The sequence below is a fragment of the Lactuca serriola genome, chromosome 8, assembly GCF_051521515.1.
Source record: "Lactuca serriola cultivar US96UC23 chromosome 8, Lser_US96UC23_V15, whole genome shotgun sequence".
Taxonomy (NCBI): Eukaryota; Viridiplantae; Streptophyta; class Magnoliopsida; order Asterales; family Asteraceae; genus Lactuca; species Lactuca serriola.
This window is the reverse complement of record NC_136415.1, coordinates 196,970,678-197,042,766: the sequence shown is the minus strand read 5'-3', so window position 1 is coordinate 197,042,766 and position 72,089 is coordinate 196,970,678. Positions and strand designations below refer to the sequence as shown.

Genomic DNA, 72,089 nt, shown 5'->3' with positions numbered 1-72,089 from the left:
ACGTGTAGAAAGGGAATCTTAAGGAATCGGTGAGTCAAGGGCGAGTGGACTCAGAGTCGTTGAACTCGGCGAGTCTTGGGGTGACTCGGCGAGTTAGATCGCGGGTTGAGTGAAGTTCTGAGTATGGGGACTCGGCGAGTCATAGGGTTGACTCGGCGAGTAGGGTCAGTTAGGGGATGACTTTGACCTTGTCTTTGACCAAGGATTGACCAGTGGTTCCAGGGGTATTTTGGTAATTGTTGTTATTGTTTGAGTTCAGTGCATTGGTGACTGTCCAGAGGTGGAGATCGTATCAGTGATCGGAGCAGCTTGAGCTATCTGTTCAGTCGGCAGTTTCGAGGTGAGTTATCCTCACTATATCGCTAGGGTGTATGGCACCAATGCCAACCCTTTTATCGGATGGAAATCCTGGTAGTTGTCGGTTGTTATATGTTATGGGCCGGAAGGCAATACATGTTATGGGCCGGAAGGCATTACTATGTGGACCGGAAGGTCATGGCCTGGAAAGGCGTATGTATGCATTTAGTATGTTGACTGATTCATAGGGTAATGTTATGATAGTGACCGGCTAGATCGGTATCTTGTTTAGAGTAATGCTATGATATGTGATCTGTTGATCGATTGTTGTCTATGAACTGCTATATGATTATTTGTTATGTTATATATATATGCATTTTATGCTTATGGGCCGGAAGGCGATATGTTATGGGCCGGAAGGCAATATGTTGTGTGATGGACCGGAAGGTCAGGGCCTGGAAAGGCGTATATATGGTTGGTATTCTGGGGGTATCTCACTAAGCTTTCGGGCTTACAGTTGTGGTTTTATGTTTCAGGTTCTCAAGAGTCTGTGGCAAGGCAAAGGCGTGATCGTACCGTTCCTCGCGTTGGTGTCTTATGATATAAACCTGGGAAATTACTCTGTTAAATAATGTATTGAAAACCTTTTGTAACAACGTTAATAAAATGGGTGATTTTGAAAAGTTTTAATTGTTTTGAAATTTTGGATGTTACATTGATGGTACCTTTCCATCAAATCTTGGTGCATATCATAGGGCTAAAAGTTCTCATAGGACTTTTGAAGCTCAGCAGTCATGGTAGCAATCATGATACATGACATCTTTGTCGCGCCTCTCTCATGAGCCTTATATTCAGCAATCTGTTCGGGAGTGGCAGAGTTTTCATTAATCTCCTTTAGCTCCTTATCGAGAACATATTCTTTGTCCTCGTAGAGAATGGCCATGCGAATGTTTCGAATCCAGTCATTGAAGTTCGATCCATCAAAGATGACCCTCCCACATAAGTTCATGAAGGAGAAAGAGCTAGAAGGGATTGGGTTTGAAGCAGTGTTCGAAGTAGACATCTGAAAAGAAAGACAAAGTTTAGATTACATAAGGATCCTTAATATAACACCTCAAATGAAATATTAAGTCTAGGACCCATCACAATATTCTAGAATTCGGAAGAGGGATGCTGTAATCCAATTGTAAAATATTTGAAGGTAGGTAAATGACAATCTACCAATTTCCACCTTGAAAAACGAAAATGAAGATTAAGTTTTAAATGAATTGAAATTCCTATATTCTTTTGAGATTCATTGAACCTTTCAGTGGCATGTTTAAATCTCGATTATGCCCTTCAAGTTTGTGACTGGGATACCGAGGATCACAAACAAGCTGTGAATAACCATACAAATGTGTTTGGTACTCTTTATGTTACTTATAACCTAATCAACATGCCGGTTAACCACACACACTCCATTGATCCATGATTAACATCAAGCTACCCTTTTCCAATCTTGCAAGTCCTAAATTAGTGTGTCTGTTAACCACACACGCTCCACCAACAACTTAGCAAGGTGCAAAGTGCAATTTTATGGAATAGCACCAACTTCACATTTTTCCTAAAGTAACTATGATTGGAATTTATAAAAGTTTAGTTACTTTATAATATCATTATACTTATTAATGAGGATTAATGTCCTATACTACCCGTTCGGCTAACGACCCTCCACTAGTCAAGAGTGCAGTGGGTAAGAGTAGATACCCAATGACGGTCATATTATAGGTTGCTTCCTTAAACACCCCTAATAGATTAGTTTCGTGAATGAGGCCTACTAACGGTAATAATGACTTGTCTTATACATATATATATATAACTATTAAACTTTAAATATTATAATAGTATAGGGTTGAATTTTAAACTTTTAAAATTTTAGGGTTCGGAATTAAAGTTTTATAAATGTGACTCTTCAAATTTCAAAACTTGAGGGCAAGTTTTTAAACTCTTTAAATAACTCTTGAGTTTTAGAATTTAATGTTATGTAAATGAGACTTTCCAATTTCCATAACTTGAGGGAAAGTTATGAAACTTTTCAAGACTTTTGAATTCCATAACTTAAGGAGTTAACGTTTCATGAATGAGACTTTTCATATTTCATAACTTGAGGACAAGTTATGAAACTCTTCAAGAAACATTTAGATCAAATTTAACTAATAAAAATAATCATATAATTTATCATTTACCAATTTGACCTAATACTACTCATATAACAAAATATTTTCAAATTCTACAAATAATTAGTTTTCACAAAATCAAATAATTATCTTAAAATTTGACAATCTATTGGATGAGGATAATCACTATCATATCATAAAAAACAGATTTTATGATACAAAAATAGTTTCTGGTAATGATCCTAATCCAATTCTGGCCAAAAAGCTTGAAAATATGCAAGCAGAAGATCCTACTCGTCGAGTGCATGAACTGAACTCGTTGGGTTGCCAGTTTGTGAGTGAACTCGTCGAGTCAGATCATTGGACTCGTCGAGTTCATTAGTCAAAGGCCAGAAATGTGACTTTTTCAGCTTTGAAAATCAACCAATGCATCAATATAATAGAAAACTACCTTAGGCTCTGATACCATTGTTGGATTTTATGTACTCTAACATTCCTATGGTGCACATACAACCCTAATGCTTTGGATCTGAGTTTTCTCTATTTATACATGCAATATTCTTTTTCCAAAGCATGAAGCCTAACTAGCATGAAACTTTGATATATGTATCATAAAAAACTAGTTAGAAGATTATCTTTTGATGTAGCTTGTAGAACTTGGCCTTATAAGAGCTTAACATCCCAAGTGTGATGCCTCAAACAAGTCACAAACACCAATAACAATTAGATGAATATGAGAGAGGTTTAGGAGACACCTAAAATCGGCTATGGTCTCCGTGAAAGCAAGGGGTGTCGATTTTGGAGCTAAGGGAACACATTTATAGTGTAGAATTCGAAGAGTCATTTGTAAACCCTAATTCTTACACTTAGGCTTATAATCCAACGATTGATTTGGACTAACACTTCATGGACTATCTCATAAGCTTAGTTCATCACAAATCAATCAAGAATCATTAGCCCAAACCATATGTTTCACTGATTTACATAATCAGTCCCTATTTATTTAATCAATCTCTGATCACTAAATTAATTCCAAATTAATTCTTGATCAATACTAATTAAATAATATGACTTCTCAATTATTATACTTATAATATATTAATAAGTCATAAATTACCTCTTTCTCAAATATCCATCCTATCAAATTGTTCTGATGAAGGCAGCCCAAAATGGACCATGCTACTATCGGGTCAAGTACATACCAATTATAGCTATGGGCTTAGACACCAAATCCAAAAGATTGGGCCTGGGGTATTCCAACCCGATGGTTGATTGGACCCGACATGGTTGTATGATATATGGTGTTAGGGTGCAAAGTTATTCATTCATGACTTTGTAAATGTTTGACTTTTGTAAAACCCACTTGCATGTGGTGCTTTAGCCTTTAGACCCATTTGTTAGAGAGTGAGAGAGAGACATGTAAACACCTCTATAAATAGTGGGTTCATACCACTTGTAGAGGTATGCTTGAGAGATGTAGAAGTGAGTGTGTAAGTGTGTGTTAATTATGTAGTCTAGATCTAGATCATTTTTGTGTAACACCATATATATTCAATATATCTCTTAAACACCCAAATCACCATGTTCAATTGTGCAAACTTTAATTCCGCATGCCAAACCATGTTCTTATGTCACTACAATTGGTATCAGAGCTTGGTTTTCACGATCAACGTGACTTTTGAATAACGATTCTCGGTTTGGCAATTTTTGTCACAATTTGATCAATTTTGGTGAGTCTCTCTCTATGATCTCTCGTAATTTTTGATTCGTGCTTTGCGTTCTTGATTTTTGATCGTTTGATTCGTTGGATCTAAATTTTTTTTTGAAAAACCCCATTGATGATCCAATAATTTTTTTTTAAGATCAAAGCCAACCAAAAACAAAATCAAGTTTACTGTTCATCAGATTGAATTTCAAGCCCAAAGACAAATTCAAAAGTAAATCAATTTCGTTTATTCAAAGATCCAATCCATTATTCGTTGTTACTGTTCATCAATGGAGCCCAAAATGCCATAGACTCTGATTCGAATAATTGAGACCAAATGATCATATTCTGTTACTGTTCATCTTATTTCAAGCCCAATTGATAGTCATTTAAATCCGATTTTTCAACCGTCTGAATCATCAATAGCTGTTCGTAAGATAATATGTACATATGCTTATCTTACTTGTACTTTCAGCTTCTGTGTGTTCTTTATCGTTGATTCTTGAGTTCTAATCTCAGTTTGATGAATCTGAATAATCGATTTGATTTGAATGTTAAATTGAGTCATCTCAACTTGTGAATCGATTAGGTTAGTTGTGTTCAATCACAATAATCGATTATGATCAAGTCAAAATTGAAAAATAAAAAATTGAGTTTTTGATTTGGATGAACTTGCTCAAGAACAATTGAAGAATGTTTGAAGAACAGATGAAAATTGTTTCGTATTCAGTTTTTGATCTGTAAATCGATTTGAGAAAACAGATTTTGGTGTTTGTCGACCGTCAATTTTGGAACTGGAAAATGAAATTGGTTCTAGTTTGTTTCTTGACGACGAAATGATTTTGGAAGCAATTGAAATCCGATTAATTGATTCTAGTTTGTTTTGATTATTAAAATAGTCTTCTGAATCGATTTTATATTCTGTGTTCAACTTTCAAATCGATTTTATTCAAATCATAAGTCTAGAAATCGATATTTGGATTTTGATTTTGATAATCTTGATCAAGAACACTTGAAGGTTATGAAGAACAGTGAGATAATCTTGGTTTGATCCGAAATTTGTTGATTGATTCTTTAATTTGATGATTGTTGATCATTGACTCCGAAAAATCAAACTGCAAAATGGTCAAATGTAGAGGGCTTGATGATTACCAGTTCGTGTTTTGGTGTCGATTGATGAACATATGAGTTTTGACTTTTGATTCGCAATTGGGTTGATGATTGAGGGACGATTCGTGAATGAAGAATGTGAAGTCAAGAACGAACTACAAAATCGATGGTTTCATGTTTATGAAACACATGAAATCAAAGTTCGCATCTATGGATTGGGTGTTCAATGATTGTTCGAATGGTCTTGACAGATGGGATCAATATTTTGGGAATCGATTTGAGTTTGATTTCGTTTGGTGATTTTGTGTCAAATAGTAATGGTTGATACTTGCCAGATGAGCTGTGAAAGATCGACTTGGGAGGAATTATTTTTGATGTGTCGGTGTCTAAATTGGAGTTCATTGTGGGATTTATGGAGTCGACTTTCGCGTATGAAATCAATTTGGTTCGCAAATGGATGAATTAAAACATGAGTTCGCATCTATTGATTAATTCTGTTGTTCACTGGGATTCGCATATAAAATCAATTTGTGTTTGCATCTGGTTTCAAAACTAATGTTCGCATTTGGTAAAAGAGATAAGGATTCGCATTTGTGTGACTATAGTTTGCATTTAGTGTTTAATTCACACTTGGAATCAAAATGCGAAGACATATCATGATTCGCATCTAGTATTTGATTAATTGGGTGGAACATGCGAAGGGATGCGAAGGGTGTAAGAATGAATATGCAAAGCATGCGAAGTGAAGTCTTTTACAGTAGAATGCGAATTAGGGAAGAAAGCCAAGAGTTTCGCATTTGGTCCCTGCTCTTTTCAAGAAATAACACAAGTAGCCCAACTTCGCAAGTTTGAAGAACATGCAGAAATTGTAAAAACGAATACCTGTAGTTTTGCATTTTTGACAGTTTATACCCAACTTCGCAAATGGGGTCATAAAATGCTGAAATTGCAGAATTTTCAAATCTGGTCCCTGCAGTTTGTGCGAATTTACACATTTTACCCAGTTTCGCAAATGGGAGTGTGTTTCGCATATTTGGCTGTTTTTGGCGCAACGGGTCACTGCAGAATTTTGAAATTGACAATTTCTACCCATTTTTGAGAAATTTTGTCAAAGGCAATCCGTGAATGACAATAAAAATTCATTATTTTTTGGGTTTTCCGGATTGAAGCACAAAGTTTATGCCACATGTTAAGGGGGAGTTTTAACATGAAAAATTCCGAATAGAGCACGTTCTTTTTCCTTTGGAGTTTTATAATCAAATTTCGATTATAAAAAGGGGGTGAAGTTTTATATGGAAATTCGAACTTGAATTTTTCATATTACGCGGATTTGAAGACCGAAGTGATCTTAAAGTTTTGAAGCCTACGAGATGATGCAATTGGAAGTTTGGAAGTGATGTATTCGAAATGGGTTTGGAATTATTGAAGATTTTTGGGGTGTGTTTTTATGCGCAACTTTAGGATGATTATTTGGAGTTTGGAATACTCTTGATCATTCGTTGCTGCTCGGATTGTATGGTCTCACATCCTAGAGCCCAAATTGAAGAATCATGAAAGAATTGAAGATTGAAGTTCGTTTCGACATGTGTCACATTTGAGGCTCGAACCGCGTAGTGCTTGATTTTGGAAGATTTGAAGCGGGTCATTCATTCCTAACTTTGAGGGGGAGAATGTTAGGGTGCAAAGTTATTCATTCATGACTTTGTAAATGTTTGACTTTTGTAAAACCCACTTGCATGTGGTGCTTTAGCCTTTAGACCCATTTGTTAGAGAGTGAGAGAGAGACATGTAAACACCTCTATAAATAGTGGGTTCATACCACTTGTAGAGGTGCGCTTGAGAGATGTAGAAGTGAGTGTGTAAGTGTGTGTTAATTATGTAGTCTAGATCTAGATCATTTTTGTGTAACACCATATACATTCAATATATCTCTTAAACACCCAAATCACCATGTTCAGTTGTGCAAGCTTTAATTCCGCATGCCAAACCATGTTCTTATGATGAGACTGGACTGCTTTGTGCATCATTCAATAGGCCTGGGGTATTCCAACCCAATGGTTGATTGGACCCTACATGTTTGGTATTCCAACCCGATGGTTGATTGGACCAAATTGCTTATGATATGAGGGTATTCCATCCCGGAGATGACTGGACTTATCATAGACATGCCTGGTATTCCAACGAGAGGCTGATTGGGCAAGACATGAGTGTTTGAGCATGCTATTGTTGTTATCTTTTGTGTGGTGGTATTTGGGGGAAATCACTAAGCTTCATGCTTACAATTTCAGTTTATTGTTTCAGGTGCTTCAAACGGTGGTGGCAAGGCGAAGGATTGACCGTACACATCCTTGATTTTATTACTGATTAGATCTTGAAAGACAATGGTTTTGAATAAGGTTTTGAAAACAATGCTTTTGTAACACTACTATTAGAAAAAGGGTTGTTTTGAAAAGTTTTAAATTTGTTGAAAATTTTGGCATGTTACACATGTAAGTTGTACAAAAAATAGGATCACATAGACTGTCGAAAGAAGATTATACCCTAACTCCACAACCAAACAAGGAATATGAAATGACGCTAAATCGATCATTCTAGGGCTATACAATCCAAATCATATAAAACTTTGAAAGCATACACGTAGGAATAATTAAGCCAATATCAATTCCAAGTAATACATGGCATCAAGTTCTATCGAGCTACAAGGCATCACACAAAATATGCAGTTCTATCATATGACTCATGAAGGTATCTGTAGCCCTAATCTCTCATGTAGTTCACATATCAAGCATACTAACCACAATACATAAGTATGGGTAATTGGGGAAACACTTACTTGAGCTCGGCTGATTGCACGCATTGCACTCCCCTTATCTTAAAAGAATGTTTTTCAAAAATTAAAATTATTTTTCTTTTGAAAATATTATCATTTCCTCAGTTTGAGTTTTGACACACCCGAAAGTGTGCCCGAATCCCTCAAACCAAGGCTCTGATACCAACTTGTAACAGCCTAAAAACCAGGATTAAAATTTTCATTTTAAAAACAAGAGTAACAATCATCACACTGTTTCAAAACCATCACATAATAACAATTTCAAATCATCAAAGTATAATATCAAAAAGTGTGGAAAATAGTGAGGAGAGAATGTTGCACCATCACGTTGGGCCCTTCCCCATAGTACTGGAAGTACCCGAAACCACAAATATAAAATGTAAGCAAAATCTTAGTGAGTTTCCCCCAAGTACCACATACTAAACATCAATAAGTTATTGGTATGGGCCAAACCGTAGTCTTACAAGTAATTTCCTGCCGAGGGCCAATTCCCGGTCTTCCATACAGTTGCTAGAGGCCAAATCCTGGTCTTTCATATAAATGCCAGTGGCCATATCCTAGTCTTTCATATAGTTGCCAAGGGCCAGATCCTAGTCTTTCATATACATATCACAGATATATCTAACATCCTATATTACAGATAATGGCTTGGCCTTGGTGCCTTTGACCCATTGATACAATGAGAAAACTTACCTCGGTCCGTTGAAAAATAACTAAATGCTCGACTACCGAACCAGAAGATCCCACACTAAACACAAACAAATCATCGTAATTAGAAATAGGTTATAAACCATAACTATGGGCCTAAATCCCAAATCCAGACCCCTAAGATAAAAGCCTATCTTGCCCTTCCTACAATGGGCCTAACCAAACTTGGCCCAATAACACAATAATGGACCAAAGGCCCAAATAGTCCCAACTCATGCAACAAACAGTCCAAGTACCAAAACCTAACTAAGGCCCAAAAGTCAACGGTCCAAACTTCAACAACTGGTCCTTACGTCGTGACCAGCTTGTGGTCACGTCGTAAGCACCAACTCGACCTAGTTCTGACTCAACGGGTCAACTCAGCCCATCAATATGATTCTAATCCTTTTCACTTCGCGACCACACCCTATTTCATGTCGTGACCTAATCCAAATAAAATAGTCAGGGTGGCTAGTAATCTTACGATGCGACAAGCTTAATCCTCATGCCGTGAGATCTGTACTGACCAATTTTGAGCAATAAGTTCTTATTCCTTACAACCATATCTTAAGACTTTCTAGAGGGTCTTCTATTACCCAAAGGATGATAAAAATCATAGCTTTTCAGTCATGCATGTCCAATGCATGACTGAAACTCTTACTAGGCCAAGAGTGGAAAAAATGAGATCTAGACTCATGCTTGGAGTCTCAAACTATACCAAAACTTAGATCTAAAGACTATATTATACAAAATGACTAAATGATCCATAAAGTTGCCAACTTTATGAATCCTAAGCATGCAATCCAACACAAACATGCAAAAAGTAGCTTAGAACTTCGATCTAGCATGCAAGAGGTAGAAAGGTCCAAGCTTTAAGACTAAATGGTCCAAAAGCTCCAAGATATTGCAAGGTAGAAGCCAAAACGCCAAAAAGTTGCTCAACCAAGGTCTTCTTCCACTTCAAAGAGTCATAAACCACCAAAGTATTCTTCAAGGATCACAAAAATGACTAAGGACTTCAAGAGAGTCGAGATTAGGGTTTTCAAGAGGCAAAAGAGTGCATGAGGCTAAAGATGTGCAACCCTAGCCCTCTTTTTCCATTAAATGCCTAAAATATTAGGTTTTGGTCATCACGACAATCTCACTTCAGTAGCATTCAATGTTTCACGTTGTGAGAATCAAAATCACGGATCAACAAGTCAATGGGCATTCACGACGTAACCATCATGTTTCACGTCGTGACCTTCAACCAAAGCTAAAAATTCAAGAAATTAAATACCTCCATGATCAGAGTGTTACAACAAGCATAAGATTACCCTAATGTTCAAGGCATAATTATATAACTAATGTTATACAATTAGTAATAATTATGAAAGAAGTAGTAGTATAGCATGTATTAATCCTGTAAAAGGTTTGAAAACTATAAAAGTGGGGCCATAAACTCACTTTTGAAGCGTGAACCATTGATGTATGGTAGAATCATAATTTCGGAACTCGGGAATCACTCGGGAGGTAGGGGCACAGAAATCGAGAGTGAGAGAGATATGTTTTGGTGTCAAAACTAAACTGCCAGAGCTTGCTATTTATAAAAAGTTTTGGAGTGCATGCTGCGCAATGTATGTGTAGCTCCACCTGGGAGCTGTCATGTATCGCCTTCGTTCGTGCCACATCATTCGTGTCCTGACGGATCTACATGTTAGAATGTGCGCCGCGTGCCGTGCGTGGTTACGGGCGCAAACGAATTTCCAACTTTAAAAATTCGTATCTCCCGTGTACGAGCTCTATTTTCAACGATACTTATATCCCTATGTAGGTATCGACGTACACTACAACTTTCCTTTTGCTCGTTTTGGCCAAGTTTAAGTTTTATTTTTAGAGCATATTTTATAATTTTTATGATTTTATAAAAATCATACTCTCGTTCATATTCCATTTTAAGCGTTCTTTGTCTCAAAACTCCTACGTTGAGAAGTACTACGATTTTCATTTTGGTGACTTTCGCTAACAGTCGACCGTTTTCTTTTGTAGTTTTTGACGTTGTAAATTTTTATGTGCCGTAGATTTTTATTCACTATAAAAATCATATCTTTTCCATACTAAGTCAGATTTTTAAGAAGTTTGTATTTTTGGAATCCCGTTGTATGTACATTCTAAAAATGTTAACATACTCACAAGATGATAGGATTTTTCACGTACTTATTTTTGAGCCTAAAAGTCGACGTAATTGTTCGAATTAAGGACAAAATCGAATATATTTCTCCATATATTATACTATTACATTGTAGTCCTATTACATGATTCTGAAATGCTAAATTCTAACGACGGTTGGTGACGTATTTTCTGCGTTGTCACAAGATAGGCAGTTAAACAGTTGATCCCACCCTAAAGCCACAACCAAATAAGGAACAAGCAAAAAGGCCTAGATCAAGAGTTTTCAGACTATCTTACTTGAGTACATATAACCCCTATGACATACACTCGACGATCACCAATCTTACTGACACTCTAACCAACATACCACCACTCCTCTACATCATACCATATAAGGGCATATAGGAAAATACATAGTATATTGAGGAAACTCATCTGAGCTAAACAACTGAAGCTCAACAATAACATCAACAGTAGAACAGCTAACACAAGCTACCTCCTAAAGCTCGATAAGGTGTAGGTGATACAAGATCTAAAATCTCATACACCTTCTTCAAGCAACAAGGACACCACTCTTCCTTCCAAGCTTGAAACACCAACAAGACGCACTCAAACACTAAGAACACATACATACTAGGGTTTCTCTTTGAGGGGATGGAGGCTGGTTATGAGAGAAAACATAATCATAAGGTTACTTAAATATGACCAAAGACCCGAGATCTAGGGTTTTGAACCCAACTGCCACCGCGTCGTGGCCAACCCTTGACCACGCCGCAAATAATTAACGTGGTTACGCCATGCAGGTGGTTATTCATCACCATGTCACGGTCAACCAAAATCCCCAAAAACTTCAAAACTTAGAATAATTAATCAAAAGGATAATACCTGAAAACGGATGTTACAATATAGAAAGATGATGTAAGAATCTATTAAACTCTATTTAATGGATGTCCTAAGTAATAAAACCTTTGATTTTGTTCTTTAATATAACTTGTGAATGTTCTTTTGTGATAATGCAATTATAATTTACAAATACAATTTTTTTTAAGAGAAAATTTAATTGATGAACTTTTTATGTGGAAAGCAAGGTGTTACACCAAACCAACACATTTTTGTCCATATATTTTTAATTTTCTATTTTAAAATAACAAAATATACGAATTTTTTCTTAACAAATATATTCTAAATATTATACGAATAGTTATATTATTGACATCTTCAACCCACTATTTTGGAAAATGTCATAAATCCATTTTTTTTTGGTCTCCTATTTGTCCCTAAGGAGATCAGTAAGGATCAATTCGTAGTTTCTTATTACCAATTTTTTCATAACTTTGTTTAGGCATAACTTTAATGATATACAGAAGCATAACGTTGGGGGATTAATTAATGTAATTTTCTGCTATTCATGGATGTAACTCTATGCTAATTGAAGTGTATATATATATATATATATATATATATATATATATATATATATATATATATATATATATATATATATATATATATATATATATATATATATATATATCAAAATGACTTATGATTGGTAGCCGTATCTCTTACGGTTTGTCGAATTATAATGAATGCATTCACATGGATGGCAAACATTCATATTTCTGAATAATCCAAATTCCACGTACTGACGATTAATTAACCAGTACCTCACATATAAATTTTGACCTATTAGCGGAAGACTAAGACTTGACCTAGAAAATTGAGCTCTCTTTCCTAATTTTCTTTCCCCATATATAGGCACCTAACAGTCATCACTATTCCATCTTCATCAAATTAACAGTTGGAAGTTACGTTCAGAAACCCATCATGATATCTTCAGACACTAATAGGCAAATCATCTCCTTCTGTACATTTGTGGTGGGTTGTTTCTCCTGCTATGTAGCAAGTGACATTATAACAACGGGGCAAAACATCAGTGATGGTTCAGATTATTTAGAATCCCCGGAGAAGAAGTTTCAAATGGGCTTCTTTTCACGTGAGGAATCATCGGAAGTAAGGCGATATGTGGGGGTATGGTATACCATGGATCCAAAGACCGTGGTGTGGGTGGCTAATTGTGATAAACCAGTGCTGGATTCCACTGGAGTTCTTGCTGTTTCCGAAGAAGGTAGCCTTAAGCTGCTCGATGGAAATGGAGTTGAATACTTCTCTACAGAAACAGGTAAGTTAACTGGATGAATTTACTTTTACGAAATAAGTTTGACAGTTTGATGTGGAATTTTTTTAAGATGTAGCTAAGAGAGCAAAGACGTTTTAATTCATGCAATAGTCACTATCTTTAGAAAGAAGATTTAAAGAAAGCCTATAAGGAGAGATTAAAGGATGTTGAGTAAACCAACCGATATGAATGTCTTTTTGAAAGATAATTGTTTTTGGTAAAATGAGTAAATGACGAATATGTCTGAAACAAAGCATTTCCGAGTAGACTAAGGAATCCGCAGTAGCCGTTTCGGATAGTCATTTCGGAGTACCTATTTAATGTTTATATTTTTATGTTAATTTCAATTAATGATTGGTCATTTTATTATGATCATTTTTGTATGTATTATATGTTTAAAATGTTAACTATGGTTTTATGGTGATTTCTAATTTTATATAATTATAAGTTAAAAGAAACTCATGTTTTCCACATAAAGCAAAATATATATTCGAAAAATAAATAATTTTGGAATGTTGCGAAACAAAAATTCTAGTGCAAAAATGAAACATCCTAAAAATTTGAACAAATTTAAAACTTTTAAAAACATTCATTTTGTCTAATAGAAGTGTTACAAAACCATTGTTTCAAAACATTATTTAAAATTAGAGTCTCCCAAGATTCAATCAGTTGTAAAACCAAAAATGTGTATGGTCATGCCTTCGTCTCGCCACAATCATATGAAGCACCTGAAACAATAAGCTGAAATTGTAAGCACGAAGCTTAGTGATTTCCCCCAAATACTAACACAAGAACAAATAACACATATACAATAACAACATACTATGGGTCCAATCAATCATCAGGTTGGAATACCCCAGTCCCTCAACCATTGGGTTTGAATGCCAACATATTATGGGTCCAATCAACCATCGGGTTGGAATACCCAAGGCCCTCAACCATTGGGTTGGAATGCCAACATACTTCGGGTCTAATCAACCATCGGGTTGGAATACCCTAGGCCCTCAACCATCAGGTTGGAATGCCTCGACCTGTTGGCTTACGCACAAAGCAGGGAAGCCTCAGCCACCGACCAAACATGTGCACATATAATAGATAAGCATACAAATAACTAGCTAGTAAACAAACAAACAGATCTTACAGATCACAAAGCATAGCCTCATCCTATCCACTAGGATGCACATCTAAAAGATCACTACAACACACAATCATATGATAAACCAGGATAACAATCCAAAGGGCCGACCTTGGTACCTTCGACCTGTAAGTACAATGAGGAATACTCACATCGCATACTGAACAGAACTGATGAGGACCGATTCTGAATCTCAACTCTCTAACCGATACCTATTTCCACCAAGTGACCAATTCCATCAAAATCCCAAAATACCTAAAATACCTTCAAGGTCCAACTTGGTCAAAGTCAACGGTCAAGGCCAATAGTCCATGTTGACCTAACACGTATTGTTCCCCTTGGCCACACCGTGTTTCGCTAGCATCCAAATAGTCGGGAAAACCTCAGCCAACACGTCGTGTTCGCTTGAGTTCCAACAACTTAATACATTCAGCAGCCTCTTTGACTCAAGAGCTCCAAAGCTCAAATCTAGACCAAGATGTGATTAACAAGGATAAAGTTTCCAACTTTATCCATTGTAACTACCAAAAAGGTCCAAAACCCAAACCATAGAGCTTGATAATGCAAGGCTTAACCAATACATACTTAATCCTTAAAGTATGAAGTCCATCATTTCTAAAAGTGATTCAAACACCTAAACCATCCCAAGGGTTGGTGCTTTTTAGACATACATGTCCAATGCATGTCTTGAATCCATATTAGGTCAAAATGAGGATTTATGACCTAATCTTTATGCATAGCATCAAAACTTGATTATAGACCAGATCCAAGACACTACTAGGTCTCCTTGACCTGGAGATTCAAAAAATTGCAAACTTTATGAGATCTAACCATTCCAGCATTCATGAACAAGAAGCAAAAAGGACAAAACCCAATATCTAACAACTTTGAATGATAAAAATTGAGTCTTAAACACTTACAAAGGTCCAGAAGAGTACCAAATTGAAGAATAGGTACTTGCTTGCTGGATCTTTGCTTCATTCCTCTATCTTCTTCCTTCTTTAGCTTCAAAAATAACAAATTAGCTCAAAAGGGGGAGGGAAGGATGATTAGGGCTTCTTTTAGGGCTTGAAGGGCTGATGGGGGCTGAGGGTGAACAAACCCTAGCCTCAACATTCCTTTAAATAGGGAGCAAAACCCAGAAGATTAAGGTTTCATTCCAGCCATCAACACGTCGTGTTCCAAGAGGTAACACGTCGTGTTGCCCAAAATGAAACCCGCAGCTCTTCTTATCTGGACACACCGTGTTGGTTCCTCCAACACGCCGTGTTCAATCCACAAAAGGTGATTTATACCCAAAGTTTCTCCTTAAATTTCCGGGTGTTACAACTTTCCCCCAGTTAAATTAGATTTCTTCCTCGAAATCATTCCTTACTATCTCCTTTACCAAACTAAACGATCATGACTAGACTCCCTGAATCCCAAAAATGATTGGGGAAGTCACGCGCCTCTGATGACCGCCCACCCTTACTAATGGCGAATCCAAAATAGAAGGTATCATGAGCCCTAACGATGAATGAATCTCACCTCTTCCTTAAGCCAATAAGTATCCAACCGCCATACCTGAAATTGAAAACCCTGAACAATGACTGACTCCAAGACAGACTGAACCAATCAAAACTGCTCCCACAAAGACTCAACTTCACAATCCGAACCAAATAACCTATCTTGCCTGAATGAATTTACAGATACTTGAAAATATATACCCCTAAGCACCTTCCATATCCTTGATAAAAGTCGACCCTGACATACGAAGGCCTTCCATTAATCGAACACATTCTAAGCCGAATCCTCATACTGACGGCAGACGAATCCTTGCTCCTGTTGAAGTTAACTGATAAAGGACAACCATCACTACTCAGCTCCAAAACTAGGAATCCAATACCTTATCTGAAAAGAACCCAAACACATCAATTGAGAATTTCCACTAATCCCAATTCCATAAGATGTACCAAAAGCCTTTAATTAACCCGTGACTCCCTGACATGCCATTCCAACCACTACTCCTATAAGAAAAGATGAGAATTCCAGGAATTCCACATTTACCTCCAATCCTTAACAATTTAGGTGTACCCCCATCAAGAAAAACACCTGATACATTAACGAATAACTTTTGATTTGAGACCTCATGACCGGTTCCCAACTTTGATAATCAACCCCTCATAACGACTTGCGAGCAAATAGTGTTATAATGCAAACATTCCAAGAGACTTTTTGATATACGACCGATACTCCCAACAACCTTTAATTGTTACCTTTATCCAAACCAGCTGTTTGTGTGTCTCCCGATTTCCATCAATGCACCAATTCCGAAAGTACAATACTTAGATGAAATCAACAATCATGATCACTGGGCCCACAACCTATGTCTAGTATACCCTTACAAGGTCCTTAACATAGGTTTGGATTGCCACCGATCCCACAACAAGAGTCTGGAATGTCTTACCCGATATTACACCGATCCTGTCGACATTACATCATTCAGCCAGCGCCCCAGGCCTAAAGATACTCACCTCATTCCATCGCCTTGCAGGTACCTAACCAACGTCCCTCTCAATGCCAACCGAGTACAGCAATGTCGAAATCTTACCATGCATAATTCCTTTCACCGAACAACCTGCTACCAATGCAAAACCTTGCGAAATCATGGTTGCCCACGACTCGAGAACAGGATAATGGTTGCACCCTTGATCCAATTCAAAGGCTATCACCCAGAAGAACCATGAGAATAATTCGATCCAAGCCCCAATGCTATCTTGTCTAGCCCACATACACACAATGAATTACCACAATGTATATCCTTAGGGAACCCATAACCTCATCCAAAAAGGGCAGAAATACCAAAGTTCTATCGAACGACAAACCTCAGTCATTAATAGAATACATCCTCATGATCGATCGAAACAAGATTCCATACTTGATTGAAACTGAACAGGTACCACCAATATGCAACCAACTCGAGAAGACTTTTAAAGTGATCCATAATGCCACCCAACCCAAGCCTGGTATGAACCAAAATTCCACACCGTCATTGACGGTAAGCATACCCAACGACCAAAGGAATATGATAAGTTGACACATACATAAGACTTCAACTACCACACTCAAAACCTTCAGAGAACCTTTGCTAAATGACAAATGATGCGAACGATAATCATGAAAACGTGGCATTAAATAGAATGAACCAAAACCCTTGCGAGGCTGAATGCACCAAATTCTGAAACTGATGCCTTGATCGATCTCTGCCCAAGTTAGACTATAATTAGAAATTCTTACACCCAAATGACAATTTCCCTCCATCACAGATACTCGACCTGAGTAATCCCATGGGTTCCTTATTTATTCATTGGCACCCTCAAAAGGAATTAATATATGCAACGAGCTCATTGATCACCCACTTCCTGATGAGCGACAAGTCTATTGCACACACGCATACTATCACCACCTATTATACACCTCTTCCTTGACCAAACCCTGGACTGAGATCCTACATACTCGCACCGCAGATCCCTAAAAACCATCCCTCAATACCATGAACCCGAACATATTGATGATCCTCCAAGCAGAATACCCAGTTCTCCCCCACTTAGGGTTCGAATTACCACCTACTAGTGTTAAAACCAACTATAACTCAAACCGGCTTAGCCAAGTACAACTGTCCCTGACCCCGGGAATGAATAATACACACTGTATGATCTTCTAGATAAGGATCAAAGAAATCCAAAGAGAATCCAAAATTTCAGCTGAAGATTGCCGAAATTCCTAATAATGACCACTTAACATTAAGGATCCCTTACAATAGCGTACACCAATACCGACTTATGATCCAAAACATACACTCCTTGCTTACAGTTCTAACCGCCAATCCGGTACCTGACCTACCTATCACCCAAGAACACAGACCCTTGATCACATCACCAATATCCATATCACATCAACCCACATGCACACTACCACACTGACAATCTGTCTCCAAACACCGCAACCAACAAACCCATACTGGGTTTACATCCCAACACTGAAATTCACAAGCCTGATCACTCCTCATCCGAACCTGGAAGACTGAAAGGGAAAAATTATTGTATTGATAACGACATACCAAACCATCAATCAACCATTCTACTTCTATTTGCAATCCCCAAACCGATCATAACGGTCGATCCATCCTTGAGTCCCACGACTTGAATGCATGACCTTGAGCAAAAACACTCGAGACCTCAAAACCAGCAAGCTCATCTAGTTCTGCACCAACCAATCCAAAAAAATTTCACCATTAGGCCGAATAATTACCAGATCCATCCCCACGCCTGAGCAACCATAACCAAACATCAACAAATATGGAGCTACCGCCACAAATAATGGTATCAAACCATGCTAATCTCCCCCGACCAGTCTTTAGAATCCCTAGAACTTTCCTTGTTTCGAGTGTGGATCCTGTGCTTCCAGTAGTACGGGCCCAATACTACCTTCCACACCTGTCCATACTTTCCTCAAGAATCATCTGGGGTCCTCTAAGACCTACTCATAATATTACTTCTGATACCTGCTCAATAGCGAACAATCACACTAAAATACTTCCTAGGCTCTCCTAGGATTCCATACCTCCCCTGCCATCAGCTGCTGAAGAACTCCTCATAATGTTAGTTAGCTACTTCATGAACACAATCACATGTAATAAAGCTCAGATAATCCTTCAAGTAAAAGACTCATCCCTACAACAGTTGGACTCAGACAAGAGCTGCACAATAGTGTCAAACCCATCACTCTAAGATTATTCAACCTTTATTACATGTGACTTAACATATTCACTGAACAACTAACTTACATCACTTAAGAGTCCCACAAAGAACAAAGCAAGTAACATTCGAGCAGTGGAGTCGACTGGCACTAAAACACAATAAAATCAGATGGATCCTCATACGAAATGCTCGATCTCTATCTCCCAGCATCTCGGATACACACTAGCATACTCATACACTCTATCCTCACTCCTTAGAGGAAGGCTAAACATATTCCGACTACCGGCTGACCCCACATAACTCATCCTACCACCAATTGCCACATGACCTTCCATTGGTGTCAGATAACTATCGCATGAACACTATCACATACTACACAACTTAAGCAATCTTAGGCTAAAAGATTCAATCCTACAACGGTTTGACTCAGAAAAGAGCTACGTTGCAGGCCCAAATCCCTTACCCTAAGGTCATTTAACTCATGCAGTATGTGACTTAGCGCATTCACTCAATAGTTAGTTCACACCTGAAACAGTCATACAACAATCAATAAGGTATTCTACAAGAGATAAGGCATCATACATTAGGAGCTTCTATCACATGATTCCTGAAGATCCCTATCCTATTACTAGCATGTTGTTCTAACAAAACAAAATATCAAATAACTATGTGGTAATTTGGGGTCTACATACCGACTTCAGTTGATCGTACACATCACATCCTCCTTGTTTATTTTGAAAAACATTTGAAAATCGTTTTTGAAAAGCTTTTTCCTTAGTTTGAGACTGGATTCACATGAGTGTTCCTCCAATTCACTCAAACCAAGGCTCTGATAACAACTTGAAACATCCGAAATTTTTTAAAAAATTTAAAACTTTTAAAAACAACCCTTTTGTCTAATAAAAGTGTTACAAAACCATTGTTTCAAAACATTATTTAAAATCAGATTCTCCCAAGATCCAATTAGTTGTAAAACCAAGGATGTGTACAGTCACACCTTCACGTCGCCACAATCATCTGAAGCACATGAAACAATAAACTAAAATTGTAAGCATGAAGCTTAGTGAGTTCCCCCAAAATACCAACATGCGAACAAATATCACATATACAATAACAACATACCATGGGTACAATCAACCATCAGGTTGGAATAACCTAAGCCCTTATCCATCAGGTTGGAATGCCAACATACTATGGGTCAAATCAACCATCGGGTTAGGATAGCCCAGGCCCTCAATCATCAGGTTGAAATGCCAACATACTATGTGTCTAATCAACCATCGGGTTGGAATACACTAGGCCCTCAACCATCAGGTTGGAATGCCAACATACTATAGGTCCAATCAACCATCAGGTTGGAATGCCCTAGGCCCTCAGCCATCAGGTTGGAATGTCCCGGTCTGTTGGCTTACATAAAAAAAGTAAAGCCTCAGCCACCGACGGAACATGTGCACATATAATAGCTAAACATACAAATAACCAACCAGTAAACAAACAGACAGATCTTATAGATCACTAAGCATAGCCTCATCCTATCTAGCAGGATGTAGATCTAACAGATCAATACAGCACATAATCATACGATAAACCAAGATAACAATCCAAAGGGTCAGCCTTGGTGCCTTTGACCCATAAGTATAGTGAGGAAAACTTACCTCATAGACTAAACATAACTGATGAGGACCTACTCCGAATCTTAGCTCTCTAACTGATACATGTCTCCACCAGGTGACCAATTCCATCAAAATCTCAAAATACCTAAAATACCCTTAAGGTCCAACCTGGTCAAAGTCAATGGCAAAGGTCAACAGTCCATGTTGACCCAACCCGCATTGTTCCCCTTGGCCACATCGTGTTCCACCAGCATCCAAACAATTGGGAAAACCTCAACCAACACGCCGTGTTGACTTGAAAACATGCCATGTTCACCTAAGTTCCAACATCTTAATACATTCAGCCGCCTCTTCGACTCCATGATCTACGAAGCTCAGATCTAGACCAAGATGTGATTAAGAAGAACAGTATTTCCAACTTTATCCATTGTTACTACCAAAAAGGTCCAAAACCCAAACCATAAAGCTTGATAATGCAAGGCTTAACCAATACGCTCTTAATCCTTAAAGTCTGAAGTCCATCCTTTCCAGAAGTGATTCAAACTCCTAAACCATCCCAAAGGTTGGTGCTTTTTAGACATACATGTCCAAAGCATTGTCTTGAATCTATATTAGGATAAAATGAGGATTTATGTCCTAATCTTTATGCATGACATCAAAACTTGATTATAGACTAGATCCAAGACACTACTAAGTCTCCTTGACCTAGAGATTCATAAAATTGCAAACTTTATGAGATCTAACCATTCCAACATTCAAGAACAAGAAGCAAAAGGGATAAAACCCAATATCTAATAACTTTGAATGCTAAAAATCAAGTCTTGGATACTTACAAAGGTCTAAAAGAGTGCCAAACTGAAGAATGTGGGCTTACTTGCTGGATCTTTGCTTCCTTCCTCCACCTTCTCCCGTTTTTAGCTTCATAAACAACAAACTAGCTCAAAAATGGGAAGGAAGGATGATTAGGGTTTCTTTCAGGGCTTGAGGGGCTGATGGGGGCTGAGGGTGAACAAACCCTAGCCTCCACATTTCTTTAAATAGGGAGCAAAAACCGGAAGATTAGGTTTTCATTCAAGCCATCAACACACTGTGTTCTAATAGGTAACACGTTGTGTTTCCCAAAATGAAACTCACGCCTCTTCTTATCTAGACACGTCGTGTTGGTGCCTTCAACACACCGTGTTCAATCCACAAAAGGTGATTTATACCCAAAGTTTCTCTATAAATTTCCAGGTGTTATAAAAAAACTAATAATTACAAAAATTTAGATATGTTCAAATCATAATAAAACGTGCAAATGGAGCCTTATTTTTTACACGTACCCCATGCACTTTTTACAAATCGCCTCCGACATGAGTTGGCATAGGTCTTGATGCAACCTTCTATGTTCACTGATTGATCGGTGGTCAACCTTTCTAGGAACCTACATAAGAAAACTCTATAATCCTTATCGTTAGACTGTTGTGGTACATATATGGCCTTCACAAGTGTTAGTGTGAAACACTTTAGGGATCTTACATCAGTAGGGTTATCAGACCAATAACTATCGTATATAGTGAGTGTTAATATCCGAAAATCCTAAACACCTAAAACCAGTGGCCATCCGATATATTAATGGGGATGTATGATGTACTACAGGTCGGAAATAACAAATAAACATATAACATTTTGTTATAAGTGACTACTATTAGGTAATGTAATTGAAACACAAGTATAATGTATTACAAATATAAAATGGGCAAAGGAATCCAACATCCATGTTACGCTAATACTTTACATCTGTCTTGAAAGTTACAAGTACAAATGTACACCAAACATCATTTAACCTTCACTCTAGAAGAAAGGAAATCCAAAGAATGATGTGATATTGATCAACACAGGTATAGAATAAAGTAAGTTAACAAAAAGTTTCTTGTTTTATGATAACATACATACAGAACTTACATCACATTCCAACCATCCATTGTCAAAGATCCGATACACACACAACAAAAACTCCATCACCGGTTTATAGATGAGAAACTAATGAACAAAAATAGCGAATCATCTTGCTTCAGATATAGAATGTGAGTACTATCATCTAAACAACCATCTAACAATGGTTGGCGTAAATGTGTGACGTCTTTCATTTTTATTTGTATCCATGGACAATTCAACCATATCGAAAAATTTGTTGCTTGTTGTGTACGTCTAAGAGCCAATGGTGATGTTTGGTAATCTAACCGGGGAACCTTAACGATCTTTGGTGGCTCTGCGAATGTATGTGTAGGTACACTGTCTATGTATATGGTAGACATCTCAGCAGGTATATTATCATGTAATTGGTTATCATCGTGTAGGGTAGGTTGTTTTATGGGATTAACAGTGACACCCTACATAAAGATAAGATTAAATACAATTAAGTATTCAACAATACAACAAGGGTAAAACTCATACCTATTTAAATATGTACCTGAAACCCATATGACCAAAAGTCACCTTGTGATGTACCATGGCCCTCTAATCCTCTATGATAATATGGTATACATGGTAACCATGTTACCCTACAATAATGTAACAATTCCATACTATTAAATAATCAACGATGCAATAATGGGTATACCATAAAGTAAAAAAAATGTACATCTAACCCCAGTGAGGTACCATAGTCCTATCCATTATCCTTATCATTGAGTGTACCATTCTCCTCTACAAAGGATCTACATGTAGCCCTAGCACAACATCAATACGATACATGCGTATATCATGTGCTATTAGTTCCCTTTGACATTCCTGAAGTAACTTTTTCAACTCCATTATGATTTTTCCTTATCTATTGTGAGCCTAGTTTCTGATGGCCATCGTGGGTCTGATGGATATGAACTTTTACCAGCATCTTTTCATGCCTGCTTTTGTGGAGGCTCATAATTAGGCAACCGACCAAGTGATGGTGCCCAGGGATAGTGTGCCTGACATAAAGCATCACATTCAATCCATATGAAGCTATAAGATACACTAGGCATCACGTCTCGAATCATTGTCAACTCTAACTTCTCTATAGGCTGATAAAATGTACTTTACCTTAAAAGCAAATAAAACCCCGCTTAAGTTTCATGTCAAATTCTAAGGTTATGGTTTTTTTAACTTTGATATGATGAAGAAGTTGACGAAGCTTTCCAAATACCATCTCTAGCTGATTGTAAAATTGTTCCCAAATTATCCTCCCTCTACGATGTCTATGACAAAAAAACACACAATTACTTACATAAAAAGTTAGTAATGATATTTATAAATTAACGACATGATACATGTTAAATTCATCAAAGTTAGATATCAATCCTAATCATAGGTTGACGTGGAAAGCGGTCGTTGGACCCCCTATCCAATAGATATAGTAGACACTCATAGGCCACATCCTCTCCCGATCATTAAAAGATGTTTCAAATATATTTTTTACATGTTCCAGTTTCACCCACTCATTTGTCTTTATTGTAGAAAACAGATACGTAATCCGAAGGGATAACAGGAATCTAAGGCTATAAAAAAATCACCAATTTGGAAGATGTTGATAAGACAGAGTTCTTTCCTCCCAAAGGCCAACTCAAAACCACCAATCTTAAAAATGATTTTCTGTACATCTCTTCTAAGATCTTCAACAACTTCTTTGTAGAATATGTAATATAAAAGAAAATGATCCCCTTCTACTTGGGCATAAATATCTAACAACCTATCAAAACACGTATGTTAGAAGATAACCTCACATGGGGTTCAGTTCTTGAGTTTAGCAGGAATATTCACAACAGTGATAGTGACAGGTTTGCATGACATTGTAAGAGAAGCATTGAAAATTCGGTCATCATGTTGAAAAACGCAAAAATAAATCAATTCAATAAGACACTTAACATAATTCCGATCTGGTTATGGAGTTCCAGAACAGACTGTTCTAATCATTACAAACTTGTTTTTTATATTATGGGCATGTTCTTCAGGTTCTGTAATTATGCTAAAAGATATTATTGTTAACCTAGCTACTTATAAAACCTTTTTGGCGGTTACTAAGACTAAATAAGTACCTACCCAAGGCACTTGCTATAAATTAATACAACAGCCGGGAACTGTTCTTCATGTTTCAAACATGTTATTCATGTTCCAAAATAATGTTTTCCAGTTAAAAATATAAATTTAGAAAGTACAATTAAGGAACGAATAACTAACTCATAAATCCTCCAACTCATCAGAATTGGATGTCGTTTCTTCTTTGCCTACTTTGTCCGAAATATGAAGATATTTCGACATACATTCTGGAATCCCATATGTAGTGGGCATGCAATCTAGAACCCGATACAGAGTGGGAAATGCTTGATAACTCTGCTTTGGAAAGAACCATTCTGAAATACGTGGTCATTTTGAAAAAAAGATGGTTAGTTTATTCAAAATGTCTTAAACATTTGGTTAACTTACTCTACCTTCCCTGATATTAAAGTATTAAACACAACTATTTTACTATAAATAAACATACGATTTTGAACTAAATAAACATGAACAAAATCAATGGTCATCTTACATGTGTTGATGTGCTTAATTATAGTTTTGAATCATTTTTCAATATCCTTCTGTTGGGTTGAAAATATCGAGGTTAATGTTGGCATTTATAAAGATTATCTAGAAGATTTTTCATGAAGTATTTTATGTACTAGTGGTTCCTTAGTTTATTCCTCATTAATGTATTTAACCACTATAAGTAGTCTTAATTTAATTATTTTAGGCTAAGCTTCCATAGGTTCCTAATATGGATCAATATCAGATTAGTTGAGCTTAACCCCAAATTTTCTTTGTATGTTCCATTCACAATCAATAATATACGAGAATTTATTACTTGCAACTTATAGTTTGATTCGTGATTCTGATTACTATTTCGAATATGGCATTTTGTATAGGAATCATCACCTTCATTATTTCAAAGCTGGTAATAAATAATCAATTACTATATTGAGTAAAAGGTAAAATATATTACTAAAATGTGACAAGAACAAGTAAATATGTTGCTATTTTCTGCAATTTGTTAACATGGTACAAATGTGATGGAATTTATAGGTTACCGATATGTAATATATATATATATATATATATATATATATATATATATATATATATATATATATATAGGGTAAAGTGAATATACCTAACAACCTTATATAAGCTTAGGTACCTAACTCCATAATACTACATTGGTTTGTAACATATTTACATTGTAATTGCCTAAAGTTCTTAAACTTCAACCCCATAGCTTATTACTTCCAAAATCTTTGGACTTTTACCAATATCTTTCTTTTACATCATGTCTTTCTATCGAATACCACCTGATGGGTTTCATATCCTACCGCTCCAAATGAAAAGATGTAGGAGAAATATAATGATGAATTTCCAAAATTTTTTGAAGTAAATCAAGTTTAGGGATAAAGTTTAAGAACCTTGGATGATTGCAATGAAAATTTAATGCACAATGATGTAGTTTGATGAGGTTAGGTACCTAAGCTTATATAAGGTTGTTAGGTATATTCACTTTACCCATATATATATATATATATATATATATATATATATATATATATATATATATATATTAGTTTTAACCAACTAATTTTACTAACTATTACTCATAAGCCTATGTACCTAATAGTAGATAGAATATCACAAATAGTCGGGTATCAAACACAAGGAACAAAATTATTAGCTAATTTTATCTACTAAAGTTAACTAAATAACAATTAATTAAAAGGGGTGTTTTTCTCTAGTTTTGAAAGTCTAGAAACATAAACATTCAATTAACACTTAAAAAGAAAACAATTAGCAACACAAGAATAACTAGGAAAACAAGAAATGATTTTCCCAAGATAATTAAGATACTGTCGTTTAGATTGGATATACTTGATTCTATGGTTAATTTAATGGAAGTGCAACGGATTAATGCTTTGTTGATTATCCATTCCTAAGGTAACTAGATTAATGTTCACTAACCTAATCCTTTAGCAAATAAGTTCATTCATATGGTGATCAAATAGATAAACTAACAAATACTAGTGTTTGGTTCAAGTATAACCTAACATACCAAATAATCACATCATATATTAGCTCCTACATTTACTTACCCACTTTTCTATTTAACCCTAGGTTTTTGGTCAAAACACTAGTCCTAAAATTTTGCTAATTACAAGATTCAAGCCAATTAAGAATGATAAGTCATGTAAACTTAATTAAACTCAACAATAAACAGAAAAGTAGTCATCATAATTTTAAAGAGGTTCTTTAATAAGCTAACATACCAAATAATCAACTAGCATAATCCAATCCACAAAATCAACTCATAATAATGCAAGCAATCTGGTCTAAACGAAAGTTAGGGTGTTTAGCCTACAACTTCAACAAACAAACATGTAAAAACAGGATTCACTTTGATGGACATGATCAACACAAAGTAAAACAAGTAAATAGGAGTAATGTTGCCTTAAATCTCTTCGAAACCAAGCTAATAATCAAAATATGCACTCCACAGCTTCCAAAGAACGTCTCTGGCCTGCTATAGTTGATAATTGCTTCCAGCATAAGTTAGGTTTGAGAGAAAAGTGGATCTATATATAGTTTCCAAAAATGGGTGCACCACGGCGCGATAAATGGCCACCACGCTGTGGTTGGTGCAAAAATCGCATATCCGACAAGGCATAAAATCACCAGGATTTATCATTTTACCATGCCATGGTGAGAAGCAACACATCGTGGTTCTTCAGCTTTCCTTCTTCTTTTTGTCTTAGTCCAAATTCCTAGTTTCCAACTTCCAATTTGCTTCCTTTTTTATCCCGAGCATGTCTTTTACTACTACGACCCAAAATATAACAAATTAAGCATCTTTTGTCCTAATAATAAGTGTAGTTATGGCTAAAAATATTAAGATATGATTATATATATATATATATATATATATATATATATATATATATATGCACATATCAAAATCCTCCACACTTAACCTTTGCTTGCCCCCAAGAAAACTGATTTTTTTTTTAGTTACCAATATCGGACAAGACAATCCATTTTAATCCCAACCATTATCCCAAGACCGCATTAATGCATGTATTTTTGTCTATAGTCCTAAAAACTTCCAAATCCTAAATAATCACAATCCTTATGAACATTCCCTTGTTCAACCCAGGGAAGAAGTGTTTGGTGATGCTGATGTCGGGAAAGACAACTTGAAGAAGCTTCTGGAGAATGAGTTTGTGATGAACGATTTAGGAGTTGAAAAGAAGATAGCAATGATGGATATTTAGAGTTACAGAAGATCAGGATAGTTATACATTTCTCATTACTTTGGGAAAGTCTTACAGTCGTTCTATTGTGATCGGTACAAACTTGATGTTTCTTGTTTGGTGGTTCAAGGCAATCGGGGAAAAGCTCAATGGGAAGCGGACAGTGGATCTTGCGACACTTGATGGGAATGCTTGATGTTTTTCTGGTGTATAGTGCAAATGCATGACATATGGACTTGGTTGGATTGATGGACTTAGACTATGAAAGTGATATGAAAATAAGAAGATCATTGGCGGTTGTTATCATTCAAAGTATTATTTTGAAGGTAGAGAAACCTATCATGCTCTATGATAGGTTATGCATTCAAAAGTCTAGTGCCAAGGAGAATCCGGAAGACAAGGTGACAAGGTTGTTGCCCACGGAGAAGTTCAAGATTTTCTTGGACTTGGTTGATGTTCGTAGGAGGTAGATCCCTTTGGGACGAATGACATGAAGGGAGAGGAAGTTCTTGTTCGAGGTGCAGTTTAGAGGATGCTCAAGTCAAGGTGGAGATTGTTATATGTGACTCGAGAATTTGGATCATGTTCATGGAGCATTTGGAGCACTTAGGGTTCATGGAACATGTGACAAAGGAACAGATCATCTGAGAAGGGAATGGATCATCTGACAAAGGAACGGATCAAGTGCCAAAGGAATGAATCATAAAGAAGGGGATTTGGAGCATGCATAAGAGGTTTGAAGCACTTAGGAGTGATATGGAGCAACAAGGGGACCTTGTTGCACTATTTGTTGAAGAATTGGGCCAAGAAGGATGTTGCTGTGCCAAGGGAACTCCTTCTTGTGCCAAGCTACTCCCTCTTGCATCATGGAATATCCCTCTTGCGCCATGGGGTACTCCTGTTGCGCAATGGAGTATGTTGTTTTGCTCAGCATGGCCTTGTTGCCCCATGCATGTTATTGTTGCGCCAAGATGGTGATGTTGCTCCAACCGAGAAGTTCTTGTGCCACACTTGATGATGCTTACGCCATCCATGTTCCTGTAGCGCCATCATGGCACAAGATGGACCATCTTGGTCCTTTACGAGTCAAGTATGATATGAAGTCCTCTATGATGCTCAAGATTGTTCAAGAATGCTCAGAAGTTGGTATTACTCAAGGATTACACCATTTTGTGCCACCATGATGGATGTTGGGCCATTAGTGTTCATGATGCACCACTTGTACATCATGATGCTCCACTATGGCAGAAGGTGGTCCATCATGTGTGTTGCTGATGTTCATGGGTTGTATGACATGGAAGAATGTTCCAGAAGATGTTACATGGCGGAATATGATTGGTTGTCACCATTCATGGGCTTATGGGCTTGTAAGTCCCCAATCTGCTTGTGTATCAATTAGATCCAATTGATGGTGCGGAATCCCAATCAATTGGATGATGTCAGATCAAATAGAAGAGAAGGAGAAGAAGAATTAAGATGAATCTAATAATGTACTCAATAATATGAATGATGCTCCTTACAATAGATTCTCTCACACACACTATTCTTCTCTCTATATTTCTCTCTCTACAATATGCTCTCCTCTAGGCCACACACTTGGATGACTCCTCACCTTATATATATGAGACATGGGCCACCAGCTGCACACGCATGTGCGGCCGTACACAGGGTCTGCGGCCGCACACAACCACAAAATTACAGAAAAATATATTTTCCTAGAAAAGCAAAGTATAAAACAATATTTTTGACCTAACAATCTCCCCCTTGGTTTATAGCTTTCTTTTCTAATTGGCCCAACAAACCCCCCCTAAAAAGTAGCTGGTTTTCTTGTTAATCTTCATTGGAAGCTTGGCTTCAACATTAATCTTCAAATTTCTTCACAGCATCAAGATAAACATATGAATCTTCAATAAATGACTTCATCTTGAGCAATTGGGATTTCTGCAGAATTTGACATTGAACGCACATTGGGTGAGGAGGCTTCTTTTAGAGATTCTTGAAAGATGGCGCTTTCAGCTTGAGAATCTTCAGAGAGAACATCAGAGAGAACTAATCTTCTAGAGCCCTTTAGCAGGTTCAAGATAGCAACAGACTGATTGAGGAGGTTTAATTGCAATCCGTCACATAATCTTCAAGAACAGCTTCACCTTGCTTCTGGGTTAAAGGATTGAATGTTTAAAGAATAATCTTCATTTCTTGCTCCTTTGAATGTGAGTTCTTCGATGACCACGGATGAAGCCTTGGCTCAGAAAATCTTCAATACCGTCTCCATGAGTCCTATCTATACCCGAAATCACTTTTCAAGACAAAACAAAACTAAAAGAAAACTTAGTACATAATATTTTTTGATTTTTTTATATTTTTTTGAAAAAATAAAACAGAAAAAAAAAATATTTTTGGATTTTCTGATTTTTCTGAACAAGAAATAACACTATTTTTGGATTTTTAATTTTCTGATTTTTGTTGATTTTTGATTTTTTTTAATTCTCCCCCTAAATTTGTGCATAGAGGAAAACTATGAACAAATTTAACAAAAACAAAAAAATATTTGGGATCAAAGTTGTGAGACAACCTTAACTTGTTTATCAGTACCTTCACCTTTATGAATAGATCTGGTCAATTGCTGGTATTGTGGTCCACTTAAACACGAAAGATGTCGACAAACTTTTCTAAATAAACCATTTAGCTGACGACGACCATGGGTATTATTGTCCACTTAAATTAAGCAGCGAGATCTATAGGCAACCTCTTAAATGGTTCAATTTTTGTTGCACTAGAACGTGTTCCCCACTTCCCGATATACCCTGGTTATCAAGAACTTCCTAAGGACTCCTTACTTTAGGTGAGTAAACAATTATTAAGGACGAAGACAAATTTAGAGATAGATGCATATGTTGTGTCCCATGTCGGATCTATTTCAATCACGTAGAGGGGACAACATATGACTAACAGAGATAGTAGATATAGAGATAGTAGGGTGCATATGTTGTGTCCCAGGTCGGATCTTCCGATCATGCAGAGGGGATAACATATGGCTAACAGATAGAAAGAATTTCATAGATAAAGAGGTGCGTAGAAATAGAGTTGCATATGTTGCATTCCAGGTCAGATTTTCCGATCACGTAGAGGAAGCAACATATGACTGACAGATAGAAAGCAAGAAAATAATTTCCTACAGACCTACTTTATCAGAACCCCCTAGTCGACCTATCAGAACCAGAATTAAGGACATAAGTTCGTACATCAAGGAAAATTCGAACCATTGTTCTAGATGCGTATTAATTTAGTGTATCCCGTAGGTTTCCGTGTTTATCTCACTGCTCAATCTACCCGAGCGTCGTATAGTCAGTCCAAACAATCATATCTAAATCCACACTATCAAATCCTTCGTGCTTAATTATTTGATCTCTCAACTATAAATAGGGATGCCTGCTTAGTTATTTGGGGTCTTGTGTCGTGTATCTTGTATCCTTAGTGAGTAGGACGAATCTCGGGTGAATTGTACTTGTAACCTTTGTTTGAGAACTTTGAAATAAAGAATACTCGCTTTATGCCTGTGGACGTAGGTCACCTTGACTGAACCACGTAAATACTTTGTCTTTGTATGCTTATAGTTTTTTTTTGTTATCCGCATTACTTCCAAACAAGGTCATCAAAACTTGGCAAGTGGCATCAAATTGGTTCTTAGTCTTGACAAGCATCGCCTGTTTCACACACACACACACATACATACACGCGCGCGCGCACACACACACACACACACACACATATATATATATATATATATATATATATATATATATGTGTGTGTGTGTGTGTGTGTGTGTGTATGTATGTGTGTGTTTTAAATACTAACTACGTTTCCAAGTTACCATGATTATTATTTTAATGTATTTATAATTTAATAGAATTTTTTATATAATGTTATTTATTGTTAATGTTAATTAATTTAAAATCTAAGCCTTTAAATATTTTTTATTTACAAATAAAACTATTTTTAATCTTTTAAATAACAAATAACTTATTTTATGATTATTATATGCATGAACAATTCTTTGCAAAGTTTCCATGAACTTTTTTTTTTAAACGATGTGCTTTTGTTTTGCTAAAACCTCACATATTTAATATGAATTTAGAATAACAACGTTGCTTCTTTTATTATTACACATAAACACTATTTCATAAAGTATCTTATGATCTAGTGAAGTATAATCGAGAGGAAAAATATCATGATGCTTGAAAAATAAGTATAACTTATATTTTGTATCGGTGTTGATTATCATAATTTAAAGAAAATTAAAAACGTTAACGGAGTTCTATCTCTATACAAAAATTATTAGTGTACTTAGAAAATTATGACAAATAGTAGAAATAATGTATACAACAAAAACATACCACAATCTTATATCAAACAAATAGTAAAAATTAATTAAAAGTATATCATCCTTTTCTTTTGGCTCTAAGTGTATAATCAAAAATATTTTCGTGAAATTTAAAGAAAATATAAACAAAATGTTAAGTTATAATAATCTTTTACTTTGTAATTCCATCTGTATTTACCTTCTTTTACATTTTCAGGGATTCTAGATAACAAAAACAAAAGGAGAAGATAAGAAAGTATTATATAGGCAAAATATTTTGATTAACTAATGAATTAATTAGCATAAGTTGAAAAGTTGTAGAGTTTACGTAGTAAAAATATTTGAATTAATCTAACCGATAAATATCATAGATGAAAAGTTGTGGGGGTTTCAACAGAATATGGTTCAAGATAGATGGTTTATCTTGAACCATATTGATTTAAATGATCTTCTTTATAAGATTTATAAAGATAAGGATCTTACGTTCATTGTATTTTATTCAGAACACAAGGCTTTCCCATTTAAATACTTAGGCTCCAAGTTATTTGATATTCTTCTATTTTTCTACTTATCTTTACTTATCCCGTCTTCCTTCCTCTTCCTCTGTTTTCTTTATGTTGTTACCTTGGTGTACAAGGGGAAAGGGCATGAAGCAGGTTCCACAGTTACCTTTAGTATCAGAGTTCAACCAGTTTAGTATACAACCCCTCTACCAACAAATGGATTCCAGAAGAAAGATGGAACATCTTCACTACATTACATTATCGTATCATGTAGCAACCACTTCGTAATGGGACATAAAGATGAAAGTCTTTATGTAGGTACACGATATTTACGAAGTTGTGGAACCTAAGAACCATCAAAAAGTAGTATATGTCAAGAAAAACAAGACGATGTTGGCATCCATATACCAAGGAATATTGGACGATGTTTTTTTTTGTCAATCATGGAGAAGAAAACAACAACATAAGCATGATATAAACTTTAGGTCATGTATCTAGGAGAAAATAGGGTGAAGGATGCAAAAGTAAAAGTCGTGAAGGTTAAAATCGAAGTCCTAACCATCAAGGAGACATAATCGATCGATGACCTTGTGCTCAGTACAAACAATGTTATTAGCCACAGTCGTGCTCTACAGGATGCAATGGAAGACAATATATGGTCAAGAAGTTCTTCAGGCAACCCCGTCTTCAAGCAACCCCGACAAGGTTCTTGCAGATTTCCTCGGCTATCGAACATTTTGTGAATCTCGAACTAATGACAGTGGAGGAATTGATCAGTCAGTTGAAGGTCAATGAAGAAAGGATTCAAGCGTCTAATGAAGTTGATGAAAACAAGTTACTTTTAACACACTAGGAATGGGTAGAAAAGATTAAGAAAAAGAGAAAAACTCCAAAGTCTTGAATAAGTTATATTGTGGTAACAATAATAACTTATGGGGGCAATGAAGAGGTGGTAATCAGAGTTAACGAGGTAGACACCATGACACATGTTCTAATCATCCTCGTGATGGAGACAGGCGGACCTCTGGCCAAGATAAAAGTAACATTAAATGTTATAATTTTCAAGATTACGGGAACTACACAACTGAGTGCGAGAAATCATGAAAAGAATAAAGAATGACAAAAACCATGAAGCTCACTTCGTCAAAGACAAGGATAACAATAAACTTGTGATGTTATTGGCTACATGCAATATGATAGAAGAAAAATAATAAGTATTCATAAACAAGCACAAAGTAACACCTAAACTAAGATCAACCAGAGATGAATTAAGCCAAAGAAATGTTTGGTACCTAGACAATGGAGTTCATAATAACATGACAAATTAAAGGGAAATTTTTCAAAATCTCGACTAATCAGTCCAAGAAGTTGTGTAGTTTATAGATGGTTCAGTGGTACATATCAAAGGAAAGGGATCGATTCTCTTTCAACGTAACAATGGTGAGCAAAGACTATTGCAGTATGTTTATTATATACTTAGGTTATGCACAAATATCATCAAGTTAGGTCAACTTTCAACAAAAAGTGACAAGATTATGATATTAGGTTTGTTCCTTTTGATACATGACAAGGATGGAAAGATCCTAATGAAGCTAAAGCAATCTCCTAATCGTCTCTATGAGATAACTTTGGATACATGACAAGGATGGAAAGATACTAACAAAGCTTTTGAACCATCTTGGCTTTAGCATGCCCGCCTTGGGTATGTAAAATTGCTAGCACTTAAGATGATTCGGATAAAGAAATCATAAATGGGTTAACCGATATGGAAAACTATAGTAAGATCTGCGAAGGATGCTTCATTAACAAGAAAACTCATGCCTCTTTCCCATCCAAAACATAATATAAAGCTTCTAAAAAGTTATAAATTGTTCATGGTGATTTGTGTGGTCCATTCACGCCCCTACACAATGTATAAACATCTGTTTTTTCTTCCTCATAGACAACTATACACGAGTGATGTGGGTATATTTGCTATAACCGAAGAATGAAGCTTTTGTCACTTTCAAAGGGTTTTGTACCCTTGTCGAGAATGAAACATGGAAGAAACTAAAAACATTACATACAGATCGTTTGGGGAGTTATGATCAAACCAATTCAATACTTATTGCACTGAAACTTGTTTAAAACTTCAATTTACGACTCCATATTTCCCACGACAAAATGGGGTGGTAGAAAGAAGAAACTAAACTGTTATTGAGATGGCTAGATGCATTTAAAAAGAGATGAGTGTACCATATTTATTGTGGGGTGAAGCGGTACACCATGTAGTGTAAATACTTATTCGTGTAACAACTAACGCCTTGAACAATGTAACACCCTACGAAGCCTGGAAGAAAACCCAATGTTGAACACCTAAGGTGTATTAAACGTGAAAATTCTGCCATGAGTCATCAAAATAAGCTATAAGATCGAAGTATAAAGCTTTTCAACATTGGGACTAAAATGGGCAACAAGGCTTACATGTTACTTGATCCAGAAACCGTAAAAATCTATACCGGTAGAGATGTGGTATTTGAAGAGGATTTTGTTGAACAGCTATACTTCAATTAAAACAACTAAAAGTTGGAATTACATGGTACAATACAATGGGTTTTCAACCGAAGAGATCCAAATCAAATTCCTACCCCATTTCGCTCTACTCCTAATCCATAAAAAGGCCAAAGCCTTGACATCATAGGCTAAAGCTAAGGGACTCTTTAGATGACTTGTTGGGGGTAAACGCTACTATAAAAGTGGGAAGTAGGTATTTAGACACCTTGGAAGTGATATCTAGAGCTTTTTTATGGACTATATGGAATTATAGGAATGACGTGATCTTCAACACCAATACTATAGAGTGTTGAACTGACACGGTAAAGTAAGCTCAACATTACGAATTCAAGTACTTTTGTGCTTATTAAAAATCCACCATATGTTAATGATTAGGTTGAAATAAACTCGATCCCACTTGTCATCTATAGTAACAATAACGATGACTAAGAACAATTATCTCATTTTTCAGAACCAAGCCACTATGAATCAAATGACTTGTTATCCACCATATTGCAAACCATAAATCTAGAAATTCATGTCCAACAACCTCTAATACGAAAGCTCTTATACAACTCAAAACTATATATATATATATATATATATATATATATATATAGTGAAGCGATGTTACTTTTAGATGATGGTGAACCTAAGTCACTCACCACAGTTCAACACAATGAGAATTGGTTAAAAGCAATGAAGAGTGAGCTTGAAGCAATCGAGAAAAATAAGACCTAGAAGATTGTCAACTTTCCGCGAAACCCATTGGATTAAAATGGTCAACAAAGTGAAAAGAGATCCTGATGGTAATCTAGTAAAGTACAAGGTGAGACTTGTGGCAAAAAGTTATGGGCAAAAAACCAGTGTAGACTACAAAGAAGTGCTTGCGCCCGTTGCATGAATTCAAATACTATGAATATTTCATGCTCTCGTTAGTAAAAATAGATATAAAATACATCATGTTGATGTTATCGGCTTCTTGAATGGAGACATTCATGAAGAAATTTTTGTTTCTCAACCTGATGGCTTCGTGAATAAGCAACCCCCCCCCCCCCCCCCCCCGGTTTACAAGCTATCAAAAGATCTCTATGGCATTCAACAAGCACTAGGAGCATGTAACTCTCAAGTAGACAGATGCTTAAAAGGTATTGGATTTCTTAAATGCCCACAAGATTATGCTGTTTAAGTAATTAAGAAAAACTAATCAACAAAATATGAGAATGGAGAGTTAGTAATCCTACCTGATATAAAAGTGTTATGGCTGCTTTTGATGGGTTTTAGCCATAAGAACTTTCCTATGTGCGCATGCAAAACCCTAATTCTTGGATCTAGGCTTTCTAATTAAACATGCTTTGAATCCAAGACTTCTAATAGCTAATTAGGTTAAATAACAACATTGAAACATATCTAGAACCATACCTTTGAATTCCTTGTTGATCTTGTAGTCTTGGAGCTTCTAGAGTCACAATTGTCACTCCTCTAATGGCTTACAAACACCAATAGCAAGGAAGATAATTTTAGGAGAGAGGAGAGGGGAGGAAATCGGCCAGAGTTCTCTTACTTTTTGTGAGATGCTGATTTCCCTTACCCATGGGGTCTATTTATACTTGTAGACTCCTTAAGGGTTACAGTCTAAACCCTAATTGGATAATCTTCTCTTAAGGTTATCCAAATCCTTTCCTTAGATAATCCCTTGGACGATTTTGAAGCTATCTACCTTCTAGAATCCGTCCCTTGTATATCTATAAGGATTTATAGTCTAAAGCTTAACTTTCAAACAATTGACAGTTTATACCCCTTTATTTAATTAATCTCTTTAAGTCACCAAATTAATTCCAATTAATTCTATGACTTATATTAATCAAATAACTATAAATTATTCTTTATAATATTTACTCTCTCTTAATAAATCATCCCATCAAGTTACTATGGTGAAGGCAACCCAAAAGGACCATGCACAACCGGGTCAAATACTTGCCTATTATAGTTGCAGCCTTAGACACTATTCCAACAGCTTTGATATTCACGGCCTGGTACTTCTTATATGGTAGGAATGGTAGTTAGATTCATGGAGAAACCCAGAAGTATGCACATGCATTCCATAAAACATATAGTAAGGTATGTAAAAGGGAAAATCGATTTTGGCATGGTATATAGAAAAGGAGATGGTGAGAATGTCATGAGAAGGCCGCACTGACATTGATCTAGCTTGGGATGTAAATGATATAAGGAGCATGGATGGAATGGATTATTACTTTAAAGAAAATCTGGTAATATGGTTCTCACAGAAATAGAGTCACATTATCTTATTAGGAAGCTAAACTTATTCCTGCAACCACTCTAACCTATCAAGGGATATGGATACGACATATGCTCTATGCAGCTATGATTTAACTAGAATTCAACCTGGAACAGTTGTTCTTCATGTAGATACCAAGTCAACACTCGAGTTGATGAGGAAACCTAGTGTTCCATAGACGTAGTAAACAAATAGATACTCGGTATCATTAGTGTGTAGAAAGAGGTAATACATTGGTCAAGCATATTAGTACCTTTAAGAGCGATCTAACGTACTCAGAAAGTCATGAGGCAAGATAAAGTTTAAAGAAATGAATGTGAAGCTAGGTGTGAAGAACATTCTGAATTAAGAAGGAGAATGGTGGTTAATTTAGAAAAAAAGGTTCATGGGTATTTTCAGAAATTTTTTGGTTATTAGTTTATCTTCTAGTTTTTTGTGTTTGAGTCACACACTTAACTTAAATCATCCATAATGGTTAGTTCAATGAAAGAGTTGAATGAGGTGGCAAATTAAGTGTCATTTAATGGATGAAACTCTACCATTATGAGACGTCACATTAGAATTTTATAGATTTGGAGTTCAATGATCACTGAACTCTTCAATGGGAAAAACAAAAAGTTTTTTAATTTTTGAATATATAACATAAATTAGTTTTTGTTATATTCTATTGAATTTTATAGAGTTCAATGTATTGCATGATAAAAAATGATAGAGTTATATGGATATTGGACCATAAACTTATATTTAGCCCATTAGCTAGGTTAACCCTATATAACTTTCCTACTTCTAGTCTTATTACCTTTCTTTTTATTTACAATTTTCTATCAACAATGTAATCCTATCCGTTTTCTCTTTATATTAGTATGATTTGGTTTTTCTTATTTATTTGTATACTCCTTTTCGTTTGATTTGTTCGTCTTTCGTTGATTTTGTGCCACAATCTATTATATCGTGCCGTTAAAATACATTTTGATCGATATTTTCTTGCAATTGTGTGAATCTCATTGCTATTTGTGAATCTCGTCGTGAACGTGGAGCTGTGACATTTGACAATTTTGGGTATGATTTTCGAATTCATTATGTATTTCATTTGGTTTAGTTTGTTCAATTTTGTCAATTGCGAGGGTTTCGATTATTACTTTTATTTTATATGTCTATTGAGTTTGGATCCAATAAAAAATGCAAAACATTTTCTTTCAGTTGTTTCACTGTTCATTGTTCATATTGTTCAACATTGGTACTATTCATTTCTATTGTTCATCATCGTTACTGTTCACCGTTTGGCATTTTTCATCATTTGTCCATTTTGGTTATTTTTCGAAGTTTTGTTTATTTGATTGTTGCCGGTATTTTTCCATATTTTTTGATGGTATTATTTGTTTTTATTACAATTTTCTTTCAGTTATGAAACTTAGTCGAAAGTTTTATTACACTTTTCTTTTTGTCGTCGGAGCTCTTGAAAACCTTAGTCGTCCAATGTTTCCTACCATTGTTATTATTAATATTTCCGGTACAGTTCATGTTCTTTTCTTTGATTTTGAAAGTTTCTTAAACAAAATTATTATTTTGAATGATTGGTCGAATCTATGTCGGTCTTATTCTTCCTTAAAAATGGTTTTTATTTTTTCAAAATGTCGTTTGATGTTAAGAGCAATTAAAATTTTTTTGTCTTACATTCCTGTTAGAAATATGGTTTGTTAAGTGTTTTAATGCTTTTCTACTTAAATTTAGTCTTACAAAAAATATAGATGATATGTTTTGTTTGGTATTATTCAAAAACAGTCTTTTTTTTTTTTCGTTTTGCTCTTGCTGGTCACTTCATTTTGTGTTTTTTTTTTGTTTTTTTTTTCTAGCATTTATGTTTCGGATCGAGTTATTTGTTTGTTTTCCGGTTATAACTTTCATTTCCATTTTCTGTTACAAAAGTAATTGTTTGTATTCATTTGATCGTATTTGCTTCTGTTCTAGTTTTGTTTCATATTTCTATTTTACTTTTATTTTAATTTTAATTTTTTATGTTGGGTTTTGCTTTTTTGTTTGGTATTGTTGTTGTTTAGCAAATTCTCAATACATTTTGCTCAATCATTATGAGTTTGAGGGAGGAAAAGAGAATAAAAAAGATTAGGTACATTAGTTTAGTACGATGAATATTTGCATATTGGTTTCTCTTTGTTGTGATGCTTTTGCTAGTATCGTTGGGGTTTGTTTTTATGCTGCCAAAAATGCAGATCAGTTTGTTTTTGCTGCTTTCATGCAAATTGTTTTGTTTTGGTTGCTTTCGTGAAAATCGTTTGGTTTTGGCAGCTTTCATGCAAATTGTTTGGTTTTAGCTGCTTTCGTGCAGGTTGTTTGGTTATGTTGCTTCTCTTGAAGATTGTTTGGTATTGCTGCTTAGATAAAGATTGTTCGCATCTCCCGGAATGTAATTTGTTTGGTTGCTTGTGGATATAAATGTTTTCTAAGACACACTCAACTTCTTGTTTTCTTTTCTTTGAAGACAAACTCTCAATGTTTGTTTCCACCGCATTGTGATTTTGAGGGGAGATGATAGCATAATAAGTTATTTGGGTTCTTTTGGTATTGAGCCTTATGTTTAGCTCATTAACTAGGTTAACCCAAATAAATTTCGTATTTATATTCCTATTACATTTCCTTGTATTTACAGTATCAACAATTTAATCCTAACCGATTTCTTTCTATATTATTATTAGTTATCTGTAGATTGTTATTATTTTCACATTTCATTAGGGAGTGTATCGAAAGAGATAATACACTAGTCAAACATATTAGCACCCTTGAGAGCGGGTTGACATACTCACAAAGTCAATAGGCAAGATAAAGTTTGAAGTAATCCGTGTGAAGCTAGGTGTGAATAACATTATGGAGAATGTTGGTTTGATTAGAAAATAAGGTTGATGGGTATTTTTGGAAGTTTTTTGGTTATTAGTTTTTCTTCTAGTTTTTTGTGTTTGAGTCAAACTCTTAATTTAGAGCATCCACAATGCTAGTAGTATAAGAGTTGAATAGAGTGGTGATTAGAATTGATTAAAAGTTAAATGAAGTGTGGTTGATGATATGGAGTAGAGTTGAATGGAGTAGTTAAATGATCATTGAATGGTTCAATAGAAGAAATAAAATGGTGATTAGGAATTTCGGATTGAATAAGTGTTTAATGGGTTGTGGGTGGTATTGTATATATGTTTAATGGATGATGTGGCAATTCATTCAACTCTATAGAGTTCAATGAATTATGGATGACCTTAGAGCAGATGAGTTCAATAACAGAGTTGAATGAAGTGACAAATTAGGTGTCCTTTAATGGATAAAACTCTCTACCATTATTATGGGTGTTCATAGGGCGGTTTGTTTCGGATAATAATAAAATTGTGAAACCTGACAACGGGGTGGGTACCTCATGTGCACTAATTGAAACCGAACCAAATTTGCCAAAAAACTGAATAAAACTGAACGTTTGAAGACGGGTAACCACGGTTCGGTTCGAACTGAACCGTTTGAAGGCGGGTAACCACAGTTCGGTTCACGGGTACCCACTAAATTAAAAAAAAAAACCATTTCAATCAAATCTGTAAAGTTTATTCCGCTCGTTTCTCTGAAACAAATAAATCACGAAGTCAAAAAAAATTATATAATTCAAATACCATACATTATAATTTATATTATAACTATAATAATATAAATAACAAGAAAAATAATTAATGTGGAAGTGCCAAACCGGAAATTTTCGATCTGATCAAGTAGCCGGTTTTTTCGGTTTTGAATTGGCCAGGTCGGATCGGTTATTTGGTTTTGCGGTTTTTTTGAACACCTCTAACCATTGTGAAATGCCACATTAATATTCTATAGATTTGGAGTTCGATGGAAAAATGAAAAGTTTTCTAATTATTATATATATATATATATATATATATATATATATATATATATATATATATATATATATATATATATATATATTAGCTTTTGTACTGTTCTATTGAATTTTATAGAATTTAAAGGCCAGGAGAAAAATAATAAGAGGTGATCGTTATAGATGCCCTTGGAAATAAATAAGTTTGCACGGTGCGGGCAACGCCCGAACGCGTTATTGTGACTTGGCACAGGAAAAACGCCCGGAACACCGCCCCTGACCCGACGTTATTAGGTGTTATGTTGGTGCGCGTTTTCGTGGCAATGGGAGGCAACGCCTGTTTTCCTCTCTTCTTCCTCTTTGTTTCTCTTCCTCATGACGGCGTTTTCTTTGTAGAACATCACCCCTTCTTTTCCCGTTTTCATGGCATTTTTCTTGCTTGGCCTCAAAAAACACAAGAGGGTGTTGCCCACACCTTACACTCTAAGAGTCTTACATTTTCTTATCGATGTTCCTTCATGTTCCTCTGTTTTCTTTCTATTGTTACTTTAGTGCACAAGGTTCAAGGGCGTGAAGGGCGTGAAGGAGGTCATGTTGTTACATAGTACACTTTAGTTTTAAAATTGATGTTGATGATTTTTCATTATATTATACTAAGGCCTTCTGGTATGGTCATCTCGAGAGCTTCCGTGGTTTATGTGGCCACTAACCCCAAATGTGAACACCATCCCATAGTGTTAGTGGTGGCTAGTGGTGGAACACTTTCGTGGTCATATGTGGTGAGGAGCACGGATCACCACACCCAATCAGTTTCATACTCTCTCTATTCTTCTCTATCTCTTTCTACCTTTTTCCATCTCTCTCTACAATTTAATTAATTAAAAAATATATATATATTTTTATTTTAATAATCAAAAAATAAGAGAGATATAGTGGTGAGTATCCCAACCTTTCAGTGGTAGCTAGTGGTGATGATGTGGCACCCACCACTATAGTGGTTAGTATAACGGATGACCTTAGGGAAATAATTTACAAGCCCAACGAAGTTTCCAAACAGTTCAAAAAACCTCAATCATTTTTTTTTCTGTTCAAGAAAATCCAACGAACTAGCATTTTGTCTAAAAAAAACCCAATGAAGTTTTTAAACCGTTAAAAAACCTCAATCATATTTTGTCTATTCAAACGATTAAGTTCGTTGAGTTTTTTTTAACAAACAAAACATGATTGAGGTTTTTTGAATGGTTTGAAAACTTCGTTGGTTTGACAAGTCATTTTCCCGATATGGTAATAAGCCATATCATTTGTTTTCTCTTCTTTGACTTCCATAGAATTGAACAAAAGTGTAACTTAGCTGAGCTTTTTAGACAAAATGTTAAGTTTGTTGGGTTTTCTTAAACAAACAAAACATGATAAGGGTTTTTTAAACGGTTTGGAAACTTGGTTGGGATGGTAAGTTATTTTTGTTACAATGATACTATGTTTTCAAAATTTATGCAAAGTTGAGGAATTAACTTGTTTATCCTGGTGTCGCCAGACGGAGATTCTTTAAAGGCACTGAAGTTGGAGGATACCGGAAATGCTGTATTGATAGATTGTACATCAAGAATCAAATTATGGGCGAGCTTTAAAACGGCAACGGATACGTTTCTTCCAGGTATGATGATGAGCTCAACCGTAAGAACATTGACATCCTGGAAAAGTTTAGAAGACCCTGCATGTGGACGCTTTGTGTTTCAGGTAGATCCATTAACAAACCGATACTGCATTTTTGACTCATCACTGGGTCATTATAGTTGGAAAAGTGGGAGCATGTCGAAGAATAGCTTTGATGATAATCAAATTTACCCTCAGGCATTAAAATTTCTGTATAACACTCAAAAGAAACAAAATATATCTCTTCTTAACAGATCACTTCCTAACTACAACGGAATCGAGCCTTACTCAAGGCTAGTAATGAATCATACTGGTCATATACAATATTTTCATTGGTCAAATGGATCAGATTCAGAACAATGGGTTTTGGATTGGCAAGAGCCAAAAGATAATTGTAGCAGATATGGTGTGTGTGGCTTATTTGGGATGTGCACCCAAAATAAGGATTCGTTCACATGTAGTTGCTTGCATGGATTTGAACCTACTTCACCCGATGAGTATAAGGCTCGTGATTACAAGTCTGGATGCAAGAGAACTTCTGAAATTATATGTGATAAAGGAACAAACGACACATTCCTGAATAAAACGATGATTAGTATGGATGATACAACGTTACCCTTCTTTAAATCAGAAAATGAATCGGAATGCATAAAGAAGTGTCTTGAAAACTGCACGTGCTTGGCTTATTCTTATAGTTCTCCAAACAAGGGAGAGATATGGGACCTAAGTCGCAATGCAACCCAAGGCGGTTGCTGGTTCTGGGATTCTGCCCCAAATAATCTTCGAGACAACGGTTTACATATTATTTCCTTTCGTGTTTCTAAAGGTACTTCGTCATTTGACAAATCAAACTGTATAGTTGCAAACTGTTTTTAGAAAAAGAATCATTGAGAGATGACCATATATTTGCATTTGAAATGAAGGACATATGAGTTTGTTGTTTGGTATTTTGGATCTTGAAAAATGATAATTACCTTACTAAATCATACCCTTCGTTACTAAATCAAGCCAAGTAAGCAGATAGATATAAACATCTAAAATTTAAAGCAAGTATGTTTGGCAAAAGTAGTACTAGCTTTTATTTGTGTAGAAGAGTGGTAAAAATAGATGTAAGATTTTGAAATTTGTAAAATTACATAAAATAAAAAGCTAAAAGTTACTTTGAAGTAGCTTTTGATTCTCAATTTTTTTGTTTAAAATAAGAGCTTTAAGCCTCACTTCTAAATAAATATTTTTCTTTAATTCAATTTTTTTAACACTAAAAGCTAAAATCTCATCAAAACTCATGTCCTCACATAGCCATAGTCACTACAGCTCGTAAACTAAATGTGTGTCAATTAAGGTATGTTAGAACAAGAAAAATACGGGCTTAAACTCTTTCCTCAAATTGTGGGTTGATTATGATCGAAATAATATCAAACTTTCAACATATTTTTATGTACCGATTTAGAGGAAGCTTGTTCTTTTCTCTCTCTCTCTCTCTCTCTCTCTCTCTCTCTCTCTCTATATATATATATATATATATATATATATATATATATATATATATATATATATATATATATATATATATATATATATATATATATATATATATATATATATATATATGTCCTTAATTTATAGACTCACACTGCACCATTTTTCTAATTCCTATGCAGGTTCTATCATCTATTCATCATATGGAAAATCAAAGCCTGAAACCGAAAAACTTCTTCTTGCTATTGTTATTGTTGTTATTGTTACGGCTCTAGTGATTTCAACATTTTGTGGTATTAGCTATATTTTGTTTAAAATATTGGTGAAAAGAAGTGGTAAGTCATTATATAAATTCAGCATATATAAACACTTTATGTTCGCTTGCTGTATAAGTTTTCATTTCAATCTTAAAAAGTGAACTTGAGGCTTACTCATCATCTATATCGTATCATGAATAACAGAAAACAACCAACGAAGCATAGAAGTTCAATCTAGTGATCCGAGGAGACGCATCACAGATTTACTTGATCTAGATCACTCAAAAGAAGATGACAAAGAAGGCATTGATGTGCCATATTTTGAGTTGGAAAGCATAATGACTGCTACTGATGACTTCTCAGAGAAAAATAGGCTTGGAGAAGGTGGATTTGGGCCTGTGTACAAGGTGATAAAGAAATTATTTTAAGTTGATTTTCTCCACAAGAAGTAGACAGGTAGTAACTTAAGTTACTCCCTCCGTCCCAAAATTATAGTCAACAGACAAAAAACACATATATTAAGGAAGCATTAATTACCACTAAATTTATACAATAAAATTACAGTTTTGTCCTTACTTTGCATTTAATGTTTCACTAAATGCTTAGTTAGTTAAGTAATAATGATGGAGTATTTTAGTAAAAAATGCTATTTATTTTTAGAAGTGGATTATAATTTTAACACAACCCAAAAAGGAAAGATGGACTATAATTTTGGGACGGATGGAGTATTAATTATGAGTACGTGATTAGGGTAAGCTTCCTGGAGGGAAAGAAATTGCTGTGAAGCGGTTGTCAAGCCTCTCTGGACAAGGTTTACAAGAGTTCAAAAATGAGGTTATGCTAATTGCTAAACTTCAACATCGAAATCTTGTAAGACTACTAGGATACTGCATTGTTGGAGACGAAAAGATGCTACTCTATGAATACATGCCAAATAGAAGCTTAGACAAGTTCATATTTGGTTAGTTAGTTTATCGATTCATATACTTTGTATCTATACACATACGTACATTAGAAAATGAAAATTTATCATTTTCTTTGCAAGATCGAACGATGTGCACATCACTGGGCTGGGAAATGCGTTTCAATATCATTATGGGAATTGCTAGAGGACTAAACTATCTCCACCATGATTCTAGGTTGAGGGTTATTCATAGGGATTTGAAAACAAGTAACATTTTGTTAGACGAGGATATGAATCCAAAAATTTCGGATTTTGGTTTGGCTAAGATAGTTCAAGGTAAAGATTTAGAAGCTACCACCGACAGAGTCATGGGAACTTTGTAAGTTTATTAATATTAGTACTTTGTTCTTTATAAAAATAAATCCACACTTGTAGATCGAAGTGGTTATATAATTATATCTTGTGTGTTTTTCAGTGGTTATATGTCACCAGAGTACGCACTAGATGGGTTATTCTCTATAAAATCTGATGTATTTAGCTTTGGAGTTGTAATGCTAGAGATTATAAGTGGGAAAAGAAACATTGGATTCTATCAATCCCGTAGAAGTATAAGTCTTTTAGGACATGTAAGTGAGATATAAGAACTTTGAAGATGTTACCTACTTTGTTAATTAATTGACATATAATTTATATGTCTAAAAATATCTCAGGCATGGAACTTATGGAAAGAAGATAAGCCATTTGAGTTGATGGATCAAATACTAATGGAATCATGCAAATCGAGTGAGGTATTGAAGTGTATAATTGTCGGACTCCTGTGCGTACAAGGAGACCTTGATGATCGTCCAAACATGACGAACGTTATTTTGATGCTTAGTGGTGATATTGTCACGCTTCCAAGTCCAAAAGAACCAGCGTTCATTCCAGGGAGGGACTACGCTATTTCCTCTTCCTCTAGTTCTTCTAAGACAAATACGCAGTCTAAAAACATGTTGACAATCACTAAGCTAGATGGACGCTGATCGGGAGGGTATTTATTTTACCCATGAAGTGTATTTGTGTTTATAAATATATATGATTCTCACTTTTGACAATATTTTCTAGTAACAGATATATTATCAATATTCGTCTCATATTTTGTAGATATGTTACAACTAAATTAGAAATATACTTTTTTCCATATGTTGTATGAACTCATTTTGTGCTTAAGCAACCCAAATTATCAATAAAGATCATGATTTTTAAGTTTTCTCGTAGTATCAGAAGCCTAAAGATCTTAATGCAACTGGAAATTAGAAGCTCGTTGCTGATAGCTGATAGCTAGAAGCTGAAAAACTTTTATTCATATAAGAGTGTTTGACGCAACCCAAATAGTTGAAAACTACTGAAATATGTAAAACTATAGAAAATGACATATGAATATAAAGTAAAATTAGAATATATTCTATACTGTAATTATTAAAAGTTAAAAATCATCTAATTTTAATACCAAGTGCTCGAATTAAGCTTCTCTATTGGTAAAAATGACTTTTATACATATTAATAGTGATCGATTTTTTTACAAATAAAGTAAAAGCATATTTTTTAATGTTGGTAAAAACTAGGAGTGTGCAAAAAACCGCATAAACCGCACAAACCTCCCACACCGCACCAAACCATACCGCATAATGCGGTTTAGAATTTCACAGTGCGGTTTGCAATTCGTAATTTTGTCAAACCGCACTATGCGGTGCAGTTTGCGGTTTATAGTTACCAAACCACGGTTCAAACCGCACCGCGTCGTATATATATATATATATATATATATATATATATATATATATATATATATATATATATATATCAACGTTTCCAATCACCAAATACTTCATACTGTCCAATAACTTTATTTTATATCATGATTGTTAAATATGGTAATTAAAGACTTAAAAGACTATGATATCAAATTTCATAAGTCATAACAACTTAGCAAAACATTATGTGGGTTTTTTTGTTTGCAATACCTATGCCTTTTAAAGGGTATGCAATATAATTAATAAATTTTGAAAGTGTTTAAATGTAATGAATAATAGCCAAAGTTATAAATTGAAACAACTTATCAAACCGCACAAACCGCCCACATGAAACCGTATCGCATAATGCGGTTTAGAGCTTTTGTGGTGCAGTTTGTGGTTTCATAAAACTCAAACCGTATGTGCGGTGCCGTTTGCGGTTTCAACTCTAAACCGCACCAAACCGCACCGCGAACACCCCTAGTAAAAACTAGAGATAAACTAGTTGGAATATATAAAATTGGTGGAAGTAATGTTTAAATTCTATATTTTACTTAATTTAAAGGTAGGTTGTTATAACTAGTAAAACTTAGACCGTATTTACACATAAGGATTATTTAGATTATTCCGTTGTGTAGATATATTGTGTATAGATTGTATCAATTTCCAATAGTGGTATAAGGGCCAATAGGTTTTAATTATATGCATTACCAATATAAAATCCAAAAATTGAATTCTCAACAGACACGACACGCCCTTCTCTTGCACGGCGCACCCTATAGGTTTTGAGTTTTACTTTTCGTATTTGTTTCTTGGTCGACAAGTTTCATAACTTGTGCAACAAAAAATGAAAATCTGGTAAATTTCGAATTTGGATAATGCCTGTTAATTTAAAACATTATTTAAATAAGATTAAACTTGAATATTTATTAAATGGAATTTTAAATATTATTTGAATATAGATTTAAATTATAGTATTTCAACATACACTACAAGAATAATAGGCAATAGCGGCGACGCACATTTTTAGCGGCGACATCAAACAAACACGTTTTTTATCGCCGCTAAAAGTGTACATCGCCGCTAAAGGCGTCACCGTTAAAGGCTTATGTTGATGATCCACGTTATTTCAACCCTAACCATCGATTTAGGCGATGATCCAACGACTAGGAGGATGTAGAAAACCCGCGTTATTTTCCCTCCGTTGTGTCGCCACTAAAGGCTACCCGTCGCCACTAAAGGCGTCTCGATTTAGTCGATGATCCAACGACTAGGAGGACGTAGAAAACCCTGCGTTATTTTCCCTCCGGTGTGTCGCCGCTAAAAGCTACCCGTCGCCGCTATTGCCTGTTCTGGCAATCCGCGTCATTTCAACCTCATTTGTCGATTTAAGCGATGATCCAACGATGTAGGAAACCCCAGATTGTTTTCCCTCCGATGTGTCGCCGCTAAAGGCTACCCGTCGCCGCTAAAGAGCGTCTAGAATAAAATATGCTTCGTCTTCACTTTCTTCCCTGATCTACTTCTGTGTTTTCCCTTCTTCTCTCTTCTCTCTGCTCACCACCATTGACCTCATCAGAATTTCACCGGAATCTTCAATATTTCACCCCTCTTCCTCTCCATTTCCCTTTTTTCTTTTCCTTTTCTCTTCTCCCTTCTAAATTTGTGTTGGTTGTCGAAATTTTAAGACCCCCACCATTCTCGCCGGAGTATACCGCCATCACCACTGTTCATGATGAAATTTTGATAATTTTGATATTTTAGATGTGTATTTGTATGTGTATTTTGTGTTTGTAGATGTGGATATGTATTTGTATTTGCATTTGTATGTATATGTGTATCCTGAGTGTATTTTTATGTATGTATATGTGTTTTTGTATGTATATGTGTATTTTGTATGTATATTATGTATGTGTATTATGTATATATGTGTATTTGTATATATACAAATACATATATAGCGGCGACACCTTTGGTGGCGACATATAGTATTTGCAGTGACGTGCCTTTAGCAGCGACAGAAGGCAATAACGGCGACCAGTGGAGCATTAGCAACGAATCAACAACAACGACCCTTTAGCGGTGATATTTTTGACCTTTAGCGGCGACGCCCGTCGCCGCTAATACTCTTATTTCTTGTAGTGATACCTGAATTGATTTACCACTTAAATTAAATAATATTTGAAAAAAATATTAAATTAAAATATTTAATTAAAACTTTTAATATTATTTAATAGAAATAAAACTTGAATATTTAAAAGATAAGTAATAAATTTAAGATATTTAAATTTATTATATAATATTTAAAAGATAAGTAATAAATTTAAGATATTTAAATTTATTATATAGTATGATTACTATAACTATGACATAATTACAACGGTGTCTTCACATGTTTAATTAAATATTATCAGTTGAATCATGACTAAGCTTACCTACTCTAATGTTATTAGAGAGGTTTTAGGAGGTTTATATGGTTCCTAATGAGGTTGATTTTTAAAAACTCAAAATCTTACCATCCTCACCGCCACTTTGCATTTTTAGAGTGAAGTTACCGAAAAGGTTTGGTAGGATATATGTTTAAAAGTTAAAACTATTAACTAAAGTAATAAACAAAATTCATGTTCCTAAACTAGGTATAAGACTCATGTATCACATGAGTTTATTTAAAAGAAAATTTAAATATGAAATTCTAAACATTTAGAAGTTTGAATTTATAAGAAAATTAAAAAATATTGAGTTATTAAAATTAACGCGTTTTTTCTTTTTTTAATTTAAACAAATAATTTAGATAAATAAACAAAGAAAACTAATGAGATTTTAATTATCAAATTTTAAAATTAAAAGGAAAGTCAATTAATGAAATTGATATGCATTTATTATTACATTTATTATAATTATTACATTTAAATACTATGTGGAATTTGATAAAATGAAAATAACCACAAAATGCTATATGGAAAAAATTTAATTGAAAATAACCATAAAATGACATGTTGTCAAATCAATGAGAGTGTGACATGTGAGAAAAAGATTTTTATTTATTAAAGCAGAAGTGTGAATCGTGTGTTATCCATGAAACACACATATTTCTTTACAATATGTTGATGGCGTGTATGCGGTTAGTTGTCACATCAATTTGAGGATTATGGTGGGAAATGATTTGAAACTTGCAGATATCAAACGTAACTTGATTCCAGCATCACATGGTTTTTGCATGGTTGATTCACCATTTGTTATATGATCCATGACATCCCTGCCATAGAAATGAACTAAGCACATCAATGAATCTCAAAGATCTAGGAGTTTCATGTATATTAAAACTGGCAAAATTTATTGCCTACAAAAATAAATTTGTAGTGTGTTTACGACATCCCTTTACAAATCATAAAGCCAAATGTGGATCCTAGTCATATTCAATAAATTTGGTAATTATTAATTTGGATAAATAAAAAAAATAGAATGGAAATAATATTGAATGATGTCTATAATTTTCATCCATTAAAATCCACTGTTATACACCTCTAAAAGGATAAATTGATAGGACGGTGTCTAAATTCGTAGTTTGGGAATAGTTCTCATAAACGAAATGAAAGATCATACCTTAGATAAAAGCTCTTCCTAAGGTTCCTCCAACCACTACATTCCAAAAGTATAATAAACATATGGAAGTGAAATGACAATTTCATTAAGTTAGGAGTTGACTATCATTATCATCATCAACTAGTTGACATGTACATATAATTAGTTTATTTTGATTTTGATCTGAACAGTTTTGAAATGTCCATAAAAGAGATACATGGCATGATGAGGGCCTTTTGGAACTAACATGGCCATGGGAACTCCAACTTCAAATGCTCCTATAATCACTATAATGAATGAAATTGTCAAGAAGAAGAAAACGAGTTGCCCATGGGTTAAGGTGATTAGCGTTAGTATACCTAATTTGACCCTAAACGCAAAGGACAATATGAAGGATTATTCTGAGACATGCTCTGATAAGCTATTCATTTCCAAAACAAGAAAAGGACCAATAAAACATAAATGCCCAATATATCTAAAGGAGAGTAAAAGACTGAAACGTGTAAAAGATAATTTGATCATGAATTACGAGCCCATGCTACTATCTATAGGATCAATAGACAACTCGTTCCCGAATGTTTATTCTACAATCAGATATATGAATTTGTAATACCATTGAAATATTACTTCTAATCATTTCAGTATTTTACTAAGGATAAAGTACTAAAATTTGCAAGAATGGGAATTGAACAAAATAAGTAATAAGACTGAAATATGGAGAAGGTAATTTTGAAACATCCCAAAAATCAAAGTAAAAATTTTCATTTTTAAATCCAGAGAAATCATTGTTTTCAGATAAATCCCAAATCAAAACCAAATGTTTACAAAAAATTGTTCCTAAAAGTAGAAGTCATATAGCAGAGTGTCCCAAATCAGTATCATAAAAAATAAGAGGATGTGCACGATCACGCCTTTGCTTTCCCATGGTCATCTAAAGTACCTGAAACATAAAACTGAAACTGTAAGCTAAAGCTTAGTGATTTCCCCCAAAGTACAAACATATAACAACATGTATGTTAGGTCCACAACTTACAGACTGGATTACCCATGTGTCCACAACATGAGTCTGGCTTGCCTTTCGACCCACAACTCATGTTTGGCTTACTCCAGAGCCCACAACATAAGTCTGGCTTGCTTCTCGGGCCCACAACTTATGTTTGGCTTGCTCCCAGGTTTGTTAGCTTTTGCATAAAGTAGCACCACCTTAAAAAAACCATATAATGTCAACATATACATAATAGATAATGTATATCTAGTAAGCAGATAATCATATAACCAGTCAATAGACTCATAGACAGATATATAGATCATTATCGCATAATAACACCCTATATATCAGGACTCTGTGTTAACAGATCAATACAACATAGCAACATCCTCTAAACCAAGAAACATAACCTAGTGGGCCGACATTGGTACCATCAACCTACAAGTACAGTGAGGAAAACTCACATCTCAGTCTGAAAAGATAGTTGAACAGGACACGGCTCCGAATATCATCTCTACCGATCACCTATTTATTGGAAAATGACCAAACTTAACTTTAAATCAAAATACCCAAAATACCCCTAGGTCAAACTTGGTCAAAATCTGGTCAAAGTCGAGAAATCAAAAATTCAGTCGAGTTGACTCAGATGAGTACGCCAAGCGTACTCAACTTGTACGCTTAGTGCGCTCAAGGTCTTGACCAAAAAGCAGGGTGTTGACCTCGTACGCCCAACATACGTGTATGACACCTTTTCCTTCCATTAAGACCTTAATCCCTTAAGCTCTTTCGTCAAAATCCAAATCTAGTCCCAAAACAACATCTTAAGTCATAAAGTTTCCAACTTTATGAATTTGCATGGCTAGGAAGTGCTCAAAACTAAAAACCCTAATTTCTTAACACATTTAAGACACTATAACCCATGCATGGAAGAAAACTAATAACCAAGATTGCATTTTTATGACCTTAGACACTCTAAAACATTTGGAAGGACAAACTATTTGGGTCTAGAGCATGTCATACTCAAGAACATCATTGATTGGGGACAAAAGCACATAACAACATCATACAAGCTAGATCTAACCAAATAAGCATCAAGGTATAAACTTTATACCTTCTGGGGATGAAGAAGGGTAGAAAACTTCCATATCGAAGGTTGCTCCAAGCTTATAACGTTTTCTTATTTCCTTGTACTTCCTCTATGAACACCAGAACATACATTAATGGCTCAAGGATGCTCAAAAATGGATTAGGGTTTGCAAGGGTCGAATAGTAGGCTGGAGGTTGATGAATGAAGGGGTTCCAAGGAGATAAGGATGTTTAAATAGGATCCAAAACCTAAAAATTAGGGTTTGCATCATGGCTACGTACGCCCAGCGTACGCATGCAATCTCCAAAAATACAAAGATGCCATGTGGGACCAAATTTGTAAACGATACTCAAACCAAGGGTCAAAATGGAAAATACCTGAAAATCAAGATGTTACAGTTATCCCCCACTTGAATTAGACTTCTTCCTCGAAGTCTGTTGATGTTAACAACTCGGGGGTAATGCTCCTGCATCTCTGCCTCGGGTTCCCAAGTCCATTCGGAACCCTTCCGTTGTTGCCACTGGACCTTGACCTAAGATACCACCTTGGTGCGCAAGGCCTTCGTCTTCTTATCCAAAATCATCACTAGTCTCTGAACAAAATTTAGGCGATCATAATCCTAAATATCATTCAGAGGAACAGCTGTTGAATCATCAACCACACACTTCCGAAGCTGAGAAATATGGAAGGTGTTGTGAATCTGACTGAGCTCCTCAAGAAAATCCAACCAGTAAGCTACCCTGCCAACCCTGACAATTAATCAAAACGGTCCAATAAATCGGGACCCCAAATTGACCCTCTTCCTGAAGTGTATTACACCCTTCCAGGGTGATACCTTCAATAGGACCATATCGTCGACTTGGAACTACAACTCTGATCGGCGTTTGTCTGCATAACTCTTTTGCCGACTCCGAGCTGTCTACAACCTCTACCAGATCTGTTGAATAAGCTATGTCGTATGAAGGAATACTTCGGTCTTCCCATAACCCTATGACCGACCTCTCCCTGGCAGACTGGTTTACGGTACTTCCTCCCATAAAGAAGCTTGAATAGTGGTGTACCGATACTTGAGTGATAGTTGTTGTAAGAAAACTCAGCTAAGGGAAGGTACGAGTCCCAACTCCCACCGAAATCGATCATAAAGGTCCGTAACATATCCTCAAGTATCAGTATGGTCCACTCGCTCTGATCGTTAGTCTACGGATGATAAGTAGTGTTAAAGTGCAACCTCGTACCCAGTTCCTTGTGGATCCTCTGCCAAACGAAGAAGTGAACTGAACATATTGATTTGTAACAATAGAAATCGGAACACCATGACGGGCGATGATCTCGCACACATACAAATCGGCCAATTTCTCAGCTGAGGAGCTCCCCAAATAGCTAAGAAGTGGGCACTCTTGGTCAAACAATCCACTATCACCCATATTACATCAAACTCCATAGTCGCCCGAGGTAGCTTGATGATGAAATCCATGGTGATATGTTCCCATTTCCAGATGGGGACCTCCAAAGGTTGAAGCTTTTCATGCGCCCTCTGGTGCTCAGCCGTGACCATCCGACAGGTCAAGCACCTCTCAACATACCAGGCTATCTCCCTCTTCATGCACGGACACCAATAATTAAGCTGCAAATCCTGATATATCTTGGTGGCTCCAAGGTGTATCAAAAATTTGGACTTGTGTGCCTCCTCCGACATAGTCTGCCTGATCCCACCAAAATTTGGCACCCAAACCCGACTGCACCAGGTCAACAATGCAAGGTTGTCGGTAGAAAACGTATCAATCTCGCCCTTGATTCTCTCCTTATTCCAATTGTTTTTCTTTCCTCCCTCAGTCTGGGCCTCCCTAATCAAATCTAGCAATGGCGAATCAATCGAAATCCTTATACATAGGCTCCCCATAGCAGCATTAGCCAACTTGCGGCTCAAAGTATCAGCACCCACATTCTCTTTCCTTAGTTGGTATAAAATCTCGCAGTCATAATCCTTATGGATGGAAATGGGGCGGGTTTGACCATCCCTCTCCCCATCCTCAAGCGCCTAACCTTGTCCCCATCCCCATCCTCATCCTCGACGGATGCGGGGAATCAAATCCCATCCCCCTTTAAATTTTGGGCTTTTCCCCAGCCCATCCCCGATCCATCAAAATAATAAACTAAAGTTACGCAAAAAAATCAAGTTTAATAAGTGATAAAAAAGAAAGGCCATAATCAGATTATGTTTACATCAATCATAAAATCTAACAATCATCAATACAAGAAGTGGTGATTTGGTATACGGACCGTCGAACAAGGTGAGGATTTAAGAACTCTTGGGCATTAGGAACATCTCTTGGTATATGGACTCTCGATCCAATAAAAATCAATTCATTCTTAGTGGATATATATATATATATATATATATATATATATATATATATATATATATATATATAATGTCATCAATGCAGGGGCGGGGCGGGTTGGGGATGGGTATACCCGGCCCCGACCCCATCCCCGGTTTTAGCATAATGGGGATCCCCAGTCTCATCTCCGGTACCCATTTTTACGGGGAATACACATCCTTAATTAGGACGGGTTAACCGGGTTCCTTACCAGATCAGGTGAAATTTCCATGTCTAATAATCCTTGACTATGTCAAGCCACCTACAATGTCTCATGTTCATATTCGGCTAATCCATGAGATATATCAAACTCTTGTGATCCGTGTAGATGGTACACCAGACCTCATATAGATAATGTCGCCAAATCTTGAGAGCAAACATTACCGCTCCCAACTCCAAATCATGAGTAGGATATCGAACCTCATGTGAATTCAACTGTTAAGAAGCATAAACAATAACCCTCCCTCGCTGCATTAAATTTGTCCCCAAGCTAATGATGGATGCATCACAAAATACCACAAAATCCTCAACACCCTCAGGGAGGGTCAACACTAGGGCCTCACATAACTTTCATCTCAGAGTTTCGAATGCAACCTGCTGCTCAGGGCCCTAACGAAAATCCACCTCTTTCCTCGTCAAATGATTGATGTGTACATAAATATTGGAGAAATCCTGAATAAATCTCTGAAAATACCCGACTAATCCCAAAAAACACTGATCTCTGAGAGGAGACGTTGGAACCTCCCACTGCATAATCGCATCGATCTTAGCCGGGTCAACCAAAATCCCATTCTGGTTAACGAGGTGTTCCCACCTCAAAACTCCCAGAAGCTCTCGAAGGTGATCCTCATGTTGTTCCTAGGTATTGGAGTAGACCATGATATCATCAATAAAAACAATGACTGGTTGATCGAGCATCGGCCTGCATAACTAATTTATGAAGTCCATAAATTCCACAGGCGTGTTGGTGATCCCAAACGGCATCACCACAAACTCATAATGACCATAATGAGTCTGAAACATGTTCTTCTCCATGTCTTCCTTTCTAACCCTCATCTGATGATATCCCAACCTCAAATCGATCTTGGAGAACGAAGATGCGCCCTACAACTGATCGAAGAGGTCATCAATCCGTGGAAATGGGTAACGGTTCTTGTAACATCACAAAAATACAGGTCAAAAATTTCATTTTTAAATAAGTTAATATAAAACCATATGTAATAAAACCGTCAATAATAATGTCTCATGTCAAAACCAAAGTGTCAATAATAAAACATAATATCATAAAACCATATCAGTGTAATCCTAAGGATCTCATGTGCGGAAATGATAGTGTGATGCGCTGCGATCAAGCCAACTCCTTTCCTTTGAAAACAAGCACCTGAAACCAAAATTGTAAACCGTAAGCACGAAGTTTAGTGAGTTCCCCCATCATACCACATACCACATAATACCATCGGTATCTTTCAACCGGTATCTGGGGACTATTTCACCCCTACCACTATCACCTAATAATATATCATAAACATACTGATCACATAATAACATCATAAACATGCTAATTACATACTAACATATCATAAACATACAGATGAGCGTTGCATGGGTTCTGTATACCCCTTTGGTATCTTTCGACCGGTAACTGCCATCGGTATCTTTCAACCGGTAACTGCCATCGGTATCTTTCAACCAGTATCCGCCATCAGTATCTTTCAACCGGTAACCGGGGACTATTTCACCCCTACCACTATCATACAATAACAGGATATAATCATACAGTTAGGCATATATGGGGTACCGACCTACCCTTCGGTCCTAACAACCGTGTCAGTGAAAAACTATTCCCTGCTACTACCACTAACACACATAGCACATCACATAAGCATATCACATAAGCATATCACATAAGCATATCTCATAAGCATATCTCATAAGCATATCACATAAGCATATCTCATGAGCATATCACATAAACATACCAAGATAATTATCACAAAGACAATTATCTACCAACTACCCCTGTTGGTGGGTCGGCATTGTGGCCTTAAACCCACCTATACTATAAGGTAACTCACCTCACACTGATGAAGTCCCGTAGACACAATCCCACACTGCTGAAGTCCCGCAGACTCAACCCCACACTGCTGAAGTCCCGCAGACTCAACCCCCGTTGCTGGATAACAGATTCCTGAACCATGGTGGTACACAACGGCAACCACCAACTCGCGGTGGTGGCAATGGCAGTCTTCCTCGATTTTCTGACTTCACATCCCATAAAAAACGACCCTTGCTCGGAATGGGAAACCAACCACCTATTTGGTGGCGTATGGCAGCGACAATGGTGATTTCACGTCGGCAGCCACCACCTCGCGGTGGTAGCGGTGGTTTTTGTGGGTTCCCAGTCAAACAACCACACACACACGAATCTTAAAGTAGAAACACACCCACACGAACTCATGACCACCTCCCATGGCGGCTGGTGGTGACGAGATAAGGCAATGACATCGAAAAGTAGAAGGAACGGCGACGGCAACGCAAACCACGACGACAGCAGCAGCGGCATAGTGGAGAGAATTCGCCTGTTTGCGTCCTCGTCGGCAACTGGATCATCAACGAATCTGATAATGGCTTGGATGTCGGCTGTCGCTCGGAGATTCAACAGATAGGAGAACGAGGGGGAGTCGGGTGGTAGCGTTTCACGTACGGCGGTCCTTTCTCGACGTCCAGCGACGTTTCAATGGTGAAGAGGAAGGCAAGCAACGGCTGGAGTTCTCACATGGCGATGGCAGTGACCAGAGGTGAAGAAGGTTGGTGGCGGCCGGTAGGAGACATAAGGGTGGAGTGGCGGCTGATCTTTCTTTAGGGTTAGGGTCTGAAGCGGGAGGGGTGACGGGTTATATACCCTAATCCCCCAAACTTTCTTCCACAATGCCGAATCTAGCCCCTCCATCCAGAAATCATCTCAAAATAAATCTCATATTTACCTTTTAAACCCTGACCTCGAAAATCCCTTTCAAATCAAATCCCATAAATTACTAAACAGCCCCCATCTTCTAAATTTTTTACAATTCAGCTCCCTGTGTTACCCCTTTAGCCCCCAATATCTTAATTATGATATATTCATCCCTTTCACCTCTTTTCTTTTCAAATTAAATCCAAATAATTACCACGGAGCCCCTGTCTTCATAAATATTTACAACTGAGTCTAGAATTCACACTTTTAACCCCCAACTTCTAAAATTATGACAATTAGCACTTCGAGACCATCCTTTAATATATAATTATTTACTTTAGGGCTACTATTTGTTCATTAATTTATTCATTTATCTAATAAATAAACGGGGTGTTACAATTCTTCACGATCAACTTGTTTAACTCCCGGTAATCAATGCGCATCCGGTGTGAACCATCCTTCTTCTTGACAAACAATATCGGTGCCTCCCACGGGGAATTGCTCAGTCTAATAAACTGCTTGCCAATAGCTCCTGAAGCTGAGAGGATAACTCATGCATCTCCGGTGGTGCCAATCGCTATGACGCCTTAGCAATAAGAGCCACACCGGGGACCAAATCGATCCTGAACTCAACCTATCTATTAGGAGGCACACTGGGTAACTCCTCCGAGAACACATCAACAAAATCTCTAACAACAGGTACATCTAAAACCGAAACCTCCTTCCTAACCAGGGTGTGAACCACATATGCAATATAACCCATACACCCATGTTGCATATATTGTCGACCCCTGACAGGAGAACAAAAGACTGATCCAATCCTAGTACCCTCTCCATAAATAATCAGTTCTCCTCCACTTAGGGTTCAAAATACCACTCGCAGACCCTCACAGTCGATCTTCACACCAAACCTGCATAACCACTTCATCCCAAATATCACACATACGTTCCCATGGAGATAGGGGTCAGATCAAATTGGGTAAGGCACCCTGAAGATCTCCAAAACACAACCTTGATAAACACTCGATGCAGAAACCTCGTGTTCATTGGCTATAGAAACCCGCAACGGACACTCCAATTCTCCAATAGTCATATCAAAATCCCTACTAAAAGACTAAGATACAAAAGATTGACTCGCACCTGATAAATCACCCTCTTCGCTTCATGCCTTTATCCATTGCATCATTTTTGCTATTTTTTCTTAGACGCAAAATCAATTGTATTTATCATCTTCATCTTCTTCTTGTTCTTCAAATTATCATTAGACGGCTTCTCCAAGTATCAAAAATTTAAGTTATGATTTGTTTATTCGTTCTTGTCTTTGGGTGTATGTTGGTATAGATTTTCGAACCTCCAAAATATTGTTTGGAATCAAAGAGCATGGTTCTGATTATAGGTTTCTTGTTAACGGTTTTGTTTTTTTTTGACAACTGGCATAGGAAGTGAGTTGCGATTTTGCACTTGCAAAAATATAGTTTGGCATAATTTGATAGTTTTTTTACGTGGATGTGTAGTCACAGTTTGAAGGGCAATTGCTTGTGTCATCACAAATTTCCACACATGTAATTAATGGGGTCGGTTGCTTGAGATGTTGATTATAATAAATTTTGTAGTCAAGGTCTATGCTTACTCTCGAGTCTTTCTTCTTTCTGAAAATACATGCACTCTAATAATTTGGATTATTTTTCGGGGAAATGACATAAATGCCCTACGAACTTTCTAGGGTTTACCGTTGAGTCCCTAAATTATTTTCTTGGATTTATGAGGGAAGGAACTTAAGCTTTTTGGGTCGAATAAGTCACTTTTCAAGGTTTGAAGGGGTCACCCAGTCAATTTTTTGCCACATCCTTTAATAAGAAAACAAAGAGAGTTGACTGTGTCCTTCGTTTATTTCCACCTCCCTTACTAATGCCACATCAGTTGTGTAGTGTGTTCTTTACGCCTATAAGAAGACGATTATCAATACAGAGTGTTCATCGTTCCATCTTTTCCTAACTCAAAGATGGATGTTTTATACATCGCTGTGGATTTGCACTTCCAAGGAATCTTCGTGAAATACCCAATACGCTACACCGACAGGGTTACTCAAAAGCTGGTCGACATCGACTTTGCAGGCATGGACAAGGATGAGTGATATGCGTTCATGGAAATGTTAAGTGGAGAAAAGTGTGAGAAGCTCTACTATTTCCAACCTAATATAGATTTTCCAAAAGGTTTGACCTTAATTAAGAATGAAAAGGATTATGCAGAATTTATAGCAATTGCTTATGAATGTGGTGTCATACTCCATATCTATGTAGACCATTTTGGTAATAATGACATTCAGGAATGGTTAGATGAAGAGAACAAGGAAGTTCTTAATAACATGGAGGAAGAAGTAAGGGGCCCTAAAAAATTTGACCCATTTGCCACAAGAATAGGGATGAGGCTGAGGATGAGGTTGAGGACGAGGATGAGGACGACAATGAGGTTGAAAATGGAAGGTCTCATTTTATCAAAAATGATAAGGGTACACAATCGGACATCGATGCGAACCCAAGTGTAGCTGAGCATGTTGATTAAAATATGGATGACAATGAAGATGTTGATCCTGAATTTCCAAACATTTTCAATAAAAATCTAGGCTGGAAGGAGCGAGTACCAGTATTAGGTATGAGGTTTGATAGTTCTAAATAATTGAAACACATGCTTTGTAACTATGTTGTTGTGAATGGTTATCAATTATGCTTTGTCTTGTTAGCCAAACATTGTCAAGGAAAGTGTAGTTTTAGGGTTTGGGGTTCGTGGATGACTGATGATAAGTCTTTTCGGATCAAGTCTCTCATATGTGACCATACTTGTGCCAACAATTTCAAATTAGGTTCTGTTGTCACTTATAAATGGATAGGTGCCCATTTTACTCAAGAATTCGTGAACAATCAAAAGATGAGTGTGAGAGTATTAAGACAGGATGTCAAAAAATACCTTTGGCATTTATGTCAGTATGAGTCAGTGTATAAGAGCAAAGAAGTATGCTATGAATCTTGTTGAAGGTGCAATTACAGAAAATTACTCTAGAATATGGTCATATGGTGAGGAGATTAAAAGATTAAATCTTGGCTCCACAATTAAAAATAATGTGGGTGCAATTCATGACGGGAAGACTTACTTCAGCAAGATTGACATATGCTTTGATGCAGTGAAACGGAGATGGAGGGAGGGTGTAGAAGGATCATTAACTTGGATGGATGTTTCCTTAAAAGTTTTTGCTAAGGGGAGTTTCTTTGTGTTGTGGGTATAATGGTAACAATGGACTATTCTCAATCACTTGGGTTGTTGTATGTGTGGAAAACAAAGAGAATTGGAAAAGGCTCATTGAAAATATTACAGAAGATTTGCACTGTTAGAATGAACGTCTTAGGCTACTTTTAATTTTTGATCAACAAAAGGTATGCTTCAATTTTGTACATGTATAAAAACACACAATCTCACTTACAACTCCATAATATGTTGTTATATATGTAGGGTTTGATTGAGGCAGTGAAGGATGTATTCCCAGCAACAGAACATAGGTAGTGTGCTAGGCATATCTATGCCATTATTAGAAAGATATTTAGTGGAGCACAATTTAAAAACATTTTTTTGGAGAGAAAGTAAGGAAACAACAGAAGCTCATTTCAATGCAGCAATGAAAGCGATTGAAAAGTTAAACCCTGATGCCTTAACTTATTTAATGGAGAGGGATCCAAAGACATGGTCTTTATATTTTTTTAGAGTTCACAATGCCTCATGTGAATCTATAGAAAATGGATTTTTAGAGAGCTTTAATAGTGTCATATTAGATGCTAGGAAGAAACCTATTATCATCATGTTGGAGGACATCCGTATATATGTCATGCAAAGGATGGTAACAATGAAAGCTAATGGAGAAAAATGGGGTCGTTATTCAGTTTGTCCAAACAGCAGGGAGAAATTGAATATCCTTCAAAGTTAACAGAGGTATGTATACATATCATAGTACACAATAATATATTTTGTGAAATCTAATAATTTGCATTACATTATGAAGGTTTTGGCGTGTTGTATCTTGTGGTGGGATGAAGTTTGAAACAAGGAAACTAGCTGGGACATATAGTGTTGATGTCTCAAAAAAGGAATGTAGTTGCAAGCTATGGCAACTAAATGAGTATGGCTGCGTTCATTCTGTAGCTACATTAGCATAATTATGTTGGATTAGGTGTCTAAGCCCATAACTGTAATAGTTATGTACTTAACCTAATAGTAGCATGATCCTTTTGGGTTTCCTTCACTAGAACAATCTAATAGGATGGATATTTGAGAAATAGGCTATTTGTGATTTATTAATATATTATAAGTATAATATATTAATGGAGAAATCATATTATTTAATTAGTATTGATCAAGAATTAATTTGGAATTAATTTAGTGATAATAAGAGACTAATTAAATTAACGGAGACTAATAATGTAAATTAGTGATACATATGGTTTGGGCTATTGATCCATGATGGAGTAAGTTTATGTGAGGGTGCATGAAGAATTAATCTATATGGGTTATTGGATCATAAGCTTAAGTGTAAGAATTAGGGTTACATATGACTCTTGGAATTCTACACTATATATATATATATATATATATATATATATATATATATGTAACCCCTTGGCCAAAATCGGACACACAAGTATTCTAGCAAGAGTATAGCCGATTTTAGGTGCCTAGAAGCTCTCTCTCATTGTCCTCCAATTGTTAGTGGTGTTTGTGACTTATTAGAGGCATCACACTTGAAGTGCTAAGCTCTTCAAATGCTAAATTCAACAAGCTACAACAAGAGGTAATCTGCTAAGTAGTTTTTATGATTCATATATCAAGTTGTATGCTAGATAGGCTTCATGCTTTGGAAAAACTAAAGTTGCATGTATAACTAGAGAAAACTTAAATCCAAAGCATTAGGGTTGTATGCGCAGCATAGGGATGTTATAGTGGTCGAAACTCATCAGTGGTATCTGAGCCTATGGTAGTTTTCTATTATATTGATGCATGGTTGTTTTTCAAAGCTGAAAAGGTCACATTTCTGGCCTCTGACTGATGAACTTGACGTGTCTAATGATCTGACTTGACGAGTTCACAAACAAACTAGCAACTTGATGAGTAGAACCTTCTGCTTGCAGATTTTTGAGCCTTTTTGCTAGAATTGGATAATGATCATTACCACAAACTGTTTTGTATCATAAAATTCGTTTTTTATACGGTAGTGATTATCCTCATTCAATTAAAGGACAATTATCAAATTTTAAGATAATAAGTTAATTATTTTTATTATTTTATTTGAATTGCCTTACTATGTTAGTTAGATTAGACCAACTTGATAAATAATAAATTATATGATAATTGAATAAGTTATAATTGATCTAAATGGTTCTTGAAGAGAGTTTCATAACTTGTCCTCAAGTTATGAAATATGAAAAGTCTCATTCATGAACATTAAACTCATAAGTTATGGAAACCAAAAGTTTTGAAGAGTTACAAAACTTGCCCTAAAGTTTTGGAATTTGTATAGTCTCTCTTATGAAACATTTAATTCCAAACCTTAGAATTTTAAAAGTTTAAAATTCAACCCTTATACTATTTTAATATTAAAAGTTAATACCTATATATATATATATATATATATATATATATATATATATATATATGTATAAGACAAGTCAGTCTTACTATTAGTAGGCCTCATTCATGAAGCCGGTCTATAAGGGGGTATAAGGAAATTGCCTATAAAATGGTGATTGAATGGGTGTCCACTCTCACCCATCGCTTCCTTGACTGGTAAAGGGTCGTTAGCCGAACGGGTAGGATAGGACATTAATTCTCATTAAAAGTATAATGATAATTATAAAGTAACTAAATGTTTTTATAAAATTCCCAATCTTAGTTACTTTAGGAAAAATGTGAAAATGATGCTATTCCATGAAATTGCACTTTGCACCTTGCCAAGCTGTTAGTGGAGTGTGTGTGGTAAACTGACACACTAACTTGGACTAACAAGGGTGGCAAAGGGTAGCTTGATGTTTATCATATATCAATGGAGCGTGTGTGGTTAACCGGCACATTGATTAGGTGATAAATGACATCAAGAGTACCAAGTATATTTGCATGGTTATTCACACCTTGTTTGTGATCCTCGGTATCCTAGTCACAAATGGCATAATTGAGATTTAAACATGCCATTGAAAAGTTCAATGAATCTAAAAAGAATCTAGGAATTTCAATTCATTTAAAACTTAATAATCAATTTCGTTTTTCATGGTGGAAATTGGTAAATCGTCATTTACCTACTTTCAAATATTTTGCTATTGGATTATGGCATGCCTCTTCCGAGTTGTAAAATATTGTGTTGGGTATTGGCCTTAATCTTTCTTTTGGGTGTTATATTAATAATTCTTATCTAATTTAAACTTTTTCTTTCTTTTTCAGATGTCTTCCAACACCGCTTCTAGCTCAAACCCTTCTGGCTCTTTCTCCCTCATGAAATTGTGTGGGAGGGTCGTCTTGATGGTTTGAATTTCAATGATTGGATTCGGAACATTAGGATGGTCACTCATTACGAGGAAAAGGAATATGTCCACGATAAAGAGCTTAAGGAGATTGATGAAGCAACTACTACTCCTAAAAAAGTTGTTGAATATAGGACTTGTGAGAAGGACGCCACAAAGGTGTCATGTATCATGTTAGCAACTATGACAGCTGAACTTCAAAAATTCTTATGAAGAATACTACCCTTTCAAGATGCACCAAGACTTGATGGAAAGATACCATCAAAGTGCTCGACGGGAAAGGTATGAAATCATTGCCTCCATGATTACAACAAAAATGAAGGATGGAGAGTCCATCACGACCCACTTGCGAACGATGCAAAGGTTTGTGGACTGCTTGCTGAAATTGAATGTTAACTTCAATGAAGAGTTCTTAGAAGGCCTCAATTCTTATTCCTTTTAAGGCCTTCCTTTCATGGTTTGTATAAACAAGGTTTTAGATTTTCATTTGATAATGAAATTGGTTCTATTAATGCTTTTTATAATAGTACATTTAATTTTAAAGCATTGCCTTGTAATGGTATATATGAAACTGTGATGGTTGTAGACAACTTAGGAAATAATGTATTGCACATAGATTCATCCAAAGGTTTGGACAATGCATGCTTGTGGCATTGTCGTCTTGGACATGTCAACAAGAAGCCCATAGCCCAACTACAAAAGGATGGAGTCTTAGAGTTATTCGACTTAAAGTCGGATGACACTTGCGAATCTTGTTTGCTTGGAAAGATGACCAAGTCACCCTTCACTGGTACTTGTGAAAGGGTTGAGGGTATGTTGGATCTCATACACACCGATGTGTGTGGACCCTTCAGATCCTCCACAAGTGATGTTAACCGCTTCTATGTGACTTTTATTGATGACCACATCATATATGGCCATATCTACTTAATCAAGCAGAAGTCAGAAACCTTTGAAAAGTTCAAAGAGTTTAAACAAGAAGTGGAGAATCAACTGGGCAGGAAGATAAAGATGTTCTGATCCAATCGAGGTGGTGAGTATCTTAGTATCGAGTTCCACGACTATCTTAAGGAATGGGGAATTGTTTCATAATTGATGCCACCTAAGATACCACAGCTTAATGGTGTGGCTGAGAGGCGCAATAGAACCTTGTTGGACATGGTTCATTCCATGATGAGTCAAGCTTCGTTACCTTTCTGATTCTGGGGGTATGCCTTAGAGACTGTCGCCCATATCTTTAATCTAGTCCTAACTAAGAAGGTTGCCAAAACATCTCACGAGATGTGGACAGGGAAGGTTCCATCGTTAGCACATATCAAGGTTTGGGGTTACGAGGCTTTCGTAAGACAAGAGACTCATGACAAGCTCGAACCTCGTAGTGAGAGATGTATTTTCATCAGCTACCAACAGAAGTCGTTTGGATATCTCTTCTATAGACAGAGAGACAATGTTGTCTTCATTTAGAGGAGAGGGGTTTTCCGCGAAAGAGAACTCATATGCTAAGAGGACAGTGGGAGGAAAATTGACCTTGAAGAGCTTAAAGAGTTAAGTGATGAAGGAACCTCAACCACTAGTGCTCAACCCGATGAGCAAACTCCTATTGAACCAATTGACAAGTTCGTACCTCTGAGACGTTCCAGTAGAGTTAGTGTTCCACCTGTGTTTTATGGTTTTCATATAACAATTGAAGTTGATACGTTTATCAGTGATAGTACATTGATAAATTTGATTGAACCTAATAACTACAAGGAAGCCAGGGCAGGCCCTGAGTATGCAAAATGGAAAGAGGCTATGGACAGTGAGATTCAGCCCATGTATGACAATCAAGTTCGGAACTGTGTTGACAATGTACCAGGTCGTAAGACAGTCGGGTGCAAATGGATCTTCAAGAAGAAGACCGACATGGATGGGAAAGCACACACATAAGGTGAGACTGGTTGCGAAGGGCTTTACTCAAACTCATGGAGTTGACTATGATGAAACCTTTTCACCAGTAACGAAAATTAAATCTATAAGGTTTATGCTAGCCAAAGCTGCATTTCATGATTATGAAATATGGAAAATGGATGTCAAAACCTCGTTCCTTAATGGAAAGTTGGCTGAAGATGTTTACATGAGTCAGCCAGAGGGTTTTGTCAATGTAAAGTACCCTAATTGAGTGTGTAAGCTTGAGAAATCCATTTATGGATTGAAAAAAGCATCTCGCAGATGGAATCTTTGTTTCGATGAGAAAGTCAAAGAGTTTGGATTCTCAAGAAGTGAGGATGAGTCCTTTGTATATGTCAAAGCTAATGAGAGTATAGTTAGCTTTCTGGTGTTGTATGTGGATGACATACTTCTTATAGGATATGACATCCCAACCTTGTAGGAGGTTAAGTCCTGGCTTGGGAAGTGTTTCGCTATGAAGGACCTCGGGGAAGATGCTTATATTCTAGGGATACGGATATTGAGAAACAGGAGTAAAAGACTAATAGGACTTAGTCAAAGTACCTACTTGGACAAGATGTTGAAGCGTTTGAATATGGAGAATTCCAAGAAATGTGATTTACTTATCCAAAGCAATACCAAACTGAGTAAGACTCAGAGTCCGAGTATAAAGGCAGAGATAGAAGAGATGATTCGAGTACCATATGCTTCTGCAGTTGGCTCGATCATGTATGCTATGACTTGTACTCTCCCTGATGTGGCATTTGCTTTGAGCATGGTCAGTAGATATCAAGGGAATCATGGTAAAGCTCACTAGACTACGGTAAAGAACATTCTTAAGTACCTACAGAGGACTAAGGATTGGGTCCTAACCCTCGGTGGGAGTGATGACTTAAGAGTGATATGGATGTAGTTGATTCAACGTGCAAATCAAAGTACATATCAGCAAGCAAAGTGTCGAAGGAGGCGATATGGCTGAAGAACTTCATCGGAGACCTTGGAGTTGTACCGACTGTAAAAGAGCCTATGGAGATTTTCTGTTACAATGAGGGTGTGGTCGCCTTAACCAAGGAACCAAGGGATCATGGCAGATCCAGGAACGTCGACAAAAAATATCACTTCATAAGACATCGGGTAGAGGAAGGACTCCTCATAGTAAAGAGGGTATCATCAGAGGAGAACCCAACAGATCCCCTTACGAAGGGACTGAGTATGGTTAAGCACCTGTAGCATGCGAGGAGCATTGGGCTGAAGGACGATATTAGTTTTAATGATTAGATAGTTGTTTAGAAACATGTAATAGATAAAATGTAATTGACATTTGATGATTGAATAAAATGAGTTTTATTTATGAGTAAAGTTATTATCTTGTGTCAATTGTTTAATGTTTTATTTTGCATGGTTTGACTTCCAGAATAATAAGATTATTCAAGCTATCCACAGTCGATCATACTTTGGAAGTAGGTATTGAGGCAAGACTGTCATGAATATGGCTTGTAGATTGTCACAACTAGAAATTTTGTGCCTTGTAACTACAACAATTAAGCCAAATTATGAATCAAAGACACAAGAGCATGTATGATTCATACTCTATGACAATAAAATTTCAGACAAACACCCCATGCAAGCATTTCAAGTAGTCAATAAGCAATTGGAAACCCTAGGAGTTCTTGTTTAAGTCCATTTTGGACTAGGAATTTCTTATTGGGCCCAATAGACCAATAAGCTTCCAATTTGGCCATCTTGGGCTTAGAACTCTTAAATGGGCTCTAGTTGGACCCACTTCCATGTATTTCAATATTTTGGGCCATAATTGGGCCTAAAATGAAATGAATTAATTACATGAACCATTTTGGGGCATAATTTACCTAATTTAGCCCTAATAGGTCATAAAAACTACACTTTGATTTATTTGAGTCAAGCATCATCTATCTTAATTATAATATGGGCTTAAGGGAAAAAAGCCCAAAAATCTCCTCTTTCCCTCCCATTCTCGGCCCAAGCCCAAGGGAAGGAAGAGTTGACTTTGTGTGTGCCACCTCACAATTATTCAAGGGACTTCCATGCAAGAGGACTCATACTTCCATGCACCATCCTTTCACACTTCTCTCTTCTCTCCTTTCTTCTTGATTCTCGGCCGAACCCAAAACACACACACACTTCACTCAACTCTCTCCACTCCTCTCCAAGTGTTCAAAAATTAGGAAGCTTCAAGGAGGTTTTTCCCACAAACACATCATCTAAGGTAAGTTGATGTTAGATCCATAAGCTAGTTATTTCATTCCATTCAAGAATCACCTCTTAATCCATTCAAACATATGATTTAGCACCTTAGAAGCATCCAAGTTCGAGATCTTCCAAGGAAGGTTGCTAAGGCCGAATTTTCTTCTCATTTTTCCTTCCAAAACCGAAACCACACCCAAGGTGAGCTTCATACCCCCTCTTTTCGGTTTTTATGAGTTTTTATGGGGGAGAATTCAAGCAAATGTGTATATCTATGAGTAAATGTATGCCTTGTGTGATTTTTATGCTTGTATGTATGATCTTATGTGATTTGTGATGAATATGTTAGCCAAAAGAACCTAAAAACCGAGATCTACAATATGAGGAATGAAATAAACATAACTTATACTATTTTACAATAATCAAGTCTAGAAAAATAGTTTAGTTGGTTAGAATGAACATTATTGGACTTAAAACCCATTTTTGGGCTCAAATTGTCAAAAATACAAAACTAAGGGGCCCAAAACGACAAATGATAATTTTTGAAGGTTGGAAAGAGTCCAAACAGTTTCTAATATAAATTTTCTGAATATCAACACTTTTGAGGGGCTTAAAATGTAAATTTTGAACCTAATGGGCTAAATTGGGCTTTTCGGCCCAATAAGCCCCAATTTGCGAGATTTTCGAAATTGAGGGGCTGAAACTGCAAATTTCTGTAAAACAGGGGATTACTAGTGTAATAAAACTAATTCAAGGGTCAAAAAAAATTTTCAAAGGCAAAAGGGATCAAAAATGCAAAATTTTTCCATTTTGGGCCAAAACTGTAAAGTTGCGAAAATGAGGGTTCCAACCGAGAGAAATTCATTTTTGAAGGACTTAAGCTTTTTATCAAGTAAATCTGGGCTGAAAATGCCTTTTTAATAAGTTTTGATACTAAAGTGTCAAGAAAAATGGTTTAAGGACAAAAATGGAAATTCTTTCATATAAAGGGTTAAAAGTGTAAATTTTATCCAAGAAGGGTCATAAAAAGGTAAACTCTTATTTTTAAAACAATAAATCCCTTAAGATAAAATACGAGTACCACGGCTACCGGCGAAACGTAATAACAAACACGCTTTCAACACTAATATCGTTACCAAACGAATTGATTCGGTCTCGAATCAATAACGAATCAAAAATCAATAAACAATAAGTACTTCAATAAACACGCGGAATTTACGAGAAGTCAATATTCAATCTTTGGGCTTGAAAGTTTCAAATCGTGCTTGTTGGGCCTAGCTAGCCCAATAACATGATCTTTGGGCCCGAAGGGAACGCGCTTACATGTTATTGGGCCTTCTATGACCTAATTCCATGTAAAAGGACTTTCAATAGCTTTATTGTGCTGTTGGGCCCCAAGGGTCCATTGGTACTGCTAGCAAAGTCGAGAAGTCAAATGCGAGTCGGGCCAAGTGCCTTTCGCATTCCCGATAGCCTTGAACGACTTATGGAAATAATGGGGGCTTCGTACCTTCCTTTCTCCTCGGTCGTGGGGCTATGAGAAGTCAGGGTGGTTGGATTAAGTGAGTAGTACAGACGAAGCCTAAGGGATCGTTTGTATTTGGTAGTTCTAAACTAGTCATCTTCATTAATGCGTGATTATAACGACTCACAACCCATAATTAATCCAATGTCACCTGGAATTATCGGAAACAATCGTCGAATCGGTATAACAATAAACAAGACACGAAATTTTATGTACGAGGAAAACATCGGGTTTTCCCGAGAAGTTCAACACTTTTATCTATGTGATGTATACAAGGTTTAACTATTATACACGTTTACAAAAATCGACAAGCATACTACGGATCTCCACACTTTTTATAAACAATACTCTTTTCAGAAAATATCGGATTTTCTGGGTTTTCAAACTACACAAAAATCATTATCTTTCAAACATGACTTATGAACTCACCAACATTTCATATGTTGACGTTTTCCAAAATACTTGTATTCTCAGGTAACAGGTAAATTGAAGAATATGTATCCAGTGATGTCACAGTGTTTTGTTTAAATTAGTATCGAACGGTTTAAGTTATGGAAATGTAATGTTTAAAACAATGTACTGAACGTAAACAATATCAGTTGTAATATTTCAATGCTTGGTGATGAATGATGTTATGATTCATGTATAATCATTGTGATGGTATTCAATTGAGTCACAATAGCCCTCGGACGTTTCCACCGTCTGGTTCGGGGGTGTGACAGGTTGGTATCAGAGCTCTGTTTATAGTGAACTAGCATATCTAACCACACATTGATATGCAACTATAAACCAAAAGAGGGACTAACACAACTCTGAACAAAACAAGCAAAACATAACAACAAAAACACCCTTGCTTGTACTAGGAAAAAGAACATAACGCCGAACCAAACAAGATAATGCTAGTATCCCGGTTAATCCAGGACTGTTCTTAGTGGTATCAAGGAGAGGATGTAGCCTGATCAACTACATTCCCCCCAAGGTATAACTATCACACGTCCTGAGGAGATCGTGATAGCTAAGGAACCTAAAAATATACCCCTTTAGCACCAAAAGAAGAACATTCGTTTAGTCTGTACAATAGTTGTAGCGTCCTAGGAATAATGTAGCATATTTATACACTCTCGCAGACAGCATGGCTGGTTTCCATCACCCCGGGGATCCTTACTTCCCTAACCAGGGAAATAACGGATGGTTAGAGGAGGAGCCTGAGGAAGACCCCGAAGAGGAATCTGACGGGGAACCAGAGGCAGGAGTCGAGGGCGAGCCTGCCGAACCAGAAGAAGAATAGGAGGAGGAAGAAGATGAAGGAAGCTTTGAGGAGGAACTCGACGACGGCGAAGGGGGTGATTCGGAT

General features: G+C 36.2%; 1 protein-coding gene across 1 annotated transcript; it reads left to right on the top strand.

The window, feature by feature from the left end:
* Positions 1 to 12,635: 12,635 nt before the first annotated feature.
* LOC145068687 (G-type lectin S-receptor-like serine/threonine-protein kinase At4g03230) lies at positions 12,636 to 46,965 on the top strand. Its single transcript, XM_079015685.1, has 8 exons — positions 12,636 to 13,118; positions 42,986 to 43,930; positions 44,766 to 44,918; positions 45,045 to 45,247; positions 45,591 to 45,801; positions 45,886 to 46,123; positions 46,220 to 46,370; positions 46,455 to 46,965. Exons 1-8 carry the CDS (start codon positions 12,764 to 12,766, stop codon positions 46,764 to 46,766), a joined length of 2,568 nt encoding a protein of 855 aa, XP_078871811.1. The 5' UTR covers positions 12,636 to 12,763; the 3' UTR covers positions 46,767 to 46,965.
* The last annotated feature ends 25,124 nt before the right edge of the window (positions 46,966 to 72,089 follow it).

Bases quoted from the DNA above. Each gene is read 5' to 3' on its own strand.
- LOC145068687 (XM_079015685.1), top strand. From the start codon at position 12,764: ATGATATCTTCAGACACTAATAGGCAAATCATCTCCTTCTGTACATTT. The intron at 13,119-42,985 runs GTAAGTTAACTG...TGGTGTCGCCAG, and splicing joins ATACTTCTCTACAGAAACAG to ACGGAGATTCTTTAAAGGCA. The intron at 46,124-46,219 runs GTAAGTTTATTA...TGTGTTTTTCAG, and splicing joins GACAGAGTCATGGGAACTTT to TGGTTATATGTCACCAGAGT.